Genomic DNA, 72,089 nt, shown 5'->3' on the forward strand with positions numbered 1-72,089 from the left:
TCCCCAATGGTTCTGAAACAGAAAAGTGATTACGGGTTACTCTAATTCTACCAATAAATATCGGCGGTAGTTTCTAGCAAAGCGACGGAAATTAAGCGGAAATGCGACCAGCCAGGAGGAAAAAGCCAAGCAAAGCGGTTTACATCAGGCACAAATAAGCAAACGGTAATCAGGAAAATGATGTTGGTGGTAAACAGGAGGCAAAGTCTGGACGAGGTGCGAGTTCAAATGAGGGGCGGCCGACAGATTTCTCCCAAAAGCGGTGGGGCACCCAGCCAAACTTCTAGGGTCTACGCCGTTGCCGTACAGTCTGACACCTTCACGTCTTCTACTGGCGGTGAGACACCCAACCAAACCAGCAGTTTCAGTAAAGGGGCGCACAGCGTTTGTCGAACGGGGGCGGTGAGACACCCAGCCAAACCCTCGCCGATAACGATGCTGCCGTACGAACCTGCAATCAACATCTTACGCTGGGGGTGAGACACCCAGCCAAACCAGCAGTTCGGTTGACGTGACGGACAGCGTACGTCGAACGAAGGCGGTGAGACACCCAGCCAAACCTTCGCAGACAACGCTATGGTCGTACTGTCTTGCCAAAGTTCAAAACGGCCAGACTTGTACCATAGCAGGACAAGTGAAAATAGGAAAATACAATTTGCTTACTTATCCCGGACGGTTGCTTCTGGCGGCTAACTCCTTGGGTCGGATGGCGGTCTCTGGTCGGTGTTCAGGTCTGGGTCGGGTGGCGGTCTCTAGTCGGTGTTCAGGTCCTCGGGGTGGTCCTCAGGTTGGCGTTGGAGTTCTTCGAGTTCTGGCAGCGAACTGAGGATCGTCGTGCAGGAACGGTTGTTTTATTCCTTCAATCCCCCCTTGACTAGGCAGGGTGGGATTATGCACGCGGCTCTCGACAGAGTGGGGCGAACGGACGGTTCAGCTCGACTCGCGGATAGTAATTGCTCTCGCCAAATAAGATAATTAAATAAATAAATAGCGAAACTCTTACACAAAACTTAACATCAATACCGGTTCATTACACCATTCTAAAGTCTGGTTTCATTTGTAAGAAGTAAAAGTATCATAAAAATGTTGATTTACAATAAAGTCAGAATCAATGTTTGGGATGATATTGTGTTTAAGTCGGTAGCTTAGTTACTTTGTCACAAATATGGCCGCCACGCGAAAATCGTGGTATATCATTCTACGGTCAGGTTTTACTTGTAAGGAGTAAGTATCATACAAATGTCAATCCAATATAAAGCCAGGATCAATGTTTGGAGTGATACTGTCGCTAGCTTAGTTACGTTACGACGTCACAAATATGGACGCCATGCGAGAATCGTGTATATCATTCTAAGGTCAGGTTTTACTTGTAAGGAGTAAAAGTATCATATGAATGTCAATCCAACATAAAGCCAGGATCAATGTCTGTACTTTGTAAAATTCGGTAGCTTAGTGACGTTATGACGTCACAAACATGGTCGCCGGCCAAATTCCTTTTCAGCTATGGACTCCGAAACAGATTTTTCACCATTGCCTAAAAAAGTAAAAATGACAGGTACAACCGATGAATGTATCACTCATTATACCACGACAACAGCAATTTGATGACTCTATCATCTACCGAATCATGGAAAACTCTCTTGAACGCAGCGACAATAAGGAAACACAAAAGATTGGTGGAAATTGCAAAGTCAGTTACCGGAAAAGAATTTCCTGCATTAAAGTACCACCGTTACCGTACCACTTGCGGTAGCATGAAGTCTCAGCTGATCTCAATTGCACACATTGCACTTCCTCATGTGTTCTACTGCCTGGCTTGTACTTCTGTTCCTTCTCACAAAAAGTGCAGGAGAGTTTACATGATTCGGTAGACGACAGAGTCATCAAACTGCTGTTGTCGCTGGTACAGTGAATGATACATTCATAGGTTGTACCTGTTATTTTTACTTTTTTAGGTAATGCTGAAAAGTCTGCTCGGGAATCCATATCTGAAAAATTAAATATAGGTAAATTGGAATAGCAAGTCTGATATTAGTATTGTAGGTACAAATTGATTATTATACTATACCTATCATTATTATATTATTAAAGTATTATATTTTATTATAATTTTTGCCAATACCATATTTGTGACTTCGTAACGTCACTAAACTACCGAATTTTACAAAGTATCATCCCAAACATTGATCCTGGCTTTATGTTGGATTGACATTTGGGTGATACTTTTACTCCTTACAAGTAAAACCTGACCTTAGAATGATATACTACAATTTTCGCCAGGCGGCCATATTTGTGAAGTCATAACGTAACTAAGCTACCGATTTTTACACGGTATCATCCCAAACATTGATCCTGGCTTTATTCTAGATCAAAATTTTATTGATACTTTTACTCCTTAAAAATGAAACCAGACTTTAGAACGGTAAAGTACGATTTTTGCCCGGCAACCATCTTTGTGAGGTCGTAACACCACTGGGCTACCGAATTTTACAAAGCATCATCCCAAACATTAATTCTGTCTTTATGATGAATCTAAATTGGTAGGCTACATTTACTCCCGCGGAAGGAAACCGCACATGCTATGTGGCTGAACGTCTAACAAGATCTATGAAAAGGGCTACATTTGTTAAAAGGGCAGGCAATGTTTTTATTCATATTTGTTATAAATTATTTTCAAATATGAATTAGAACTTGTAAACATAAATGATAAAAAGCTCCATAAAATTTCAAGTTATTGTAAATAAAAGATAATAAATTCAATGAATGATTTCGCAACAAATTCTGAGAATATTGCACGAAAATCTCAACGACATTTTTAATTATTCAAACAGAAAAATTCTAATTATTATGTACATTTAAATGTACAAATAGTACAGTAATAACTTAAGTGGATAAATTGTTCTAAGGAATTATAACAATATACATATACAGGGATGGCCAGAAGTACGGAATAAAATTCATATCTTTTGAATGAGTTAATTTTTCTTAAAATGCCTAAACACGTTAACTGATTTTGATTCTTTCCCATCTTTCGGTTATATAATAATTAATTTTTGGTTCAACCCCCTAACCCCCAGCTATCCCTACTTTTTTTTTCAAATGGAAACATAAGGCATGAGGGGGCTCGTTGAAAAGCTTATAGAAAACTGAATCCAGCCATACCAAATAAACAAGTTTTATTTTTTCAATAGCAAGGTTTTTAGGGTTGTATAAAACACCTACTTAACAAGTGAAATAAAATTTAATTATCTTCAGTGTTATCCTCCATGAATTTGCACAGAATAAAATAAAGAATTTGAAACTGTACCTATCACTGCTAACGCAAAAAAGATATATTTTTTATGTTGCGTTTTTTTGGCACCACTTACTTGCCAGGCTTTCTGGTTAATTTTTCGCTTTAGTTGTAAATTGGAGTTCGAAACGTTACTATTGTGTCAAAATCAAGTTATTTACTGAATTGCAATGGTATTGTCGGAAAGGCAACGCATCGAAATCTTGATATTGCTTGGATGTGGAGACAAAATAAGAAGTCAGGCTGAAGTGCGCGATTTATTTAATGCGAAATATCCCGAAAACCAAATCTCGCAAGGGACAGTTAGTAAAATATTTCACAAATTTGAGGAACACGGTACAGTACAGACTTTGCCCAAAACTGGACGGGCACGTGCTTTGAATGAAGAAAAGAAATTAGACATTGCATTAGAACTTGTTGAAAATCCTCATACTTCAACTGTTTCATTGGCCCGCAATCACGATGCTTCTCGAACTGCAATTCGAATGTTTCTGAAACAAGAGAAATACCACCCCTATAAGGTATGTCTTGTCCAAGAGCTTTTGGAAGACGATTATGATAGGCGATTACAATTTTGTGAGGAAATGATGAGACGGTGTGACGACAATAATGGTTTTCAACGAGACGTACTTTTTTCGGATGAAGCTACGTTTTATTTAAATGGAGTGGTTAACAGGCACAACTATCGCTTTTGGTCCCAGGAAAATCCACACTGGACATGCGAATCGCATACGCAGCATCCACAAAAAGTTAATGTATGGGCAGGTATCATCAACAACAGAATCTTGGGCCCATTCTTTTTTGAAGAAAATCTTACTGCCGCACGCTACCTGGATTTCCTAACATTTGACCTGATACCTGCTCTAGCTGTGATTTTCCCTCATGAAATTGATCCAGATATACCGAATGAAAGAATTTGGTTCCAACAAGATGGCGCTCCCCCACATTTTGGTATTGATGTTCGAAGATACTTAGATGAAATGTTTCCAAATCGCTGGATTGGTAGACGGGGTACAGTTGAATGGCCGCCAAGATCCCCCGACTTAACACCCCTGGATTATTTTCTTTGGGGATATTTGAAAGAAAGAGTCTACCAGGACAGACCGGATAATATTGAGAATTTAAAGAACAAGATTAGGGCGGAGATGCATAATTTACCAGCTGAAGTCATTCAGAATGCTGTGGACAGCTTTTACTATCGTCTTGGAGAATGCCAAATAGTGAATGGAGGACATTTTCAGCATTTGCGACATTGAGTTTATTTTTGTAAATTATCTAGTTGTTTCAATTTCTAAATGAAAAAAAACTTGTTATTGAAAAAATAAAACTTGTTTATTTGGTATGGCTGGATTCGGTTTTCTATAAGCTTTTCAACGAGCCCCCTCATGCCTTATGTTTCCATTTGAAAAAAAAGTAGGGGTAGCTGGGGGTTAGGGCGTTGAAGAAAAATTAATTATTATATAACCGAAAGATGGGAAAAAATCAAAATCAGTTAACGTGTTTCGGCGTTTTAAAAAAATTAACTCATTCAAAAGATATGAATTTTATTCCGTACTTCTGGCAATCCCTGTATGTATATTGGATATCATGCCAGAGAGATAAATTAAGTGAATAAATTAAATATAAAATTAAGTAAAGATATAACCTATATGAAAGAACACTATACTAGATATTCATTTTGTTAAAGGAACAAAGCGTGAAAAAATATCTCTCACACTAAACACTTACAAAGGAACAGGGCACAGTTTGAAAATTTAATTTAGTTGATTCCGAACCTTTCGCTTGATTTGACCGAAAACATCTTAAATTCTTCTCACGTAACGACAGAAAGTTTTTACATTTATGTAATGGAAACGATGTTCGTCATAATTAAAAACCAGAAATGCTGAAAAGCAAATTGTTTGGGATATTGTTAAATGCTGCTACAATATCTAAACCTTTTTAAAAAAGAAATATTTATTTGGGTTTCATTTACTACTCTATTTGGGTATAAATTGCTGACTGTATCTGTTACAAATTGAAATATTTTACTATTTACTATTACAATAATAAATGAACTTGGACAGAATGGGAATGGTGCAGCGAAGTCCTAAATATAGAATTTCTTTAGCATGTTCTCTGCTGATGATATAACCGCATCAGTCTGGCTCTGTTCCAAACGTTATGTATTAAAATCTAGCTTAGCAGGATGAATTAAAAAGGTAAACTTCATGCCAATTGAAGCACAAAAAGTTAATTAAAATTTTATACAAATAATACGTTTTATACAGATAATGTTACCTTTTCTACTCTAAAAACCACAGCAATATTTTCTGTTGATATTTATATGTGATATTCTTTGCAGATACTAGAATCAAAGCTACACCAATTATATTTTTTCTTTGAAAAGAAAATTGAATATACTGTTTGCTTATTATTTCCACTCCAGTAATGTTTAAACAAAAGTAAATGGTTGTTTGTCATCTGTCTGTATTTACTTAAGTACAATTTAAATTTATTCAAAATTAAATCGAAAAGTCTTTTTTAATTTACTGTATAAATGGTAATATATTACTTTTCGAGAATCTGTGAACGTTTTACATCATCACCCAAAATTAAGTATCATAAAAACTAAAGTTTGTAGACTCTTCATTTTATGTTTTATGTTCAAGAAGGGTAAAAAGATCACAGATCACCTCAGTTATGTAAAGGGTATCATTAAAATTGTACGAGGCATATCCACAAAGCAAGAGTACTCAATTTTTTGAAACGAAACAGCAGTATATTTATGAAAAATTTACATATTCAAAAAGGTACATCAAATACTATTTTTTGACGAAGTCGCCTTCAACTTCAATGCCTTAAAAGCAGTATTACCAAAATTGTCTAAAACAAAAACCACATAGCATCAGAGTTTCAGTACTCTTACTTTATGGATATGCCACGTAGTATATAATAAACTTTAATAATGGCAAACTCTACATCATGAATTAACAAGATAAGTAGGTAGGTGTAACAAGGTTAGAATGAAAAAATTCGATACGAGTGGAAGATTCCCAGCGTTAGCGAGCGTAAGGAACCACAAGTATTGAATTTTTTCATTCTAACCGAGTAACAGACTATATTTTCTCTACGACCAAAAAGTATGAATCAAAAACAATTCAATTTAATCTAAACAGAATAAGTTATTTATTGACACATTTGTATACACTGTGTTAATATTTACTTTTGTTACTGAAATTGAAAACTGGTGCACGGAAAATATTTTCTGTAATATTTTTCAAAACAGTTTGATTTGTAGAGGTAGACTTAAAAGTCGTGTAGCAGGAAGAACTAGAGGTTGAGGAGACGGTTACTAACGAATTAGATCCATGTAATTGAAGAAACTAATTGATTTGCTATATTTATTCGATTTTGAAGAGAATTTTGTATGTATCCTTCTGCTACTTGAGATGACTTCCAACCTCCATGCCTTTTTAATCTTGTAACCTGCATTTACCTGCGTAGTCGCTAGGTACGGCGGAAACAGTGGCCAGTATACGCTTGTGAGTTGTCTACAGTATGTCCTCGGTTAGGGTAAACAAGAGGGAAAACTTTTTTATTTTATATTTTACGTAAAAAAAGGCACACTTGATAAAAAGTTTTGCTCGAATTTAAACTGAAGTTGCCATGGTGGAACTTAACATTTCATGTACGGGGTGTCCAGAAAATAAAAAATCTCAAAATAGCAGCAGAGTAAACTACCCTTATTTTTAATATTTCTGAAAAATGTCACTAGGAAAAGCTGTTCCAAATTAAATGGTTCGAATTTGTGGCAAAATTGGCCTACCTTGATTATTTGCAAATATTTACGTCCGCGGTTAAGATGAATAAGAGGAAAAACTTATTTATTTCAAATAGAAGGTTGTGAATAAAATGACATTTTATTCTTCACTTGTGTCACTGTATTTCGTCAAAAACCCCCAACAGTAATTAATTATCGGATAAATGCTAACTTTACAGCAAAAAATATATCTAATACAGTGCAACGGTAAGGGTGATAACGGTTATCGCCAAGTAATTCAAGATTTCAATGAAAAATACCCAGGTGTGCATGTGGCGCAGTCGCCTTTACATAAAGTACCTAGTTCAAAAATTTTTGAGACCGAGTCACTGGTGAAAACACCTAGGGAAAAGAAAAACTATGATGATGAAGATGCCGCTACTGTGCTAGTTCTACAGTCAGTGAATGAATATCCAACCATGTCACCGAGGAGACGCTCAGAATACTTAGGAATTGTGAAAAACCACATACAAAAAATTTTTAGAGAAAACAAAATTCTGACATACAAACCAATTCACAACCACACTTAAGAGGAAGGTGATGAAGCGAAACGTCTCGATTTTTGACTGTGGATCGGAGGTATGCAACGAAATTTTCATCAACAGATTATGTTTTCGGACGAATCCACTTTTTCTACAAATGGCATTGTTGCTTCACAACATTTGCGAGATTGGAGTACCGAGAATCCTCATTTTAGAATACCATCTAGGCGGCAATATTTCAAAAAAGTAAATGTTTGGTGTGCGGTATCGTTTTATGGAATATAGGACCATACTTATTTTAAGATACATGCAATGGAAACAGCTACCTGAATATGCTCCAAACGTTTTTTTACTCATGAATTGGACAATTTATGACTGGCCTACCGAAATTGTTTTTATTTTCAGCATGACGGTTGTCCGGCGCATTCTGCTGTAACTGTTAGGACCTGGTTACAGAACACATTTCCCAATCGCTGGATTGACCGGCATGCATCAATGGCCCCTGCAATGTCCAGACTTAAAAATCATGGACTTTTACTAGTGGGGCCGACTCAAACAGATTGTGTATAGCAGACCTTCGGACAATAATATCGAGCAGATAAAACAACGAATTAGAGATGATGTACAGTCCATACCTTCAGAAGAGATTAGACGCAACTACAATGAATTCCTTGCACCCCTTCAAATTTGTGTAAACGGTGGTGGAGGAGTGTTCAAATAATGTTTTATTATACATACATTTTTTTCCAAATTTATTATGTCCTGTAAAAAAAATAAACCAATTTTTTATGCGAATTGTTTTATTTAAAAACTCAAGTAACTTTTTGCACGACTTTTGCAGAACTATTAAACTTTTCAGAAATATTAAAAATAAAGGTAGTTTACTTTCGTGACATTTCCAGATTTTTTTATTTTCCGGTCATCCCGTACATGAAATGTTAAGTTTCACCATGGCAACTTCATTTTAAATTCAAGCAAAACTTAATATCAAGTATACCTTTTTTCCGCAAAATGTAAAAAAAATGTTTTCCTCTTATTCACCCTAACCCTGGACATACTGTAGATTCAGAAATGTGGCAATTTATTTAGGCATATTGCCCAGTTATTTATGATTGATTACTGATTACTTGTCACATACATTTAGTTTTTGGAAATTAATAAAAAATTATCGGAAGGAATATTATAAGGTTTCAAAACCCAGTATTTTATTATAAAATTATAAAAATCTCGCGTGATTGTAAACTCTCTTGGTTTTTTAGTTTTTGTATTAGGAATTGTAATTAATAGGAATTGCGGATGCCAAATCTGTAAGAAATTTTAATGCGCAAGAATGAGCTTTACATTCTTGTGACAAGCCCCAAAACACTAACGACAAGGACGACCTAAAAATAAAAACTACATTTTATTAAAATTGCTATTTAAATTATGATTTTTATTACCTTTGTAGCTAAATATATCTCATCTGGAGCATTTTCTTGCTTAACATTTTTTTCTGTAAAAATCTTCAATTTCTTAGTTACGTACTTTTCAGAACAGTGTTTTAACAAAGTTTTTAATTTTTTGTATCTTGAAATATCGATATAGTTTTTCACATTTATCGTTGCTTTTAGGATTGAATATATTTTCGATAGCGTCGAGGATTCTTTTAATAAATCACCAAAATATGCTTTTCTTGTTACCAATCCCTTAACAGTGCATTATACTTTTCATATTCATGTCCCGATTTTTGCGGCAACAGGTTCCCACTTATATTATTTGCATAATTTGTAATTTCAGGTGGAATATTATCAAATACCTACTATATCTGATTCACTCGATTTTTCACTCATTATTTTATTTACATTAATAGTCCATTGAAAAGTTACAAAAGTCAGTTGGGGTTGCAAAAGTCAGAGCACGCAATTTTGTTTTTTGGATGTCAAGAGAGGGTTAGTGTAAAGTTAAATCCATGTTTGTGGGGTCGCAACCCTTGTGCCTCGGCCGCCATCTTGTAAAAAGGGCTGCCAATGATTTTTATACTAATACTTACTATATCGGGCAAACTATTCGTCGCACAGAAAATTTGTTGCAAATTAAATTCTCTACAACTTTGGTTCCGTAACTTTTAGTCGTAGAACCAAAAATAACAAAGTTATTAACGAAAATAGATAAAAATTTGGGAACAAATTTTCTTTTGGTCGTTATAACTTTTTTTCTGGTCATTTTACAAAAAAAAATACATCAGAGCATTTTGATAGAGGGGTTTTTAAGGAATAATTTCCAATACAAACTTTTTTCAAATTTTATTTATTTATTAGGGTTTTACAGCGATGCGAAACTTACACTATTCTCCAGTACTAGTAAGTATACATTAATAACATTAATATGAATGATTAGGCATAGGAGGCGTCCTTCAAAGTTTTCTTCCAGTTGTGCTACCACGTGCGTGCGTGACGTATTTAATTGTGAAAAGTATTTTGAGTTTTGTGGACACTATTATGAACTTTGTGGACAAGATTTTGAGTTTTGTGAGAGCTATTTTGAATTTTGTGATAAGCATTTTGACTTTTTTTATCGCGTTCATATAGTGTTATTGCATCATGAGTGATTGTTTTATTTGTAAAAAACCTTTAGGGGAAAGTAAAACCAGAACTGTGAAAATTGATCGAGGAGAATGATTTTGAAGATGAACTGCCAACAATGACGCCACTTCATTCTCCATCCTTCCTCAACAATTCAATATCGGAAGCTCAACCAGATCCTGAGTCGCAGCCTGGCCCATCAAAGAGACTGAGGATACAGTAGATTGGGAAATATATTTCGATATTTTTAATTACACTAATTATTATGTCAGCTAGAAAATATCCGTGGATTCTGCCTACTAGGGATACTACGTAAAAAAAACGCGCCACCAGACTCTACCTCGTAGGGGGTGGAGAAAATAGTCAATAACTAATTAACAACATTACAATGTCAACCATTAAAATGTTTCTTATAAAAATAGTGGAAAGATGAAAGAAAACTATGCCTAATCATTCATATTAATGTATACTTACTAGTACGGGAAAATAGTGTAAGTTTAGCATCACTGGAAAACCCTAATAAATAAATAAAATTTGAAAAAAGTTTGTAATGGAAGTTATTCCTTGAAAATCCCTCTATCAAAATGCTCAGATGTAATTTTTTTTGTAAAATGACCAGAAAAAATGTTATAACGACCAAAAGAAAATTTGTTCCCAAATTTTTATCTATTTTCATTAATAACTTTGTTATGTTACTAAAAGTTATGTAACCAAAATTGTAGAGAATTTAATTTGCAACAAAAAATGTGTTTACAAATTTTCTGTGCGACGAATAGTTTGCCCGATATAGTAAGTAGTAGTATAAAAACCATTCGCAGCCTTTTACACTAACCCCCTCTTGACATCCAAAAAATAAAATTGCGTGCTCTGACTTTTGCACGCTAAGCCCAAAAAAAATTTACATTTCAATGGACTATAAACCTATACTAATAATTATTACGACGACGGCGCCGCGCCGTCATTTACACTTGACACCATAGACCTTGTAAACTAGTGGACTCACCCAACTGTCATTTTGCCTATATAAACGCAATCGTACAGACATGTGAGAGAGATAGAGCTAGTGCGGGCTTATGCTTCGTTCCATGAACTTCTACTGTAGGGCGCTACATTTAATTCAACCAATCAGCTAGCTATACTCGATTACTTACCCCCTTTTTCTGTTGGGCCGTATTCCCGTATGAAGTTAAAATGATTTTAACTACATTTATGTGTGGTGGCTACACTAAAAGTATAGTTAAGTTAAAAATTTTGAAAAATTATCGATTAGGTTTTTAATTATATTCAGATGAATGGCAGAAGGGACAGCCGACGAATTTTTGATGTAATAATTAGGAATTTAAAGTCAAAGATATTTTATTATATGCCTACATATTTAAAAAATATTCATAGTGCGGACCAGTTACTACGTGACGATATGTGTGTTACGAACAGTTAGATAGAAGGCGACCATCAGATTTTAGATTTGATTGACGTTTTTGTAAACATAATAATATATTCAGCATTATTACTGTATTTCTTTGAGTTATATAAATTACATAATCAAGTTTAGAAGTTTAATTCATATTTAAGTCAATAAGACTACAATAGGTAGTTACAATTTTCTAAATAGTTTTTATAAAGCCTTCTTTATGTATTTCTCTATTTATTTTCCTCATATCGTAAGCTCGATCAGTTAAAATTACTGTCAGCTCTTCTGAAGTAGTTGTTTTAAATAGTTCATATTATCTTCTTCAACATATTATTTAAAGAGAAGTTTTGCTAAGGCATATTATAATCAGAATTCAGTTAAAACCGTTTATTTATATGTATGTATTTAGTTTGATGTTGAAAAATAATTCAAGAGTGACATATTTAATGGGGCAAAATTTTGACGTCAAAATGACATTTTATTTTGAAGATGGGGGAAATAATATAATCAAATATGTTACCATCAGAGACAACATACTTAGTCATTACTTTTAGAAAAATGTAAAAAGTATAAAGATATTGGTACCATCTTAACCTCTTTTCTACCTATGAAATTTTATTTTTTCTCCACTTAAACGTCCCTTTATGCAATTGATCGCTGAACACGATTGCACTATATTTAGTTTTCACAAATATTTCACATATACTAAATCACACACAAACATGTAATAAATATTTTACATCACTTTTACTCTAAGGTTTGTTTACAGTATTTTGTACCGGTATACCCGTGTACCATTATTTGTTTTACCGGTATTTGTCTGCACTAGCTTCATCTGCCTTGCACACATCAGCGCGATTAACCTCTCTTTCTAGGGCCAGTCCATAGTTTACTAGGTCTATGCTTGGCACTGACAATGTTGAAATCCATGGCAATCTAATCGTTTAATTCGATTACGGAATATTAATTCTGTATCCTGTTATACATAGAATGAAAATACATGCAAAACACATAAGAAGCAATAGTTTCAGTATGAATATTCTAACTTAAGAATGGAAATTTTTACATTCTATTATTAAAATGGTCGTGAAGAAAAGAACTTTCTATAAATATGTGTCGGAATATGTATCATTTTCGAGATATAGCGTGTTCATTATCAATGAGAACATATGATTAAAAGTATTTTAGAAACAGACATTCACATTGTAGTTTATGTATTTAAGACATATTTTACTTATTGTTTTATACACTATATTTTGTTTTCAATTTAATGTTCTCGAAATGTTTAAAAAATTCAAAAGTGTAAAATTACATACTTAATGTAACTTTACTCGCATTATGTAAGTTTACATCATCCCTGTGTCGCCAAAAAGTATATAATTTTATATGAATGTGGGCCACCCTATACATAAAATTCATTTCTTGAATGTGGTAAAACTTATTGTCTAACGACTGCTTCTGTATAAACATCGACTTATTAACGTTTAATGCTTGATGCACTAAATTACAGATTATTTCAATTAGTACCGCCATTCTTTAACTGCCTGCCATAATTATGAACTAACATCTGCATGATGAGGCAAACGAGGAGACTTGTGCTCGTTAGCTTGAAGATGTACCTAAAATGTAGAGGAAAGATAATTTCTCAGAGATCGCTGATAGCACCACCAATTTATTGATTTAGTCTTGCCCAAGGTTACAACGACTCGTCATCAATTTCCGAAGGTAAAATTATTACCAGTACTTTAGCTTAATAACTCACTATCCAAAGGCATCCACTGAAAAGTGAAAGGAAGCCGATAGGCGTTTAATTATCGGGCTATTAATGAGCCCGACAATGATAAATACGCATTTGTGAACGTCAATTGATAAGATATGGCGGATGATTAATAACTTACTTAAATGTTTCCAAAATCGTGCTAAAAATTATTAAATCGGCTATTTTTTTTCGGTAAAGACTATTTCACATTATTGTAAATGCATTATTTAGAGTAGAGTAGATGGAATAAATATACAGGGTGTTACAAATTAGTGGGCTAAGCTGTTAACCACAATGTTCTTTAGACGAAACAATGGAACTTTTCTTATGCCAGTAATAACAATGGAAGGGTTCATGGGTACTACGAGTATAATCCTCCTTTCTACTGTCCGTTCTTTGATATTTTAGACCAAAATTATAGAGAAAGTGTGCTGACTTGAGATAATAGTATTTCAAACAAATTATTGAAGAACTGCTCGAAGTGACCACCTTGCATTTGCATAATCTAGCTCGACGCTTCAATGATTTGCGAACTCTTTGGAAAATTCTAGGTGTTTGATTTATTTCCATGCACGCGGTTTCAATTTCCTCCCGTAGTTGCTGAATGGTCTCAATTGGAATTTTATAAACCTTTGCCTTAAATTGACCCCACAAAAAATAGTCCAGGGGGTTAAGGTCAGGGGAACGTGAAGGCCAGGGAACAGGACCTCCTCGGCCTATACATTTTTCTCCATACAACTCATTTAAGAGTTGTCTTACATTATGTAGGTAATGAGGTGGCGCCCCGTCCCGCATAAACCATATGCTTTGGCGTTCAATTAAAGGGAAATCTTCCAAAAGTCCTGGCAAGTCGTTAACTAAAAAAACTGCAATAATCCTCACCATTCAATCGATTACTGAAATATGCTGTGTGGGTTTTCATCAGCCCATTCATGAGCGTTATGAAAATTGATCTTTACTGAAGCTTGCCTCTTCCGTAAACAAAACAAGAGATGCAAAATTCGGAATCCGCCTCGATTTTCGCAAAAACCATAGGCAGAACTGCCGACGTGGTTCGTAGTCATTCGGATTTAAAGCTTGAACACGCTGGATATGAAAATGATGAAATAGTTGTTCGCAAAGAATTCGCCAAACTACGGAAAAACTTATGTTATGCATACGTGCGACACTTCTTACACTAACCCTTGGATTGTCCTGCACAACTCTCAAAAAATTTTCTTCCATCACCGGTGTTCTTACAAATCTGTCTCTGCCACGATCATTTACTCTTGGTTGGAATGAACCATTTTCTCTTAAACTTTGATAGATCCTCTGAAATACCTGCCGAGAAGGAAGTCTTCTATTCGGGTATGCTGCCGCATACAGACGCCTCGCTTCTGATGCATTTCCAGCCGCACGGCCGTACATAAAGTGCATATCTGCCATTTCCGTGTTTGAATATGATTCCATTTTATGAGTTGCAATAATGTTGTATACTTAAATTTTCCACTCACCACTTTTACTAATTAAACACTGCAAAGCTCAATTGACAGTTTATCAATAACTTAAATTGTTAAGCGCTTTGGCAACGTCAGTCTTTTATTTGCCATGGTAAACAGTAATTGTAATTTTTGGCCTAATAACTTAAAGAGCAGAGTAATTTTCAAACTCAATTTACTCGAAAACCATTGGAAATATCGATTTGGACAAAGATAATATTTTTAATTTTTAAGATTTTATAAATCTGTAGAGAAAGTTGTAAAAAAATTGAAATAAAAAAAATTACTTGCCGAAAACCCCCTTCACCAACCTAAATGGGACTCATATGATTTGCATGTCGAAAAACGGACTAGTCTATGTTATTTAACGTTAAAAGTTATGTATATAAGACCCCTACATTTTTTTCTATTTATTTGCGACCGTTTTGTCAATAACAGAAAAAAAAATAGTTTTGTTTGAGCCCTTTTAAGGGCATATAACTTCCTAAGGGTGTGTTTTAGGGCACATGGTAATAGGAACTTTTTGGCTTATTTTAATGAGTTATAACCGCAGCAGAAGTTTGGAACCCTATTTTAGAAACACCCTGTATGTTTGACTGTACTCGAACCTAAAATTAGATTAACCTAAAACCTAAAATTAGATTAACGGAAATAATTTAAAGCGCAAACTAATGTGTCTCTCAGTGTAGTTATCAGCAATTGCCAAACAGATTTTAAAACTGAGACGATGCGATGGTCTCAATAATGAAGGCACTGAAATCAATTATTTCGCTTCTCTCCTCTTCATCTTCTGTTTTGCCACAAATTCCTTTTTAGTTTGTTCATCCTTGACGCCAACGCAAAAAAGTAATGTTTTAAACAGCGTTCTTGTTATTTTGCGTTCTTCCCCTTCTCTATTCAAATTCCATTTTTGATCTTGAAAAATAAAGCATTTCAGTCTCATGCTGATTTTCTTAACATTTTTGTTTCACGAAAGGAGCCCCGTGAAAAGTAAGAACTATGAAAATACTGTCAACATTCACAGACACGTCATTTCTAGTTTGAATGTGGAACTAGTCACTTCTCCATCATTCATTAATTATGATACTACTTTATTGTACAATTTATAGAGGTATTTATATTTTAAATGCAAAACTGTTGGTGGAAACTAAAATCATGACTACTTTTACGAAATGTGAGTAACTGCCGAGTAAAAAGCAAAAAATATTTAACAATCGTTTTGCGAACGACGATGAATGACTAATTCCTTCATTTTCTGTTAAACTGTTAGTGTTAAAAAAACACTTTGTACAAGTTTTAAAAAATATCTAGATTAACGAAAAGTACACCAAAACATAATGTGGTAATAAACAAACAAGGATACAAAAAACAATATTTTTTAGATGTGAAATTTATTTGGAATATGATTACATCTAAAATAGAGATCTAGATCAAAGTGAATTAAAAAATGTCCAGTGTCGTTGAAATTAAATAATGTTGACTGTCATTTGACATTTAGGCAGACTCAATTGCATTTGTTACAAAAACTGTGAATTTTCAGCTATTTCTACAAGTACTTATTCTCTTAAGTAAAAAAATGTTGCATTGCGATGTACAGGGTGTTAATTAAGTATGTACAATAAATTCAACAGACGATTATTTGAGTGATTTTAAGACAAAAAGTTCATATAAACATTGGTCCGCAGATGCTTCGTTTTGAAGATACAGGGTATTAAATTTTTGTAAAAAAAATTGCTATTTCGTAAATATCTTAAAAACCCTTTACCCAATTTTGTTGTAATTTGGCAGTATTATTTGTAGTATCAAGGGGCTAATTTAACCTAACAAGATTAGATTTATTAAGTCCAGTGGCGTCACGAGCGGTACCTTAACAAATATTTTTGTACGGCACTGACTTTTTTGTAATTTTTATATATTTTTTGAATTAAGCAACTAAAAATACAACTGTTTTGTCTCTTGAATGTTTTTCGTATCTTCATTAATTTTTGTTGAAAAAAAAAAAATAAAATCCACTTAATTGCATATCCCTGGACCACACAAGAAACATGGGGATAAGTTTATTTTGGAAATTATCATTTTTTCATAATTTTTTATTAATAACATGTAACATCTAAATAACAAAAAGTACAAGTAACGCTGCCAAATTACAACAACATTGGGTAAAGAGTGTTTAAGATATTTACGAAATAGCAATTTTTTTACAAAAGTTTAACACCCTGTATCTTGAAAACGAACCATCTGCGGACCAATGTTTATATGAACTTTTTGTCTTAGTATCACACAAATAATCGTCTATTGAATTTATTACATATTACATTACATACTTAATTAACACCCTGTATAATATACACTGTAACATGCCACTCAGTAAATAAAGACCGACACGAACAATTTTGCGTTTCTGATTCAGGCAAATATGCTCCAGATTGAGAAAAAACGCATTTGGCTAAAATGAATAAGATGTATGTACGGCGATTTGGAATAGCAGCTACCTGAAGTTTTCCCTTGCCGTGTCCAGTTTGCATTTGTGGGCGGAGTTATCTCAGACGCAAACCTATTCATATTTTTTTGTAGTAGTAGTAGTAATATAGTAGTAATAGTAATTAGTGGCCACTCGCAGATGATCAAAAACTAATAACATTGACATATCGCACAAAAACTTACCTGTACCAAATTTCAATTGTTTTTTAGAAAACGTATGACATTTGACATTAAAGAACAATCTTTGACACCCTGTATCTCAAAAATAAAGGATTATATACCCCCAAGAAGAAATCGTAGTATTTTTTTTATGTTCTATCAATTCCTGAATGTATAGTTTATTTTTTAAGAAGACCCTATAGAAAATAAGTTTAACTAGAATTTATATCACCACACCAACAACAAATTGTATTTAAAATGTTTTTTTTTTAATTAGGTACATTTCAATTTTGCCAAAGGATGTACATAATTGTGTATTAAATACCAATAAAATTTTTAAATTTCACGGATATTCTACGAAAGTTTCTGTATAATGTAGCGTTTGCTGCAAATTATTTACTTACTGAAAAAATGTAAAATGCTTTTTTGTTGCTGTTACATATTTTAAAAAAATTGTCTAGGGGTACCAAAAAATACATATACAACAAATTATTACATGCATTTTATTTAAACAATAATTATATTAATTAAAGTTATAATAGTACAATCTTCAAATAAAACAAACAGTATTTAAGAGAGGTCAACAGAAGGATTTGGAAAACTCTGATAAATATTATTACAAATTCTTATATTTTCTCAGCATTGAGCTCAAATTTATGGGTCATGTTCGACTCATTACTAGAAAGATTTAGAAACTAGTTTGAGCAATTTTCAGTAGGTGGTGCTGCAAAACGTGACAGGGTTCAGCTAGTATGTATTATTTATGAAACATTGCAAATAAAACGATTTAAATTTAATAAATCACTTGTGTTTGCGCACATGTGTCAAAAATATAGTTCATCATTACAATTCATTTACGTATATCAAAGGTTTTCACTGTTGTCACAGGGTTTAAATAACATTCGGTGGTTAAATAGCACCATTGTAAATAATGGACAACGACAGAAACTCCTGCATAGCATAAATATAAAGCTGAATAGGGAATAATCCTTGTTGTGAGTTTATTGTGAAAATTCAATTTGCCCTTGTTTTCAGTGAGTAAGGGTCAAACTACATGCAGTTCCTGAGATATTTATATGGAGGATGAAATCTGAAACAAGGTATTCTAAAGAAATTGAAGTAAAAGTTCAGAAGATTTACCAGGCAAGCAATATTAAATATGAGTTACAGGAACGTCTAGAGAAGCGTCAATTACAACAAGAATTGTAGAATGGAAGTTAGGAAAATGCCAATTTTTCCAAAAATTTAGTTTTTGACATAGAAATGTTTTCTAAATACCATGATTTATGTCTTATGAAAGGTTCCAAGTGCTAATATTAATAATAATAATAAGTTTTAGGAGCTACTCACAGATGTATGTGTGCAAGCGTTTTCCTAAGAAAGATCCTGTCCGTTTGTATCAGATAACTGCACATGTCTCATCAAAGTGAAATTTTTGTTATAAGACGTTACTTTGCTAATATTTTTTGTTGAAAAGTTTTCCGTGTTGTACTAAACACATGTACTTAAACGTTTACTAAATAAATTTTTGACCTATTCAGTTTTTCTTGATTATATCAACAATTTGTTTTTGGCACCTAGGCCCTTTCTAATTTCCACTCTTCAATTACACTAGTCATTTTGCTAAATGAAAAAAATTAATTAAACAAGTGAGATCATTTTTTACTACTAGGTAATTGCAAAAAGTTATAAAAAGTATTCCAAATGATTTATTTCAAAATAATGTTTTTTATACAAAAAGTCAGTACTAATTATTGCAATGAAAAGAACAATCATTAATATAAATCGAAATCTAAAAGTGGAGCCTATTATTTTAAATCAGGATATGTAGTAGAAAATCTGACTTCAAAACAAGTGAAAATATTGTTTTGATTTATAGAACTACCCTTAACCACACCTATAAAACCACGCAAATAAAATAGTAATTGTAGAAAAATCAATCAGTCCTATGTGAGTTATTCATATTAGAATTATTCATATTAGAATAGATGGCTAATCACACACAATTTTGTATTAAAACCGGTGTTTTATAGACAAAATCGCACTTTTAGTAAGACAATCATAGAACAAATAGATCCATCTAGAAAGTGACGATGCGTAACGCTAAACTAGAGCAAGTTCCTTTAATTTTTCTAATTAAAAATTCACCGAGAACATGTAAACATCAGAAAATGTAACTTTCCTGTTTTGTCCAGCAAATTTGTAAAGATACTTAACAATTGTGATTAATGCATGTGTTAATAGCTTCCTAAAAGCATTCTACGGGGTGTGATATGTTTATAGTACCGAACGCGATTTTCTGTATGTTCAACAGAAGCGCAAAATTCAGGATACAAAGTAAAAGTATGCTTTGTCTTTGTCTTTGTTCGAAAAACATAAGAGTGTAGTAATTTGTAGAACATTGAAAGACGAATCCGAAAATAATATGATTGTTACCGTAAAGCAGTGGCGTACTATTTTATTTAGAAAAATATGCCACCGATACCCTGCATCTCCGCCACTGGGGCATCTAAATTTTTGGAAAAGGCCTCAAAATTTGTATAATGTTTACATAAATATATTTGCCCCCTTTCAAATTATTTCACTTACTAGTTTTTAAATTATTTAAAAAAATTAAAAATATTTTTTGAAGTTTCACACTGTGCAAAACCGTACTTATCTTATCAACTTCGACGTCACCTGTTACATAAGTGTTGTATAATAATGAAAAAGTAATATTAACGGTCGGTAGAAGAAAGCGCAAAAAAGAAAACGCCTAGGTGGGGCCATTCTGGAATGAAGCCTAAGGAGTTGAAGATAGGGAGTCGAAGATAGGGAGTTGAAGGGAGAACAGTGTGCAGATAGGTAGTAAGACGATCGGCGGACAGTGTGTCAAAGTAGTGAAAAGTTAATTGTTTAAAGTGTTATTAGTTAGCAGGTAATATTCTTTAAGTACTTTGTTGTTAATTGTTCTATGTAATTTTATGATTGTGATGGTTATAGATGTTTCATGATAATAATTCTTTGTAAGTTTAGCTTCCATTGCTTTATGCTCAAGGGCATATATTTTTCCAAGGTAAAATTGTTATAATTATACTTAAAGTTTGCCCATTATTTATTTCATGTTAAAAATATATGTATTGTCCTGATTGCCAGACATTACAATAACGACTTCTTTGTTTCACATCTAACTTGTTTTTGCCACGATTACGTTATACGTAAAATATAGATGTTTCATGATAATAATTCTGTATATGTTTAGCCTTCATTGTCTTACGCTCAGGGGCGTATATTTCTCTAAGATAAAATTGTTACAATTATTATTAACGATTGCTCATTATTTATTACATGTTGAAATATGTATATATTGTCGTGTCTGCCCAGATATTGCAAAACAACTTCTTTGTTTCACATTTAACTTGTTTTATCTTGATTACGTTGTTCTTTGATTTCTTGTGCTCACTTTATGTCATACGTATGTAAGAGCTTTGTTGAATTTACTAACATTTTCACCCATGATTATTATTATTGTTATTATTGTTGTTGTTCTCCCGAAATCTCAACTTTAGCTGGATAGCCTCCCGTATTATGGGACTCCAGTACCTTACCTATGATTATTATTATTGTTGTTGTTCCCCTGAAATCTCAACTATAGCTGGATTGCCTCCCGTATGGGACTCCAGTACCTTCCCTATTATTATTGCTATTATTATTATTATTGTTGTTGTTGTTGTTGTTATTATTGTTACTAAAACCTCTTCAGTTTTACTTGGAAGTGTGTATGTCAGACTTGAGTGAGATGACATTTAGTGAGAAATTAAATAAGTCCAGTTTTGATTATCATTAGCAAAGGTTCTTAATGTATGCCTTTGGTTAGCGGTTGTTTTGTATTTATATTTGGGTGGTAAGAGCAACGATCGTGGGTTTCTCTGCCATGCTCTTTCCCCGCAGGAGCTCTAGGTGAGCCTGGCACTCTCATTTTATGTTAAATGGTTGTTAATGTTTTTGTTGTTCTTTCTATTTGTCACATGTTTAATTTGAATTGTATGTAAATAAAGGTTAGGTGTATTTACTCTGCTTTTGTTTTATATAATTAAACCATACATCCCCTCTACAAAGTTAGTAGCCAGCGCCTTCCGGTAAATTAAAAATGGATACACACAACGTAGGTACTCCTTATGACGATCACATATTTTTGGCCACAACTACGTTTACTTATTTTTTGTCGAACCTAGGGTTGTTATACTACAACACCTTGTATTTTTTTAACAAAGCGTCATAGGTAAAAACTTTATGCGAAAGACACCCCTTAAAATTCACCAAAGAATACCAAGTTTCATTTTTGGTCACCGTTTGTGAATCACCCTGTATAATTTCTTAGTCCATTAAAAATCAAACAATTAAACTACATATATAGATAATACATTTATTTCATTTATGATTTACTACCATAAATGACAGAAAATATAAAAGTAAAATACTAATTATTATTTGTTCTTGTAGTAATAGAAGTAGGTATTTACATTCAATTCGACAATTCTAGTTTATCTATAGCAAGGATTGTTTGCTGAATTCGAATGCGATGTTGACTCTAGTGTTACTGTGGTATTAAAGTTTGCTTCCATTGAACCAAAGATGAAGGTATTCAAACAAATGGGTGTGAACTACCTAATTAAGCTGTTTTCCTTGTAACAAAACAAAAGGTCTATCTAGTATATCCAACAAAAGACAAGGAAATTTCTGATGTTGAGAACATTAATAGATATACCAGATCATATAAAGTTTTTGATTACTATTTTCATAGCTATAACATGTTAATGTAAATAGTGTAATATGTTTTGGTGACTATTGCAAAAATTATCTACCTTCGCAGTGTCAGATAATTCTGATTAGACAAAACTTAATAAATCAACACTGGCTGATCCTTTTGGAGCAAAGGGTTATTTATTAAAAAAAAATCTTTTCAGAATACCTAATTAAAAAAAAAGAAATACTAACTGAAAATGCCACGAGTAATTACAGACGTCTCACAGAGAATAATAAGCCAATAATAACTAGTTTTAATTGCTTCTAAAGCACCAATTGTCACCTCAAACTAGGTACCAAAATATATTTCAGTGTACTACTAATTATTATCTATATCTAGTATTATTGTCTATGTGCTACCAAATTATTTCAACAAATGTATTGCACGTTGCATTTATCTTAGTTAGAAATATAAAGGGTGTGTCTTAATTTCGCTACTAAACTTCTACTTAAAAATTGTCAATAAAGGTGTTAAAAAAGGTTACAATCCTTAGATAGAAATAAATGTTTTTTGAACACGAAAGAACTTTTTAAGAATTTTAACCAGTTGTGGATACCATATGGTAACAAAAATATTTTTAATGTTAATATACTATCACCCCTAGAATTTATGGTATGTTAATCTAATACATTCTGTATAATTTAATTCGATAATTGGTTTAGGGGAATTTCTAAAATGAATTTGAATTTGTAAAGAGGTGATTTCGGGAAAACTGATTAATTTTTTTTTTAATTCTTCAAGGTCTAAACAAAATTTCGATATATTTTGTAACGAAATAAAAAAATATCGAAAACCTGTTTTCTCTCAAAAAACTACTACTTTCTTTGATGATAACCGAGATGACCTAATACACTGTGCAGTGTTTCAAGTTAAATTGATTGAATATGTCAAATTAAATTAATTTTTCGAAGCTAATCTTATTACAAATCTGGAAACCTTTAACTTCTGAGAACATAAAAAAGTAATATTTATATAATTACAATAAATTTATGTACTTACTTTTTTAATTTATTGGTTTAATTACCAGCGCTCCCTTTATTACTCAATTGCGAAACTGGAAAACTAAAATTAAGGGCGTGTCAATAAACTTTTTTAAACTCAATTTCTGTCACTCGCAAATGATGTTGGATGCGTGGGGTGCGTGATTGCCCGGAAATTTTTATATGGCTATATTTTGGGCACTTTGAGCATAAGCCTATAGCCCTGGACATATTAATATGCGAAAGCTTTTTTGGTGCAGTGACCCTCGCTTTATAATAATTACATTTGACTGGATTTATACACCTTTTTTGAATATTCAAAATATTATTTAAAAGGGTGTCATAAATTTTCGTGGAATGTGTTTATGTAATATGTGGTTCGCATAAAAAATGTATTTTAAGTGGGTAACACCATTAGTTATATTTTTAAACGGAAATAGTAATAAGCATAATTTCAACGCGTTGCTAGGTTACTGTCAGATAAATACCCTGAATAAAAACTGAATAAAAACTGAATGAAATATACAGGGTGTTCTTAAAGTTGCAGTATTTCCCGCAGGATGTACAATTTGTAAATATAGACAATTTTATCAATCAAGTTACCTATACAGGGCGTTACCTAACTCTAAAATATTTATATGTTGAAAAATCGGCTCGTGCGTGCTGGCAATTATATTAAAAAATAATATGCATTCCACATCGTATTTTTAATTTAGTTAGTTTTTTTTGTAATCTTCGTTCATTACCTACCTGTCATAAGACGTTTCTTAGCATTTTTATATTTGAGATCTAATAGGGTTGTTGACCATAAAAACAAACCATATACAAATTGTTGTTGATGCAAAGATTTTATATAAAAGAACCTGCCTGTATAGTAAAATTTTAAATATATGACAAATTAGTGGTACAAATCATTTATAAATTTTTGCGTTACTTAAAAACTAGTCTGACGTCATAAGGGGCAATTGAACAAGAAGCTAGTAGCGATCCTATTGCATAATTTTGAAGAAGAAGAAAATATGACAAAATTGTCCGTCAAATCCTGTTGCCCTGTTTCCTGTTTTTTAAACAACAGTGACACTAGTGACAGCAGTCTATCAATTAAGAGTATTTATATATATTCCACATAGCCAATTGCATTACCTCCATAAGACTCCCGGACTGCACTATAATTTTCTATAAATAAATAAGTATTTTATATAAATAAACACAATAAAATCATTCATTAAATAATATATTGATCCTTACCTGACTGCTTTTATACCTCTGATTTCGCCAATATTAAAACGGTCGTCTTTTTTTTAAATTCAATTGATGATCTTAGAACTATCAATTTTCGGTAAAATTTGCGAAGTAGCTTTCACAAATCCCGTTTCACACATTCTGCTTTAATTATAAGGAACGATATTAAATGATTATTACTAAATAATAATTTTAACAAAGGAATTCGAAGATTAAGGAAAATAACTCGTAGACTTGAAAATATTTTATATGACAGTGTCACTGATAGACTGACACTACTGACAGTGTTGACAGAGCGTCTTCTTCCAATTTTTTTCCTTTACGCAATCATTTACACATAATTTCACTACAAGATGCCCCTTATGACTTCACAGCCGGTTTGAAATGTTATAAAAAAATCAGTTTTAAATAATAATTATTTTAAAACTCTTCTGACGCATTTCTCAATCTCTAATTGTGTATACACACTAGTTAGTTGTGTAGAATTATATTATCTACTTTTTGAAATTTGGTCAACAACCCTATTGAAAAAATACTCTTTAATCAATTTATTGATCAAAATTATTGTATTATTTTTAATAAAATAGCATTTTCCGCCAGAATTTCAAATGAAAAAAATATTAAGATCTTTTGTCAAGCAAAGAACCATGACAAGAATTACTCATAAATTTTAAAATGTCAGTGGCGTGTATTTTATTTTTACATTATTTGGACACTATTGTCTATACACACGCTCTCTTTGTGGACTGATTAAATTTTAGTTTACACTAAAGCATACCCTCTAGTAGGCGGTCTAATTGTACAAAGTTTGAAAAAAAAAAGGAAAGCCTTCCATCCTTGAGATACTAATTAAAAAAATAAATCAAATTCAACGCCCGTTGTTTTGGAAATGAAACATTTTTCGACTAATATGAACTTTTATTCTTAAAATAATGTGAAGAATCACTCTCTGAAATATTTAATACTACTTAAGAAACGTCCCGTATAAAATTTGCAAAATAACGAAACGTATTTTATTAAATTTAAGTGTGGCCCAGGTCTTTCTTGTTTTGAAGGTTGTAGACGCTCCCCTGGTATGAGTATAAGTAAATTTACTGCGAAATAGCAATCTAAACTCTGTATACTTTTAATGTATGGGAAGTGTCGACATAGTGTCACGGCTTCTCACTTATAAAAGAAAAGATTTCTTAGCACAAGTGCTTATTACTTTAGTTCAAAGATATCTTGACACGAAATGTTTAAAAAAGCAACGAGGAGGACATGTTGTTTGTTCCAGCCAAAATGAATGAGATTATTACTCAAAAATATAGAAAACGATCAATGAGAATAGCTCTATAACGAATTAAATTGGAGGGTTCACAGTAAAATATGGAATATAATGAGATTGATTTTTAAATATACCATTGTCATAGGATACAAGCGTTACAACATCAATTATACCTCTTAAAAGTTGAATCTGACCAATGGTTTTATGCGTTGAAGATCCGCCGTACTTTAGCCGAGATAGATGGATAGGGTGAATATACCAATTTCCTGGCCTACATGTTTCCCAGACATAATTTTTTTTGTTTTTGTTTGGGAGGGGGTTGTCTTAAAACTAAGTTTATGACAGAGAAGTATACAGTATAATTTTAACCGTAAATAAAAAACTTTCGGTGGCGGCTGAACATTTTCTGTAAACACATCAGAACCCTGATAGGAACAACTAAATCGATAACTTTTCGATCGTCGCTATTTCATAATGTTGATACAGTTCTACATTCTTACAAGGTACATAAATCAAACGACATTCAGTTGCCAATCTTCGGGTGGAGGTGGAAGTAATAGAGCCACTTCCTCGTTGAAAAAAAAAATTAATAGTACCAAAGTTGAAATTGATTGTTTATAACAATAAATGATAAAAAATCACGATCAGCTGAAAAAAATGCCGATGGAAAAAGTTTCAGCTGCGCATATAAAAAGGTATGAAAATCATATTAAAAAAATTTCAGTAGGTACCAAACGTGAAATCAATTTTCATGATAGTATAGAACGTGTATGTTATAAAAACAAGCTTCAGGACATTAACTTTTATTCAGGCAGGTAGCTATGATATATACAATGTATGGATAGATTCGGAAAAATACGTAGATTCAAAAAATATAAAAATATACAGGGTGTTCCTTTTAAAAAACCTTAACTTGTTTTCATATGACAAAAACGTGACAGTTTATAAAAATTCTAAGAATGCCATGATAAACTACATTAAAAATACTAAAATTTTTGTGACATGGGGGGACAATTATAGCGGACCACCCGGTACCTTTTTGATTTTTAACTGCTGTGTCAAATTAAATTAAATTTGTATTACTTGATTCAAATTTATTTCTACCATGAAACGGGCTGCTGCTTGAAACTGTTTAAACCACTAAACAGTCGCAAACTAAGTACGTAACAATAAGTTACTACATTAAAGATTCATTATGTGATGCGACGTAGTTTTAACCGTATTTATATAATATATAACGAGCGTTCAAATAAAAACGTGGTCGAAGTTGGCTCTGACACATTGGACGTAGGGAGTAGCTTATAGCGACCAACTTAACCTCATTTCTCAACGAGCTGTATAGCAGCTGTCAGTTTCAATAACGTTAATGACTATATAACTTTATTTTAAAGAATAATCGTGATAACAATAACAAACAATTAAAGGAGCTGCGGAAAGTGTCCCCCTCCTTGTTATAACAATAAATTAAAGCAGCTGCTGAAAGTGTCCCCCTCCTTGTTCCAAGCACTTTTCACACCTGTTCCTCAAAGAATTAAAGACATTTTCTAAGATGCTCGGGGTATTGTTAATTTCACGAATCTTGTCTATAAGTCGAGCCTGCAGATGGTTTAAATCAGGAATAGGCAGTTCAAAAATAGTGTTTTTAAGGTAAGGCCACAAAAAGAAATCACACGGCGTAATATCAAATGACCTCGGTGGAAATTCATGTTCAGCATTGAGACTTATTAGTCGATTTTGGGAAACTTCCCTCAACATATTCATCGTCTCGCCTGCCGTATGTGCCCTTGCGCCATCTTGTTGAAAGTAAAAGTTTGTAATTTCGTTTTCTTCCAGCTGGTTAACAAAAGGAGCGATAATTTCTTCTCTATACCTTTGCGCAGTAAGAGTACCATTAAAAAAAATAGGTCCATAAATCCTCCTTCGATTGAGAGCACACCAAACTCCAATTTTTTGAGAGTATAGAGGCCCCTCGACAAAAAAGTTATCTGGTTTTTCAGAAGACCACATTCTCATATTCTGTGAGTTTACGTAACCACTTAAATGAAACCAGGCTTCATCAGAAAAAAGGTGATATTATGAAGTTCACCGTAGTTGTTTAAAAACCATTCACAAAATACAGCCCGTCGCGGAAAATCAACTTCATGAAGTTCTTGCTGACAAGTTAAACGATAGGAGAACAAACGCAAATCTTTTTTTAACACTGTGTGGCAGGTACCGACTGATACTACCACCATTTGTGATAAAACACGTATAGAAGTTCTTGGCGCATTTTCCATTATTTGTTGGACATTTTCTTTTAATTCTTCAGTCCGCTTTTTAGGTCGGCCGCTTCCTTCTTTTCTTGTTACAATGCCCGTTTCACGAAAAACATTAACACAACGCTGAACTGCACTTTGAAAAATTTTGTACTCAACAACGCCGGGAAATTGATTTTGAAATTCTATGAAACATTCCTCAATAGAATACTTCCATATTCCATCAATCTTGCGTCCATTTCTAAAGTAGGACTCTATGATAAACACTTTTTGTTCTTGAGAAAACACCATTTTAAACGCTTTTTAAAACGAAAATATTCAAATTGATAGCGGCGACAGATGACGTTTAAGTTCATTTGCTATACGCTACGCCCTACGTCCAAATTTTCAGAACCAACTTGACCACGTTTTTATTTGAACGCTCGTTATATTTAGTATACTTACACAGATTTAGTGCACTTCTACCTAAATCTTAGTAAATCTCTCCAAATCCCTCATTCAAACTTTACGGCATTGTTTATCCTCCTCACTCAATGCACATTCCATTTGTAGGTCACATGTTGTCGAGCAGTTCAATATTGCAAGGTGTCTCTATATGAGTATTACCTCTGGTGGAAATGTAAGTACAGTGAATAGCCAAGAAATCACAGACGTCTTTGACGTATATCGGAAGGTCTCAGAATTCCCCTACGTATCGCCTATTACGGCCAAAGCCGTCAGCCATAGTAGACGATGCTAATCGTACATACTACGAAGTGCTCAGCTACCATCGACAGCGCATGTAGATGCAAAAATTTTCACCGCTGTTTCGGATTTTCGGAAAATAAACTACTTCCAAATTTTACGACAATAACCAAAATCGGTTTCAGCTCCATAACTACTCAGAGATGACCTCTACTAGGAGATTTTTTACATGTAGTACTCTCTAAATGTTTAGCTTTTGTCATAATATATACAGATGATATATCATTGTCATTTAATGTAAATTGGACAAAAAATTCAATAAGTCCTTCATTTTTTTGTAAATCAAAACTGAACTAAAAATTTTCATAATTCTCATAGCTCATATCACCCAGGTATTGTCCAACCCTCCGGTGAAGATCCTGAGAGATACAAGTTCCTAAAGCTTCCACACAAACTCCTAATGCTTCCATACCAGATACTACGAGGAGGCGTCACAGACTTTAATGCTCCAATCAAGCCAAAAAAGACAGTCATAAAATGACACAAAGTGCAAGTGTAACTTTTTATTCTTGCACTTTTTTTTCTAAAATGTATCCTTGAAAAGTTACAAGCATTTTAATAATGCTCAAAATTGCTTAAAAAAAGTTTTTAATACAGCCCTATTAAAACGTCTGTGCCCTTTAATTTTAAAAATCTTAACTATTTTAACAAAGAATCGAGATTTACACTGATTTTGAGTTATTGTTTTAGGGTTCGGATTTTTGATGACTGATGACTGCATCGTCTTCAGCGGGTGAAAATACAGCGTATATGAAATAAATTTGTTTATATGCCTGTGTAATCGAATCGTCTTAAATTAGAGATTCTTATCGAGTACTCCAATGCCGAAAAAATACGTCCATACATTCTAAACAAGGGTAGTCCTGCTCCCAGTGGAACACACTGCATTTGTCTATAACTTTAATATTTTGTTACAGAATACTTGTTAACAATATCATATTCTTAATTAATGTAATATGGCAAGTTTATACCTAAATAGAGCTGAATTTAATGTTCTATTAATTTTCAAATCTTTATCTTTTTTGTTATACATCTCACTATGAGACGTTAAACTAGTTTGTTTAACATTTCTTACTCTGAAATGTTTGATGTATTTTACTGGACTCTTTGAATTTTACTTGGAAATAATAACAGTTGATTTACATCTAAATTAATAAATATTGTTGCGAATACAAAGTTTGTTGACATAGCCGAAGCATTCTTCCTAATTTTGTGTCTGTTGGCTTAATATTAATATTCACCGATTAAACAAGACAGTGGATATTAAAGAAACTAAAATATCTAAATTTTGAAATTAGAAGATTGTTGTTAAACGAGTAAAGGTTACAAATAATTATATTACATTGTTGCGCATAATACGAGTACTCATTGTGTCATCTACATTTTCTTCGATGTCGCGTCACTTTTCTCTATTGCGTTCATAAAAATAACACTGCAATTTCTAAACAATGACATCATAAATGCTTCTTAAATCACCGCGGCACGGTAGCGGTACCGTTACTGCGGTAGCTAGTTTTTAACACAGCAGTAAATTCAAATACTTATATCGACTGCGTTATATCGCGTTGATAATGCGGCTTATACTGGGTATTGCTTGTTTAATCTATAAAAACTAAACTACAACTTCCTACGATATTTGTAATAGAAAAGTCTTATACGAAAATGCTCTATTTTTGTGTTTTTTTTTTCGTAAATTAAAGTTCAATTATGGATAAAAATATTTTCTCTGGAATGGTCCTGTCCGTGAGCTGTACGATGAGTTACGTGTTGTAGAACAGCCGCGTAAATAAATCGTCGTTGAAAGATAGAAAGATACTTCTTAATTTTTGGGGAATTTTTCAATGTAAAAGTACAAATTATGACTAATAGATACCTATTTAAAAAAAAACTGATATTTTCTTATTATAATAATTAATAGTACCTAATTACTATTTTAAATGCATTGTTGTTACTGGAAGAGTTCGCACACAAAACCACATCCGTAAGCATCTGTAGTTGCTAACTGCGTGCACCAAACAAACTCCATTAAAATATGGAACAAAAGAGAATAAAACTTACCATTTTTAGAGAAAATGTTGAAATTGATCCCCATTAGCGCGAATACAGGCATGGCACCGACCCACCCAATTTTTTTCCCAAATTCCTGGTATTCCCCTAATTGTGTCAGCAGCTTCAAGTATACGTTTCGCAATTCTTCCACCGTAGCAATTGGAGTATTGTAAACCAATGACTTCAAGTGACTCCAAAAATAAAAGTCCATTGGAGTTAGATCGGGTGACCGAGGTGGCCACAGCACAGGACCAAAGCGTCCAATTCATCGCTGAGAAAATATTTCATTAAAAAGTGTAGTTACTTCTCGAGTACTGTGTGGAGGGGCCCCATCTTGAAGATAAAACATGCGTGCCCGAACTTATAATGCCACATCGTCCCATAATTCAGGCAACCGGTTCTCCAAAAAGTCAGCATATTTAGTCGTCTTTCAAAGAAATAGGGAGCCACAAGTACATCGCCTATTATGCCAGCCCAAACATTTACCGAGAACCGATGTTGAAAATGAAATGTCGCCTCATCTGTTACACAAACATAAGCAGGAAAGTCTACTTGATTGGCACATTGTCGTAAAAACCATCTGAAAAAACGCATTCGTTGATTACAATGTGCGAGACGTTGAGTACTAATTGTGGGATCTTTATCAAAATTTTGCATCTTGCAACACTGCATCTTCACCATTAAGGTTCACTTGCTGACCACGTCTTTCTCCTCGAGGAATAACACTTCGCGTATCTCGCAACCGCTGAACACACTGTAGGATTGTATTTGCACATGGGGGGTGACGTTGTGGCCATCGTTTCCGGTACAACCTAGTCGTCGCGAACTTCTCCGGCTGCACTATACACTAACACCATATAGACACGTTCGGAAATAGTAAATGCATTGTTTTTTCGGTTCATTGTAACACTAGTTTGTGCACAAACTAAAAAATTAAGCAAAGTAAGAAATAAAAATCTCGTTTTTAATGCAATCGGCACGCTATTCTTATTTTTTACTTCTTTATAAAAATTACACTGACACTATCATGGAATTACAAAATAAAAACTTTGTCTGGAATCTTTCTCTTTTTAACACTGATGCGTCGATGGACGATGCTTGATATTTAATAATTAAGTGAATTATGAATTCAATACAAATACAAAATCAGTTGACTGCACAAATTTTTTGACAATGTAACCTAACCTTCTTTTAGTATTACTAGTATTAGATTACATTAACTTAAATTGTAAGGTTGCATCTCGGGCCGCATAAAAACATTTCCAAAGTTTTTAATAAATAACAAAGGGTCGGCTTTCATTTTCATTGAATAAATGAACTTTAATTTACAAAAGAAAAACGAGAAGAAATAACTTTTTCGTATAAGAGTTTTCTGTTAAAAATATCATCAGGAAGTTGTAGTTTCATTTTTATAGATTATACATGCCACAGCCTGTATACAAAAAATAATAGAAATGTTAATCTATTCTACAGCTATTTATGTATCTAGGCAATAAGATTGTATTTTTATGAACAAGCCTGTTTTTTGAATCTAGAGAAATCATAAAAATTCAGGTGTAGCTGCTTCATTAATCAACTTCGTTTGGTTCAGTGTCACTTTTTATGGACGCAATTACTTCACGGACGCTCGTGTTTTTCCAAAGTCGCAAATTTTAAGAACCTGACGTGACATGACATGGCAATGGTTTTCAGTGAATGTGTGATGTGGTGTGTTTGGTGACAGAATTTTAACCATCGCTTGGAAGAATGTTTATTAGCATATAGAAACAATTTTTGTAGAGTTTATCGTCTATTGATAAGTAACTATTCGTTTAACGTTTAATAACGTTTAATTTTTGTGTTACTTTAAACGAGATTTGAATAAATCGAATAATTTTTAGTAATAACAAACATTTTTATATATTAAGGTATACACTATTTTTTTTATAATTTGTTATTTCAAAAACCGTCGAGTAATGTACGTGTTGCAGCATACTGCATAATATTCTATTTTTTTTAATTAACAATTTTGTCGTTTATAACAGTAACTGAACAAAATTAATTGAAAAATGTTGAATAAAAAAATAAAATAAACAGTGTACCTGAACATAAATATTCCTTACTTTTTAAAAAATATATAAGATTATTATTAATGCACGGTTTCAATCATTCAATGTGCCAACTTAAATTTCTAGTCAAACTGAGATAGCATGTTTTCACTTAAAGATCTGAGATAGCATGTTTTCGTACTAAAGCATCGAGTACTTTTAATTTTCGACTAATCTATTTTCATACGTTTACGTCAGTCATTAAATTTTCTTATAAAGCTGGACATACATGTCTTGAAAGGTTTCAACTATTGAAAACTTTCGTCATTTAACTAAGTACTTTAACAGTAAATAAATAGGTCAGAAGTATCTTTCATATCTTAGAAACAATTTCCGCTACCCATAGGTTGTATTGCAATATAGTACTTTTACTTATTTCAAAGTATACAATCATGAAGTCCACTGCTTTATCGATAGTAAGACACAATCGCATTCTGAGAGAAACTTACGACAAACCAACGTTCACCGTATAAATTATTCAAATGGAAACGTTCAAAGCAGAAAGGACCACTGAATACTATACAGTCGGGTGAACAGTTGCATTAATATCAAACTTTTCTAGTTCGATAATTGCGGCACTTATTAAAGCAGTTGAAATTTCTTACTAATTGTTATTCTTTTCATATCTATCGAAACACCTTATAACAATAAGCAAAAATTCTTTTGTAAGTTCATATTTTATTTAATTGAAGTTGGTTTTTAAATTAGGTATACAATTTTCTTGATGTCGGGATTAAATTTTTTAAACAGTAAATAAATAATAATTTCAAAATACCTACGTTACAAATAATTTAAATTTTTTACAAATTCTGTATAAGGGAAAACAGTGTATTATTAGGATTAATATAATATTAGAACCAGCATCAATACTTAATTAAGAGGATAATATTCTGGCAAAATAAGAATAAACGCTTCTCGATACAGCAAATCAAGACAGGATGTAGTAGATAACTCAAATATTGAAAATTCTGATGGATAATTCCTGTGGTGAAAAGCATATTAAATTAAATTTAGATGATACACTGAATGGAATGTGTTTATTAAATTGCTTCCCTAGAATAATGTATATAACGCACATTAAAACTTTTACAACAAATACCTAAACATACAACTTTTATTTTTAAAAAATCTCATTTTTATACTCGTTATTCAATGAGGAATGATTTTAATACACGTTATGCATCTATGAAATAAAGGTTATAATTAATAAAATAAATAATTACTTATACAGGGTGATTAAGAATTTATTCAAAAAAAAATTCTGGATGTACAGGGGACCCTTACAAATACAATTTTGTAAAGAAAAAATCAAAAAGGGCAGTTCGAAAATGATTTAAAAATACACTTCTGCACGGCACTGGAAACTGGTCCACTGTAAAACCTGACCTGATAAAAACAGACAAAAACTTGAAAGAACTTCACAAGGAACGAAAGGAATAAATAGAATTTTATAGAACCTATTTTATATCAGCAAATTCAACTGCTTCTGTCGCTATTGTTATTATTAATTAATAAAATTAATTTGTGGTATTATCTAATAAAATAATTTGACATACCTGATGTACAACAACTGTTCAAAATTTTGTCCACCGACGCGTAAATATATTTGGGCCCGTTTTACTCAATTTCTACGAACTAATACAAATGTTGTCCTGCTTCACCATAACACAAATGTTTCACCATAATACAAAGTTGTCTTGCTCCACCATAAATTGAAACGATATTCATCAAATCCGAGTTGCTTTACACGTAAGCCATTTTTGACACTAACTACTAAAAAACTGTTGTAAACACCATCGCAACGACGATTGTAAAATCGGATTTCAGTATTAAGAGTCTTTGAGGCCACGTGGTGTATTGCAAATGACGCTAGAGACTACAGTTATCCAGCGATGTAATGCTTGAAACTACAACTTCAATAATTTTTTCTCGAGAACTAGTTGGAAATAAGTTGGAAATCACCCTGTATATTATCATGCATTATAGGCTTTATATGCCATTTATATAGTAGGGATTATTTGTTGTGTGAGAGCAATACCCTGATCAGCCTCTCAGGGGATGCGTCATTTTGAGGGTGAAAGAGTTATAGCGTAAATTCCTGTGTAATGCAATGTAATACAAGACACGAGTGTATCGCCATTGGAAAGATCAGCTTAGTCAGTCATCTAAGGAGGGTTTGTTATCATTTTTAACACTTATCCCCTTCACAGGAGATGTTCAAATGAGATTTTTTTATATGAAAGATTCACCTTATTTTTCGACAGGGAATCACCCTCTAATTTTTTTTGCACTTATTTATTTACATCTTGTATATGGGACATTATCCAATGGGAATATCTACTTTCTCTCATAGAAATCCACTATAAATTCTGCTGAATAAAAATCAATTCCGATTGGACCAACTGCGTTCGTTACCCCATTAATATACAAGACCGTTTAACAGCCACAAAAAGGTAAGTTAGCCGGAACGCATCGAAAAGAACCAAACGACCAAACGCCTCTGATCGCATTGTCACCCCAACGTGAAATATAACATTTTGCTTCTTTTTACGGCGCTGCTCGTATTCGGTGGTGTTTGCGACGTCCAATACAATAAAACTGCAGTGGCCGCACACACACACACGAGATTTATTTGGGTTGGAAAAATAATTCCCAATTTTATGAGAGTCATTGTGAAGAGGGGTGGTGTTGTTAAAACAACTTTTTCACATAACGCCAGCAACAATTTTCTGAATGGAGAGTTATCACTGAAAAAATTTGTGAACTCAGCGTTTTAATTTGCCATACATTGATGTATACCGTTACATACAATTATTTCAAAACTTAGTGAACATTTGTAGGAAAACTATATATGGTGATTCAGAACTTATCAGAAAAAAAATATGATTCTGTACAGCGTAGAAACTGCAATCGATTTTGTTAAATAATGTTCTCTTTTTTATACAGGACATGAGAAAAAAATATTGACACTACTATTGGGCGATTGTACCTCAGGTTGTCCGAATCACAAAAGCCTGAAATTTTTGTGATGCGTTCGTATGTTTTTATAACGCGGCGCCATCTAGTGCTCTATAATGTACCTACCATATTATGAATAAGCCCCACTAAAAGTTTCTGTACCAGATACATGAGTACATAGACCTTGTGTATTTCCTGATGCTAAATCCTAATCTCCAGCACAAAAACTGATTTTAAAGGACATTTTTCAGTAAAACTTTATAATGAAGAGCAATCAATCATCAGCTGTTCACATGGAATGCGCCAACCAAGTGTTTATTTGCTCTTGAGATGTGATTTACGAGTAACATAGCCCGTGATGCCGAAGGTAATAGAGGGTGTTCTTTGTGAGAATGGTGCTTGCGCCAGCATCAGAATAAGGTTGATTATGTATGTGCTAGCTTGAATACATTTGTTTAATGAATTGTGAATTTGTGAGTAATATGCCATACTCGTTTATGTTTATGAAAACCCCACGCGAGCGGTGTTCCCAGCCTAATTAGAAGCTGTGGTGCCTTCGAAGTGTGCCTTGCAAGTTTGTATGGGGTCTTACCTGCGCTTCGATTAACACATACTGGGTGGCGTTAAGGTGGCATAATAATATGACTCACACACCTGGTAGTTGGGATGCTAACTATAAGGTTGGCATCCGGAGAAGCCTCGACTTATTTCAGGTGACACTAGCTGGTTGTTGAAGAAAAAATTGTACATATTTGTTAATTAATACAATGGAAACGTATGGAAGGATATACCTTGAATCCTAAAGTTAGGGAGAGTAAAACCACCCGGCGAGTTAACTATTTATTTGTTTTTATTGACAGAGAAGTAACTTTGATATTTGTTTCATATACCCTCTTAATTTCTAGCGAATGATCCGGCCATTGTCGAGATAAACTACTTTGTGATAACCAATGTACAAAAGGTAACAATACTAACAATAACATTTATTATACATAATATAATTTATCCCTCAAAGAGTTACTTACCCTTCTAAGTCACACATTTTTCCATTCAACATTTTTACCTGAATTTTGTTATCGCGGGTTTTTAGAGTCGCTGAATAAGAATCTGAAATCCGAATCCGAAAATTCCTGAATGGCGGATGTAAAATGCTGCAGCATCTTTGCACGCAGCATTTAAAATTTGAATCTGATTACGACAATTAATTATTTGTGCCTAATAAGTATAGTTAAACAACGATGTGATTTAAAACGATTTTAAATTTAATTTTAATTATTTAATTTAAAGGGTCAAAAGGTCGTAACTCATTTAAAACATTCCCACCCAGGATAAAATATAAAAAAAAATGCGTGATCGTCGCCATTAAATATATATTAACCGAACACAGTTGTAACTAAAGACTGACTATATTGTTCCAGAGTTTATTTTCATTTTGTGGAAATATAAACTGCTTGGGTTAATTGCCATTGTTTTTTTTATTTAGTGAAATAATTATAAGAACAACAAAGAGGCAGAAAACAGTGGAAATTTATACCTTAATGGTTTCGATAAAGAGTGTTTGTTGGAATGTAAAATATTTTAGCAAAGAAATTTAAAATACGCATTAAAGATGAACTTTCTTGATGAGAACATAAAAAACTGGTGAGTAAGTTGATTAAATATAGGCAGTCTTAACAAAAAGTATCAATATTTAATAAAATACAGGATAAAAGAAAATAAAGTACTTACTAAGAAGCCATTGAGATTATGTAACTTTTGGTAATGGTTTTATGTAAGTTGGATTGCCAACTTAAATAAACGACATTGGACAGTAATGTTTTTTTTTTTTTTCATTTAAGATATTTAATTTTTTACTCTACAATAATTATCAATAGGCTGGCTAATCAATGATGTATTCTCCATCGTTATTTACGATCTTCTCTCAACGTTCAACAAGTTTCTTGATGATTCTTCTGTAGAAATCCACCTGTTTTGGCAGCTCTTAACTCATTGTACTACACCTAAGGAGTTTGCCAAACAGTGGAAGGGGTCAAAATCAGAAGGTGCGAGATCGGGTTAGTAAGGCGGCTAGGGCAGAATTTCCCAAGTCAACTCCCCAGTGGTCGTTTTGGTCATAGTCGAGCATTGCCATGTTGTAAAAGAACGTCATATCGCCGATCAGGTCTTTTTTTGTTGAATAGCCGCGTGGAGTCGCTGCAGTTATTGGACATAGAATTCTGCGTTGACGGTTCGATTGCTTGGTAAGAGTTCATAAGAATCCCTTACCAATTCCACCTGACGCATAACATTCTCTTTCAAGGAAGAAGTTCTGGTGTTGTTCGCGCAGTTGCTAATTTTTTGGGGCCTAACCATTCTTTCCGGTGTAATGACAATACTATGAAGAAAACGTTTCTTATGGTCAAGTGTTGATCGATGAGGACAGATCAATTCTTATTCTTTTCGTCCAAAACATGTGGGACCCTAGCGTCGAGCTTTGAACTTTTCCCATCGAATTCAGATGTTTCGCTACTTCTTGTGATCAGATCTCATCTCCTGAGCTAATTCCTTTGTTGTCTTGGATTTTCGTGAAGGTATCGATTCAATTGCTTTTCATCAAATTCAACAGAGCATCCGAAACGATTCATGTGTTCATGACGGGCTGTTTGTTCATTCATCGCATCATCACCCAAATCGAGTTGATTTCTAAATGAAAAAAAGGTATATTTGGTATGTCACTAAACTCAATCGTTTTAGAATTACACATTAAGATTTTAGAGATACTATTACAAAATTACTAACTATAAAAAATTCTCAAAGTAGCCACCATTACAACATCAATGCATAGAGAGAGAAGGTTGAAAAATCAGCATCTTATTTAAATCTGACATTGAATAAACTTCCATGTTGCCCTTTGTTAAGATTAACTGATTCATGTATTTTTGCCCTTACCTCTGTTCTTGAATATTAACACACCTATTTTAAACTGGAAAATTAAAATGACCTTAGAAAAAGTCGAGTAAGTTCAAATCTGGGCGACACTCAGGCCAAGGAAATTCGCTGCCGCGCTCGATTCAACAACGTAGTAGGGGATAATATATAGAAGCACCATCATGCATGAACCATGAGTGCTGCCTTAAATTTACCTATCTTATCAATGCACCAATGCCAATGGCGGATCATTGTTTAGAAAATTCATATAATTCTCACCACTAAGTCGCCGTGGTAGTACAAACAATCTTATAATGTTGTCGTTAAGAATTCTATACCAAATATTGATGGAAAATTCTTTCTGAAATTGTCGTTGTCTTAATAAACGAAGATTTATTTCACACGTATGATTTTTCCCCACCTGAAGACAACGAATCTGTGGGATCGCCATTTTGTTACTGACGCTAACATGCATTTGCGGTGTCGTATGATCTTCTAACGGAAATCTCTCCTCGAATGAACGAGATGCTGCGGCTGCACTTTGTCGGGACTTCCTATAAATTTATATATAATTTTTACATAGACGATTCTTACTAAGATTGTATATCCGTTGAGTGAAGAAATAGTACATTCACTCACCGATATTCTTTACGTGTTCTACATACTGTTAAAGAAATGTACCAACTTTGAGAACGCATATTGCTTTGAAAATGGGTAATTTCTGAAATATAATTATTAAAATTGTTTTAATATTTGAAAAGCGTATAAGAATAATTTAACAAAATTTGATTCAATAATTTAGGACAAACAGAACCATTCTATATTTTAATTGCCAGGGTCTTAGATATGGCCAATTTATTAAACCATAATTTTCTTTTATTTTATAGTGGAAACCACAATTTTAAACATAGTTTTAATTATTAACGCAAAGAAATAGCCAAATCTGAATAATGCTTGATATGCATATCTAACAAGTTTAGTCTATTAAAGCAGTAAGGAATTCAAAGGAAAAATAAGTAGTAACACTTTGAAGGTTCAGTTTAACGAAGTTGTGAAATTACTTTGTAAATTGTTGACTTTTAGTTAAATTTTATGTATTTTGATCATAAACGTTGTGCCGCCTTATAGTACTTAATTAGGAATAATAATATTCATATAAGAAAAGGCGTAATTTCTCTAAAAAGTGCTTTCGCAAAGCGAAACTATTTTTTAATTTTTTAAAAATTTTGTTCGTATCATAACAAAGTTAAACTATGTTTACACAATTTTTTATCTTTAATTTGTATTTATTTGTTATCGGTTTTATATATCATTTATATATTATTTATTTATTATCTTATATAACAGCAGCAGAAACAGTTTAATCCTATTTATTTATTTATTTAAGATCGATTTAACTACTTATCGTGACATATCCCGTTTAGAAATCTAAAATCAGGTGTCAAGTGAATCACTTCGTCCTTTTTCTAACTGCCTTGTCTCGTCCTTTTTGCCGGCGCCAAACCCTCGTGTTATATCAAACGACCCCAATCCTTATCTGACAATATAATAAACCACACCTAGATCCATAATTAATTGCGTGTTTCCTTGTACTTTATCACGGTTTGTTAGTTTTCCACAAAGGAAAAGCTTTCAAGTCGGGATGACTCCTTAAACAGGATATACGACACCGTGGAAACCTTCCAAAAGGCACTATTAAGTCGGAGTGAGTTAATGGAACTCTATCCACGTTCTCGAATCCCCCCTGTATGCCTTCTTGATGGTTTCTAATGGGAACTGGTACACTGAATCCTAATTAACGTTGCACATGTAGCACTTCCAGCGACATTCACCTTTAAACTTTATTAATTCAATTGAGCCGAATCGGAAAGAATGAGAGTTGGACGCCGAAGCGAAGGGCGGAATTGGAAAGCCCATGACACGGTTAAATTAACCAGCATATTTCTAGTTTGTATGTTAATGATGGTTGGGGAATATTTTCCTGAGCAAATTGAAAATTTGTTCATAATTTTTACACGAAAAAGTGATAACAAGGGAGTCGTAATTCATATTTGCAATTTTTTGAATTAACACTTTCGTTAGAAATTTGAAACTTATGCTATTTTCATAAATTTTTTGTGCTGAATTCACTTATAACGAGCGTTCAAATAAAAACGTGGTCAAGTTGGTTTTGAAAATTTGGACGTAGGGCGTAGCGTATAGCAAATGAACTTAAATGTCATCTGTCAAAGCGCTATATCGCCCCTATCAATTTGAATATTTTCGTTTTAAAAAGCGTTTAAAATGGTGTTTTCTCAAGAACAAAAAGTGTTTATCATACTTTAGAAATGGACGCAAGATTGATGGAATATGGAAGTATTCTATTGAGGAATGTTTCATAGAATTTCAAAATCAATTTCCCGGCGTTGTTGAGTACAAAATTTTTCAAAGTGCAGTTCAGCGTTGTGTTAATGTTTTTCGTGAAATGGGCAGTGTAACAAGAAAAGAAGGAAGCGGCCGACCTAAAAAGCGGACTGAAGAATTAAAAGAAAATGTCCAACAAATAATGGAAAATGCGCCAAGAACTTCTGTACGTGTTTTATCACAAATGGTGGGAGTATCAGTCGGTACCTGCCACACAGTGTTAAAAAAAGATTTGCGTTTGTTCTCCTATCGTTTAACTTGTCAGCAAGAACTTCATGAAATTGATTTTCCGCGACGGGCTGTATTTTGTGAATGGTTTTTAAACAACTACGGTGAACTTCATAATATCACCTTTTTTTCTGATGAAGCCTGGTTTCATTTAAGTGGTTACGTAAACTCACAGAATATGAGAATGTGGTCTTCTGAAAAACCAGATAACTTTTTTGTCGAGGGCCCTATACACGCTCAAAAAATTGAAGTTTAGTGTGCTCTCAATCGAAAGAGGATTTATGGTCCTATTTTTTTAATGGTGCTCTTACTGCGCAAAGGTATAGAGAAGAAATTATCGCTCCTTTTGTTAACCAGCTGGAAGAAAACGAAATTACAAACTTTTACTTTCAACAAGATGGCGCAAGGGCATATACGGCAGGCGAGACGATGAATATGTTGAGGGAAGTTTTCCAAAATCGACTAATAAGTCTCAATGCTGAACATGAATTTCCACCGAGGTCATGTGATATTACGCCGTGTGATTTCTCTTTGTGGCCTTACCTTAAAAACACTATTTTTGAACTGCCTATTCCTGATTTAAACCATCTGCAGGCTCGACTTATAGACAAGATTCGTGAAATTAACAATACCCCGAGCATCTTAGAAAATGTCTTTAATTCTTTGAGGAACAGGTATGAAAAGTGCTTGGAACAAGGAGGGGGACACTTTCAGCAGCTGCTTTAATTTATTGTTATAACAAGGAGGGGGACACTTTCCGCAGCTCCTTTAATTGTTTGTTATTGTTATCACGATTATTCTTTAAAATAAAGTTATATAGTCATTAACGTTATTGAAACTGACAGCTGCTATACAGCTCGTTGAGAAATGAGGTTAAGTTGGTCTCTATAAGCTACTCCCTACGTCCAATGTGTCAGAGCCAACTTCGACCACATTTTTATTTGAACGCTCGTTATAAAGAAAACTATAGCATTGCATTTTAAATATTCGAGAAAAATCTATAAAAAATCATTCTTTTGAAATAACGCCATCTATAGGTTTCCATATTGAGGTAAATGATATTACGCATTCAACCAGAGATAAAGCATGAAAATACCTTTTCTATTTAATGTACCTGAATAGGAAACATTTCTGAAAAAATTGAACTCTATGTTTTGGTATGCAGATTGCGCCACCTAGCGGTCAAGCTAAGAACTGGAAAACTATTTCCAGCGATTTCTCTTGTCGATTTATTATAATAATTTTTTCCCCGAAGCTCTAGCGTCTATAATTTCCCTAATATCTTACCTCGCCGACTTTAGTGGGACATCCTGTATAATATAATAGTCACTAGCTAAAGACATCTTATTTGACAGACATCTTTTTTTATGTAGTATTTAGTTTACAATTACAAAAACCAGTTTTTCAAAATGTTCTACTAAAGAATTTTTGTCTGCACAATTTTTATATTTCTCATGGATTACAAGTAAAACACTATACTGGGTGTAAGAAGTCTGACTGCCACTACTTCAGCACGAGATAGAGTAATCAATAATCATAAATGAACAAAAAATTTGTATATTATAGAGGCGTTTTCAAAAGGTTTCAAAATACAGCGAGTATTAAAATTGGGGAGTTTCAGCACAACGTGACAAGGGCGCTTAACCTAATGCTACACAGCTGATGCACACCACGTGTGCACGCGGCAGATTTGTGCTATGTAATTAAAGTATCCAAAGATTCATGTCCAAATAATCATACGTATTAAAATAATTTAGGTACCTTACCAAAAAGCAAACTTCACTAATTTTTAAACGCACAAGTACAAAACAAACTACAACGTATGCTCAAAATGTCTATCACCTTTTTCAATGCACGCACGACACCTTCGAATCTAATTTTCACGCACTCGCTGGAAAATACCCGGATTTATCCTTGATGAGCAGCGGCGAAAATTCGTTCTTGCAAGTCTTCGACTGTTTCAGTTACTGATACCCACGTATGGTAAACATTTTAAAAAAGCAAGGAGAAACACCTTAAGAAAAGGAAATAGTGGTACGCAAAAAAACACTCCGACACGGTCGAATCCAGATACCAATTGAATTGCGTATTGCTGGACAGGTTAGTACCTCGTGTTAACCGCCGTGCCGTTGTCACATTGCTCGATATAAATTTTATCGAATTTTAAGTTTAATATAACGCTCATTATTTTTTAGAATTAAGCATGAAGTTCAAAAAAGTGATAAACATTGTATTTTATGGTATTCTATGCACGCAGTTATGTGTAATATTCCTTAATTAATCGAACTTTTGTACATTAAGTTGGCGATTTTGATCATTTTTTTCTCGGAACTGGTTGAGTTTAGGAACCATGTCATATAAGTTTTTTGTTTATTTTATTGTATTCTATCATCTGTTAAAATTAAGGCAGTCAAACTTCCAACACTCTGTATCTTCGGCATTAATTCTGCTAATACAGGATTTAAACCCTGCCTACAGGATACAGAGTCAGTTTTGATTAAACGTTATACTTGAGAGTACTTTTGTGAATAAATATGATTTTATATGAACGTTTTCCCTTTTTTGATGATAAAGTTAAAAAATTATTACATTTTATATTTTCCCAATTAATGGAAATTTACTGATAAACCCAGTATTTTCTACAGCTGACACAATTTCTTAAAGAGGTGATTGGAACAAAACATTATGTTGATGTTCCACCAAATTTACTTCGTAATGTAAAATAAAAAACATTTGTTTGCAGTGGAATTGTGATATATGTACCAGGTGTATCTAAATATCACCGAAAAAATGTAAGGGGCGATTCTATGATGAAAAATAATAGGGGTCTTTGGTATAAAATTTTTTGAAAAAGTTCCTGAAAAGTTCCACCCCTCCAAAAATTAAAAAAAAAAATGTTTTTCTTTTTATCTTCCATGTATATCAAGCTAAAGAAACCAAACTTTGTGAACATTATCTGTCAAAAAAACTAGACTTTATGAAATTTTTTCAACCTTGAAGTATTTTTGTAAGGGGTTGAAATAATCAATCAAACATTTTTTCTTACAATTCTTTTTCGATAATTTTTCTTTTAAATATATCTAAAACGCCCCATTCATTTACTATCTTTTTGGTCTCTTCGAGTTTCTTCGAAAAGTTAAGGATTTATGAGAAAAAAATAAATGTATTGCAATGTATTTTTAAAAAGATGAGTTGTTTAACGCGAGTGTATTGTAAGAAATAATTAAAAATGTATTGATTGCGGCCTAACTTCTTCAAATTTATTGTTTCCAAATTACTGAACATTAGTTTTATTCGTGAGATGTATGTGGTGCCCGCCATCTCGGGGCGAAGACTGTTGACAGTCCGCCAGCTAATATCTCGACTGGCATAGAATTACAACTGCAGCGTCTAAGTGGACACAGGAAAGAACAGGAAAACAATAGAGCTCATATTAAATAGAATTTTATTAAAGAACAGTCAACTAAATAATATCTAGACCTATGATTCTACTAGTTTGGAACTAAGAATATAAATGAACAAATGACGAATAAAGTACCTAATGTACAGCAACAAAAAATAAAAATCTGTTGAATATGAACAATATAATCTACAAAAAATGTTGAAAATGATTGGCGGCAGCTTCAATACAAGCATATACTCTTTTTGTCATAGAATTGCGCATGCGTTAAAATATTCCTGGTGAATTTTTTATCGTCTCACACCCTGCTACAATGAGGTTTCGCAAATCATCGATACCTTCAACTGACCTTGAATAAATTAAAGATTTCAGATGCAAAAATCCAAAGGATTAAGTTGCGGGCTGGCCAATTTACATATTCTCCTCGATCTATCGATTGGCATACATCTCATCCAAATGACTAACGTGGGCTGGGGCACCGTGGTGCATAAACCATAAATGTTGCCTAATTTGAATGGGAACTTCTTCAAGAAGAATAGGTAATTCTTCGAGAAGATGACAATATCAGTCACCATATAATCGTCGTGGAAGAAAATACGGACCAATTAAATGATCATAGATAATTCCGAGTCACACAATGAAAATTGATACTGATGATTTTATCGAAAAAAAATATAAGAAAAAATGTCACAGCGGTTGATTATTTCAACCCCTTACAAAAATTCTTCAGGGTTGGAAACTTTGTCTGTAATGATTATTGTATAACTGTTTGGGGTGGAGCATATAAATCAGTAATGCATAAACTAGAGGTTATACAAAATAGTATATTAAAAATCATTCTAAAAAAAGACAGACTTTACTCCACTGAAATGATATACAAATAAGCTAAAGTGTTTAGTTTGAAACAGTTGTCCTCTTACCGGTGTTTACTAAGGTTTTTTTAATTCTGATATGTTTTACGCAACGAGTACATATAATACTCGTGTTGTGGCCAATGTTTCTGCAAACATTCTTCTATGCAAAAAAAGTCATTCTCTGAGATATTCATCATATATTGGTCCTAAATTATTTAATTTATTACCTAAAAGAATGAAAACTATCTCAAAAAAATCTGTTTTGAAAAGAGAACTTAAAGCTTATATTACGGAAAACTTTGGTCAACTCAAGCTAGTTGATATACTTGCCTTTGGATTTTGGAATTTTATTTCTTATAACTAGTCACTTCTGGCATACTGTCCTTCAACATCTTTCAGAAAATTCTGATAAATTGATAAAAATACATTCATATTTTTGGTGTAGTCATAGCAGTTATAACACGATTAGAAATTTTTTGTACTTTTCATTCATTATTTTGGCCTGATATATGATTTCAGGGGGCTGTAACTCCGAAAGAGGGGGCCAGTTGACAAAAAGAAAAAATACGGGTCCCCTAAATTTGTCTTAAGAATCTATGATCAAAATTTGTTGCATGAATTTCGGGACACCCTGTATATCACTAAATATGTTTTTAGGCTTATTGGATGTTCTTCTTCTTCTTCTTCTTCTTTATCTAGTGGTTGGTCCTTTAAAAGTCCCATAGCACTGCGGCCTAATTAGGCCTATTGTGCGTCCCACTACTAGTCCTATTCAGCAAGTAGATTTGTCCTTTTTACAAAGTCCAAAAGCTTCCTTGCTGACACTTCTCTCAGCTCCTTGGGTTCCAAATAGGGTCTCCCAAGGAGCGCCATTCTGCTACGTGCAAATCCCGGGCACTCGCCCAGGATATGCAGAGAAGTTTCATCCGCCGATTCACATCCTCGGCAGACCGGACTGTCTACAAGCTTTAGTCTATGTAGATGTTTCTTAAAGTGACAGTGTCCCGTTATGAGTCCTGTCACTCTCCTGAGCCGGATTCTATTCAAGCTCAGTAACTCATTCGCTCTTCCATTCGAAGGATACTCCATAAGCTCCTTGGAATGGCTATGTCCTGGCCTTGAAGTCCAGTATTTCCTATGTTCTGTCTCTGTCCATTTGCCCAGAGCCCGCCTGACCACACTGGGAGATGTGCCACAGAAGGGCTCCGGGCCAATGAACACTGTCTCGGATCCCTTCCTCGCAAGTTCATCCGCTTTCTCATTTCCACAAATGCCTTTGTGCCCTGGCACCCAACACAGTCTGACTGTATTGTTGGTGGCCAGTTCAGTCAGCATTTGTAAACAGTCCCACACCAGTTTTGAACTTACCTTGTGTGCGGCTAAAGCTTTAATTGCAGCTTGACTATCAGAGAATATATATATGAGTTTACGTCTATAACCTCTACGTACATTCTCTGCCAGACACGCCATTATCGCGAAGATTTCTGCTTGGAATACAGTAGGGAACTCCCCCAGACTGTAGCTTGCACTCCATCTGGGTCTGAGTCCATATATTCCTGCACCCGTCCCTCTGGTCATTTTGGAGCCATCTGTAAACCATACTAGGCTCCACCTTTCCAGGGTATTAAACCTTTCCTCCCACTCGCTTTGATCCTCTATTCGAGTCTCAAATGGCTTGTGGAAGTGAAACTTTGGAACCATCTTGTCGGATACCATCCCAAGAATTGGTTCCGACATAGATGTATCTTTGATCCTGGAGTGGGAACCACCCCTCCAGTCATTATTATTCCTGAGTCGATATGCTGCTAGCCGCGCTTCTCTCTCCACCACTATATGCAGCGGTGGCAGATTTAGCATGACTTCTAGTGCAGCTGTCGGGGTCGATGCCATCGCCCCCGTTATACCTAAACAGGCCAATCTCTGAATTCTATTCAGTTTTTCCTTCGCTGTGGTCTGTTGTGTTTTCTGCCACCATACCACAGCGCCGTAAAGAATCCTGGGTCTTACTATCGACGTATACAACCAGTGTGACATCTTTGGTTTCAGTCCCCAGGTTTTCCCAATAAGGCGGCGGCATACACACAATGTCTGCTTCGCCTTACTCACCACTTTTTCCAAGTGCGCATTCCAGGTAAGCTTATTATCCAGTATCACTCCTAGATATTTTACTTCCCTGGAAAATGTAATGCCCCTCTCCCCTATTATAGGTTCAGAGAGTCCAGTTAAATTTCTTCTCCTGGTGAAGGGTACTACGACCGTTTTGTCAGGGTTTACTGACAGTGCCTGCCCCTTACACCAGTCATCTATCCATTTCAAAGCCTCTTTCATGAGTTCTGAAACGATAATATTATGTTTCCCGACTATGAGAACGACCAAGTCGTCCGCATAGCCTTGTGTATAAAATCCCTTTCGATTAAGGCCCTCCAGTGCGCCGTCCACCACTAATCCCCATAACAAGGGAGACAGTACGCCTCCCTGGGGGCAGCCCCGGCCTACCTTACACCTGGATGTCTCTCCCGAAAGGGTAGCTGTTACTGTCCGGTTTCTCAACATGGTATCTATCCAACGACACAAAGTGTCTTCAAGGCCCCTGTTGCGAACTGCCGAATTAATAGATTCGAAAGGTGTATTGTCAAATGCCCCTTCAATATCTAAAAAAGCTGCCAAAGCTAGATCTTTGTCGTCCATTGCCCTCTCTATCCTAGAGACTAGGCTATGAAGGGCTGTGTCGACTGATCTGCCTGCCTGATAGGCGTATTGGTACCTGTGCAGAGGATTTGCCCTCAATACCCCGTCCCTTATATGCCTGTCAACTATTCTCTCCAACGTTTTCAGGAGGAAAGATGTTAAACTTATCGGGCGATATGCCTTTGCCTGGGCATACGATGGACGCCCTGGTTTAGGAATAAACGCCACGTTCGTCGATCTCCATGCCAGCGGTATATAACCAAGTGCAATGCTGGCTCTGAAGACGTGAATTAAGACCGGAGCTAGACAGTCCACCCCCTGCTGTAGCAGTACAGGTAGGATTCCATCGGCTCCTGGTGATTTAAATGGGTCAAAAGAACTTATTGCCCATCTTATTCGTGACTGACTCACCACCGTCTTGGCAACCTCCCAGTTCTGTCGAGACCCGGTCGTTACCCTCTGCTGGTGATTCCAGTCATATTCATCTCCATGATTTAATAACCTGGAGCCTGGAAAGTGAGTATTTAGAAGTAATTCCAATGTCTCCCTTCCAGTTTTGGTATATTCCCCACTCGGTGCTTTGAGAGACCCGAGTTTCGTATGTCCGTTCTTAGAGAGAAGTCTCTGGAGTTTAGCACACTGTGGGACACTATCAATATCCTCACAGAACTTCCTCCATGAGTCTCTCTTCGCTTTTCTAATTTCTTTATTATACTCAGTGAGGGTTGCTCTATAAGTCTCCCACTCTCCTGTCCGCTTTGCTCTATTAAATAGTTTTCTTGTCTGTCCCCTCAACTGCGTGAGTTCCTTGCTCCACCAGGGTACGGTGTGCTTATCGGACCTCACTTTGATAGGACAGCTGTATTCATATGATCTTGTGACGGCGTTTTGGAGTTCCTCCACGGCCCTCTCAAGATCATATGTGTTCCTTAGTTTTGTACAGATTTCCCTAGTCCTGGCCTGTAACTCCGTTCTATAGGAGTCCCAGTCAGTTCTTTTTGGATCTCTGTAGGTTCTTACTTGCGGATTATAATCCGTTATGATTTCAAAGTGGATCCGACATTGACGTCTCATTTGACACATGCCACCTTGCAATATTATTACATATCGGTCCCGATCCCACTGTTATATATTGGATGTTTGGTATTGTGATATTTTTGTATTATACTGTTTATTTCCTGGTGTACCCAATAAATTCATTCATTTCAAAAAGTGTAGTTTTCTTGACAGATAATGTTCACCAAGTTTGGTTTCTTTAGCTTGATATACATGGAAGATAAAAAAGAAAAACAATTCCTTTCTGAAATTTTTGGAGGGGCGTAAGTTTTCAAGGGAGAGTTTTTGAATAAATTTTATAACAAAGACCGCTATTAATATTTATGAGAATCACCCCTTACATTTTTTCGGTGTTATTTATATACACCGTATATAAAAATATCAAGGGATATTCTTCTTTTATATTTCGAACATTCATGTTTCCATGAAAATGAATGTGAAAAATTTTGAGTTGGTACGGTGCGCTACTACTTTTTTTATTAAATTAATGAACGCAATTATTTATATATCCACCGCTGATTGTTCAGGGGGCTTGATATTACCCTGATATTAAAGCAACCTATCTTATGACCTGTACCAATTTAATTTTAATTTCTCCGTTAAATTTGGAAATACAAAAAACAATAAATTTCTTGTTTAAATTTTATCACTCATATTTCTAGAAAAATGTTCATTAAAAAAAAAACTATTTTATTTTCTAAAGTACTATCGGATATTGCGGGATCCCATGTTAAATCTGATTCACTCTGTATAATTTAAGTCAGTGTATGATAACGGTGAATAATAAACCAAGGCGCAAACCATTTGGGGCACTGAGCCAAGTAAAACAGTAAGAATTTGATTTATACAAACAAAACTTTACGGAACTATAACTAATAAAGTCAAATACAGCGAGCGGAGTTTCCCTGATTTCATTAAAGTAGATAGAAACTGTAATATTGGAAGATATGTAGATGTATGTTTAAGTCAAAAAGAAAGTTTTAAGAAAATTTTATCTAGCAGAAGCCAAAATTTTCTCATCTTAAATTTATACTCAGGGCCACGGCCTCCCCTAATTCTTGCTGCATGTTGCAAGTTTCAACAATTACTTTATTATTACTGACTTTACAGCTTTAATTAATATAAAAATTTAAACAAAAATAAGTATTTATTCCTAATAACTTACTAGTTACCTTCATTGTAAAAGTAGATATAGTAAAATAAACAACGATTTCACACAGGAGCAGATTGAAAATTTTTAAAACGCAATTTATAAAAAATTCATTCTCTTATTTTTAAATCAATCAATAGAAACAGTTCAAAACCTTTTAGGAAACTCAATTTCAATAGAATGTAGAAAAATACTACATCCATTACATCTTGATCAACTTCCATATAAAATTATTTATAGGATCATTTCTTTAGTGTACCGATAAATTTGAAGCACCTTTTAGGTAAACCTATTTAAATCGATACTCCATTTTCGACCAGACTTTGGATAACGATGATCATCTTGTATTAATTTATTGTACTAATTGATTTACTTATACAGGGTAGCCCATCGAAAACGTACCGCAAGGCATTACAGGGTAGTAATGAACTTTTCGGCAAAATCCAAAGACAGGTAAAGTTTGCTTCTGAGGGGGACAACTTTTGGCGCAAAAAGCATAGCAAAATCTTCAACTCCCTAAGTGGGGGTGCCATCCCCCAAATTTTTTTAAATGGGAATTGGGGTCAAGTAGGGTGTCATTAGAAAGGGATTTTAATTCTCTATACATCGATTCTTACTTTTTGAAAATCGATCCATTATTTTAGAAAATATGCAGCTTTGAAAATACGAACAATATTTTTGACGAGAAATGCGAAAATCGATTTAATTTTACTTCAAAACTTCAAAATATTGTGCGCTTTTTGTTTCGTATTTAGATAAGCCACAAGAAGTTGCTAGATAACTGTCTTGTAGTTGAAGAGTACCAATACTGCCGAGTCTTTTAAATTGATTAATTATGGTGTACTCAATTCCAGAAATAATAGAAATTATTGAGCTTTTTTTCAAAAACAATGAATGCGGAAATCGGGTCGCAGAACTGTTCAACCAACGGTATCCTGAGAAACATGCGTCTGGAAAAATTGTTCGCGAATTGGTGGCCAAATTTCGCGAAACTGGCTCCGTTCATAACAAAAAGAGGCAGGTTGAAAATCCGGTACTAAATGAACCTACGGAAATAGCGGTATTGGGGCAAGTGGCAATGCTGAGTACAATGCAATTGGCTACTGCGACAGGAGAGAGTCGTACAAGTGTCCAACGAATATTAAAAAAATACAAATTCCATCCTTATAAGATTCGGCTAGTGCAAGAGGTAAATGAAGACGATTTTGATCGTCGTTTACAATTTTGCGAAATAATGACTGAACGAGCGATAAACGATAATTTCCCCTTTAATGTGCGTTTTTCGGACGAGTGTACGTTCTTCTTGAATGGTTTAGTAAATCGCCATAATTGTCGTTACTGGGCTGATACCAATCCAAGGATTTTCCATGAGACACACTCCCAACACCCCCAGAAGTTGAATGTATGGGCAGGTATTTTTGGAAATTCCATTGTAGGTCCTTTTTTCCTTCCTGGAAATTTGATAGGCGATATGTACTTGGATTTACTACAAAATGTCATCGACCCAGCTCTAACAAATATCATAGAGGACGACCGTGCTTACAATGAACACGAACTGATTTTCCAGCAAGACGGAGCTCCTCCACATTACTCGCTCAATGTACGCAATTACCTAAATGAGACGTTTCCAGGACGCTGGATAGGACGAAGAGGTGCAATTGAGTGGCCCCCTCGGTCACCCGACTTAAATCCTTTAGATTTCTTTCTCTGGGGGCACATTAAAAGCAAAGTTTACAGCACTCCACCTGATAGCTTGGAAGATCTGCGAGGACGAATCATTAATGTATGTCGCGAAGTAACACCGCAAGTGCTCCAGAATGTTCGACAACGGTTTGAAGACAACCTGTATCATTGTATGCAAGTTGGCGGACAACATTTTCAGCATTTAGTTGACTAATACCGTAAGTTTTGAAGTAAAATTAAATCGATTTTCGCATTTCTCGTCAAAAATATTGTTCGTATTTTCAATGCTGCATATTTTCTAAAATAATGAATCGATTTTCAAAAAGTAAGAATCGATGTATAGAGAATTAAAAGCCCTTTCTAATGACCCCCCACTTGACCCCCATTCCCATTTGAAAAAATTTAGGGGATAGCACCCCCACTTAGGGGGTTGAAGATTTTGGTATGCTTTTTGAGCCAAAAGTTGTCCCCCTCAGAAACAAATTTGACCTGTTTTTGGATTTTGCCGAAAAGTTCTTTACTACCCTGTAATGCCCTGCGGTACGTTTTCGATGGGCTACCCTGTATATCTATTTTTATACACAACTGAACATCGTCAGCCAGTTTATCTAAATTAAATTACAGTATACTAAATAATTCCCATGAAAAATTAAATATTTCTAGTTTCTACCCAAATATTTAATATTTTGTAGACAATATGGTTAACTTCTTGACGAAAATCTATTATAATACTGAATAGCAGTAGAAGTAATTGGGGAAAAATAGAGTTCTTTTTAATTCATTATATAATTTTTTAATTCTCTTTCCATCGGCTATTATGCCAAAAATAATCTTTGCAAAAAAAATTGTTTCATAAAGTATTAATAAATATAACATTATAGTTTGTTGAAATGTAAAATATCAGTAAATAATAAAAAATAAATAAAAAGCTTTTTAGGTCATTATTAATAGATTGAAGTTTGAACGCATTAAAATGGTATTTATTAATACCTTATGAAGCAATTTCTTTTCAAATGATCGTCATTTTTCTTCTTCCCTGAAGATGGCATAATAGCCGAATCTAGTAGCTATGCTTGTACGGAGGATTGGCACCCTCTGTGCAAGTATGGTAGGGTGGAAGAATGTCGGCTTGGGTCAATGTGAGAGATTGACACCGGATTTGACCACCCCCCTAATTAATGAGGTTTTCCAGATTTCCCTCATTCCTGCACTGAATAGTGGTTAGAGCCTACCAACAAAAGTCGTTCCTGAGCGCAAATGCGGCCTTACTTAATAATAATAATATGCCGCCTCCTCTCCCGCTCAAGTGGGCTTATGGACTAATTCTCGTATTTGGAATGAGCAGTAGAGATATTATTATTATTTATAGTTGGAAAGAAAATTAAATAATTTTTATGCTAAATTAAAAAGGACTTGATTTTCGATAATTTTATAGGGTACAGCCAAGGTGATAAATACAAAAAGTCTTATATCGATATTACATCCTCTTTTTTAGTTTACTTCGCTGGTATCAAAAGATCTTGGCTAACTTGATTAGTTTTAGATATATAGGTTTTTTTAAAATATCGCCCATTTACATTAACCTCTGTATCTCTGTTGTCATTAAATTTAGGAGAAAAAAAGATTATTATTAGTTCTATTTTTTATGAGGAAGCCAATGGCGTACCCAGATTTTTTACAAATCGCACAGTTTTTCCGATATTACAGAAACAAGATCTTTTGGTACCAACGAAGTAAACTCAAAAAAAGAGGACGGAACATCGATATCAGATTTTTTGTATCTGTCATCATTTTGGCTGTACCCTATAATAAAACTATCGAAAATAAACCTCCTTCTACAAGATATTTAATTGGATGTAATAAACCATAAACGTGAATGTGGGTATGTGACCTTTCGATTACAGTTAATGAATAATTGCATACAGGTTATAGCTATATGTTTTGTTTATAGTGCACTTTATTTTTATTTTAGGTACCTGGTATTTGCTAATTTGAATTTTTCCTTGTTGGAAGCTGCGTAGATGTCCTGTATACCATTTATGGGGCCACTGGAAACCTCTCTGGACTGCTTACAACTGGTAACGGATAAATTTCTCTTTGATGGCACATTTATTTCTTGTGGTTTTGAGAACAAACAAACTTTTAACTTTTCTGGTAAGTTTAATTTTCTTACTTGGCTATTTATTTCTTGTACAAATTTAAATTTCTTGGAGCTGCCTCTCTACTCTGCATTCTCCAAAAACCCAAGCCGTAACCAATCAATAAACTTTTGTTATTCATCCTTTCTGGATTATTCTGGTCTTATTTTTGTTTAAGGTTCCTTCACAGAATTTTCAGTCCTTGGATGTCCTTTTTTTAACAACACTTTTTCACTACACTCCTTATAACTAATACATTTTTTACAAATGTCCTTTTATTTTTAACATACAATTCTATTACTAATTATTAAAATATTCCTTATTTTATGTTTTTTTTATAGGTCATCTCCAGGTACTTGTAAAGCCAACTTTAGTTTTGACATTTGTGAAAAATTATAATTTAATTTGACAATTGATAAAAAATTTATACTGTGACTTAAGTTCAATTAATATATCTTCTATGCAGTTACTCGTCTTCCCAGGATATGTATACCAGATTCATCTATAGATTTTGAGCTTTTATTTGATATACGTCACTCTAGGTTTAAATTATGTTTTCTCAATGTACTGAGTGTTAACAAGTGTCAATGTCATGCACTCTTTTGAAAAATTTATTTTGTACTTGTGAATTAAATTAAAATTATCAATTTTATACTATGTGATATCCTTAATTGTTACTTATATTTATATTCAGAATCTCTATATTAACAATTTTATACTATTTTATTGTTGCTATAATAATAGTTCATTTTTATATATGATCCAAAGTTCGGTCAGGTAATTTTTCATTCATGATTCTTTGTGTACATTTCCAATTTGTTACAATATATACAAAAACATTTTGATCATTTTAATATAGTAAACTAAATTATATGACACTACCCGTCACAGTACGTACCTTAAACAATGACTATTAACACAAAAACTATGAAACAAAACTCAGACAGCAAATTGCATGAATATATTCATACAAAATAGAACAATTTTTAAATAATTTATACGAAAACTGACTTTTTTCATGAAATAAGTTATTACATCTAGTAAGGGTAGTTTTTATATCGATTTCCGTGAGGGGCTAAATTTTCCAAGCTTAACGGAAAGGTCCATTTCTTCCAGTAAGTACTTATCTAAAGGAAATCTTAATTGTAAGCTAATAAAAGCCCTTAATACCGATATATGTGCTAGTATCTGACTAAGTGGATTACCAGTATATATAGCCCGTAATAAAATAGATTAAAAAACAAGTTAAACTACAATAATTGACTTTTCAGACCATTGAAATAATACTTCTGCTTTGGACATTGTATTAGCAATAAATAAGAATAAGATTTCATAAAAAAAATATAATAAAATATTTAAAAATATGTCCGAAGCAAAATCAAACCTCATAAAAAATATTTATAACATAATATTTTAAAACACTGAATTTAGTTCTATGACAGTTGTCATGTTGATTGTTACTTACCTGTCACGACCAACCTAAATTATGTGAAACAAATAGGAACACCATTTTAGGAAAAGGGAAATGTTTATTCGTTAATAAAACTCGGTTTAGGTATAGGGAAACTTTAACAACGTTACACTCAATTTTAGTGCAGAATGGGAATACGTTAAAAAAATTAAAATTTCCGCATTTTCTGAACTTCATATTCGATCTTTTTTTTTGGCCAGCGTGTAAAAGAACTGGAAAATTTTCGTGTCAAATCCGATAAATTAGATCTTCCTCTACAAAATGTCCAATTCGCACAAAAAAATAAACTTCTATTTCCGGGAAAACTAAATTTTGACAAGTCCGCAATCTGTCAATTTTTGTCTAAAAATCAAAATATGTCGGAAACGGTCAATCCTAAATATGGAGTGTGCTATCTGTTTTCAACTAAAAAAATAAATATTCTTTCCAAAAATGCAATAATATACAGGGGGTTTCATTTAAAATAAGAAAGTTGGTATCGACTTCCGGTATAACCGGAAATACGATGCCCTTAAAAATATTTTAACTTGCTAAACCCCACGGCCCCTATCACACCACCATAATTTCAAACATCCTTCCTCCAACAAAAATAATCTAAATTTATTCATGTACTTCTAGAAAAAGTCAAAATTAATTTGCAAGTTTTCGATTTCGGTCAAATACAGATATTTAGTACCTACCTTAATCCAAAAAAAAATTATTGATTTTTTCACTTTCAATCATAAATCTTGCAAGAAATCTTATACAATAATAAAAACATAGCCATCCAAGTAAACGTAATAAAATATATATATTCTTGAAAGCGACGAACTGCTGAATCTTTTAATATTTCAGTTCTTGAATAAGACATTTGAAAAATACTAATATAATTCTAATAAATATCTGAAAACTCTGGATATCTATGGAATACAACTTGTCACTTAAATTAGAGAATAAAACTGATACAGAAAATTGTACTTAAGGCTTGATTTATATCTGTCCTTGCCAAACTGCAGATGCTTTCAAGCAACGTTATCGTTATGACAGACTTCGTCAATATTGTTATATGAAATACTATTTACTAATATATACCTAATGTCATTTAAACTTGAGTTTTCAATTAAGAGGTTGTTATTAAAATCGCTGTAACACCAAACTTCGTTGTCGATCAAAACATATTTTCAAGCATAAAATCTTTCAAAATATCATTATAATTCACCATAATGAAATCGTGTATAGTTAATTAAATTAACAGGAAATTTGTTTCAAATATTAGAAAGTTATAGGTAAATAGTATAATATAAATAGTAAGTATCTAGTCCCATCTAGTTATCGAACTGAAGAAAAGTGATAGAAAAGATTAACCCATTTTAACCTTTTTGAAGATTTTTAAAATCACCAATTATAGTATCACAGACAAAATAGATTATCGTTGCAGACCGCGCTTTAAATACTGGAAATTAGCAACCTAAAAAGGATACAGGGTCTTGTTAGCCGACATACAGCAATAAAATTTAGCGGGGTAACTCTTCTACTGGGTAATAGGAGGCAGTTCTAGCGGTGATTTTGTTGGCAAATAGTAACTGCCAAATAAATTTAATGCATTTACATAATTATGTAATTGAAGAATTATATGGAACTTATCTTTTGTTTGGTATCAACTGCCTCATCAAATCAAAGAGGAGAACGAGGAAATTTTGATGTCAAAAGAAATAAAGGAAAAGTCGTACATTTGTAATTAAAGTTTTTTTCTATATTTTATTAAACTTATAAGTGGATATCAAAATCCAAAAAAACATTACCTACATTCCGCGACGTTCAAATAAGCCACCTTGTATACTAAATAAATTTATCATCATCGCCATCATCATCAAGAAATAAAAATAGAAGCTGATTACGAAATTATAATTAAATAACCTAACTCTGACACCGCTGCAGAATATCACATGAAACTACATAGATATTCGTTGATTCTTTAAAACATTTTTATCAATACCTGCATCATACATTTAAGTAAATACAGCAACGCAAAAAACAGATATCGATAAAAAGTGTACAAAATAAATCCGTAAGTACACCTGGCAACATTGCCAAAATGATGTCTATATGTTGCTAGGATGCGCGTAGGAATGCGGGCCGCTGCATTTGATTCTTCCTAAAATTCTGCTGGTGGTGTCGGCAATCGGCAATTTGGAAATTTAAATCTGCTGGCCTATTCCAGTAGCGGTCTGGGACGATAGCTATTTTGTTAGTAGTTTGTTTTTTGTTAGTAGTAGTTAGTAGTAGTTTGTTTTTTGTTAGTATTGTGACACGCGTCTTTATTATAACTTTAAAATGTCAAGAATAATTATTTTATCACAGAAATGTTTCATGTCTAACAATAAGTTGTATACGTCCTGGCTAATTTAACACCTTAAACGAAGTATGGCTGGCAATATTTGAATGTGTACATGACCAATAAAATATAACTGATGTTTATTTATTTTATCGCTAGCTGATGAAGGGGCACTGACAATTGTTGGTATATTATATATCTCTTGGTTTTAATTAAGATGATCGTATTTCTTTTTTCTGAAATAAAATAAAAAATATGTATACGTCAGATCATAATTTAATATCAAAATTCGACTCTTAAGTAGTAATCAATAAAGACTAATTTATCAATCTTAAAACTACAATGTAAAACCGATACACCAGCACTTACAAAATAAATCTCAGATATATTTAATTAAATTATACATAAAGTAGGTGGTGTTACGGTTTACGGAATATTAACGAGGAGCTATCAAAAGTAGTTAGAAGAGACATAGCCGTTGACTACAGGCCCCGCACGAGTTTCAATAAAACCAATATTGTAATATCAGGGTAATTAATGACGTTGCCCCTTGAGTAAACTACTAATGACTTTAGTGGGTGAGATCGATACGGAAACCGTCGCCATAATATTTATAAAATACTGGAGAGTATATGTACATTCTTTATGGTAAGAAATTTCTAAACAAGTTTTTAAGGAAACATGCAGTAACATTTTTATATACTTAAGGAAATTACTTGTTACCCACAACTTTGTAAACCTAAACAATAATTGACAGAAAAAATGTCTAATAGTACTAATTTTCTGATGTTCTAACTTGCAGTATCATGGAAACAATTTAATATGATCTAAAATAATTACCAACTACATCCATTCGTTATCTATACCATATGGTATGCTGCCCAGATATGGGTATCTTCCTAATTATCATTTTTCTACAAGTTTCTCTAAAATTCACAACATTTTGTATCTTTTTATGGACGTAAACTTTACTAATGGAAATGATAATCCAAAAAAATTAAACGTTATCTAAAATTGAGAAAATGGAAAAAAGCAAATATGTTCGTTAACGACTCTTTTGTGACATCGGGTAGATATAAATTTTTTATGTGTCAGAAAAACTTAAATGGTGGAAAATCGATTATTTACTTTAGAAAGAAACTTGGGAAGAAATATGGACTTATGAAATATTAGTTTCTGGATAATTGGGGTCAGAAAGCCGTGTACTCTACCCCTGACTAGATTGAAAATGTTGGCAACAAATTTACGATGAAGAAAAAGGGCTGATAAAAAAAGTTTCAAACTTACTCATCTAAAACCGTGCTATCGTGAAATGAGAACAATCGCCTTAACTTATTCAAAACTGAACGGTGGAATTCGAAGGCGTCTATAAAAAATAAATCTACTTTTTCTTTAAACTTAGTTATATCTTAGTTATTCCAAATACGGGTTATATTAGAGTACTATAAAAGAGAATGATAAAATTATTCATATCATTTTACTATAAATTAAACAGAAAAGAAACAGGGCAAAATCACGAAAAAGAATAGGTAATGTGAAAATTATTCTGTACAGGGTCAGTCAACTAGGTAGATTTCACAGGGTCTAACGACACTTAGAGTGTACGATAATTCAATAAACATAGAAATCTAAATAAAAAATTTAGATAAATTTGGAACGAATACATTGAAGATGATATTTTCGAGATAAAACGTCTAAATCTGGTTCGGGCTAAGGCAGTACAGCATTGGGGGTCATGAAGGTTTGCAAAAATGTAATAAAATTACTAGGATCGTATTTAAAATATGAAGTTGATGATGGTCCTGAAGAGACGAAACGTTACATATAAAAATTGATTATGCCATTCGATAGAGAACAAAAAGTTGCCATGAGAAAGTGTTCTTTTCTTTTCAATATCACCTCAAACAAGGCTAAAATGAAACAAAAACGGATTTCCAAAATTTCGTTTTTTTTCAAATATTTCGAAAACTAATCATGGTCGCTTCAATTTTTTAGAGGCATAATGTTGGTCCCCTGATTACGTGACTTTGACCTCATTTAAGCTACTTCGTATCCGAGATCCCTGTAGTGAGAAGCGAATTTATAACAGCCTGTATTTTAGATAAAAAATAAAATTTAATTCAAGTTAGGCTACCCCAAAAATTACTTTGTACTGTTTCACTCAAATATTTTAAAACGCGTCGCAAAGATTTTTTCGATGTGTAATATTCATTTAATTGGTTTGTTTTTGATGAAATTATGACTCACCTACACTTGATCGTGATTCCACAGTTGGTGGATTTCTGCAGTTAGAGGCTTTGTATCCTCGTAACCTTTAGAGAAAAACTTTATTTAGACGTTTTGTGTAGGCAAAGTGTGGAAGTGGTACATCTATACTTTCTGTCATCAGTACACTGCAATTATTTTGTATAGGTATTACATAAAATTTGTTAATATTACTAGTAATATAATAAAACTAGCAACCCGCCCCGGCTTCGCACGGGCAAATATAAAATAGCCTATTAGTCCAAGCATTCTGTCACGGATTAATGTTAAATTTGCAGAAATTATTACCTGGAAAAAAAAATATGACCGTATAGAAAATTAAATTTTAAATTGAGTTTCTTGTTCTTTAAACTCGATCCAAAATGGCGAACATGGTTAAAAAAAATCGCAAAATTCTCTTCTTCTGTAACTCGTTTACATTTACGTTCCCATATTTGCTATTTACTGCAAGCATAGCCCGCGGCAAGCCAAAAAAGTACGTTTTTGAAGAATTTAAAAATATTAATTATTTTTCGAGATATATCGATTTTTTGAAAAAAATGCACTCTCGAAATTTGGCTAGATCTTCTCAGCGGATAGTCCTACAGTAACGATTTTCGGTTTATTTTCTTCGTAAAGAGCTATATTATCATGCAAAAATGTTGACGATTGTATTAATTTTAAGGATCAAAAAATGACTGAAAAAGTTGCACTTATTCTATATACTTAAAGACAACAAACGAACTCAAAACTAAAAATGCAAAACCTTTAAATTTAAAACAATATAGGTAACTACTAACAATGTGAAAACAATACGAATTAAATTAAAGTACCTATGTTCAGGACTATCAATTTTAATTAATAAGTTAGTAGTTAGGTATCTAACTACCTAAAGAAAACAAACACGAAACAAAAATGCGAGTATGAAGTTTTAAATGATTCGCAATAAGAAAAAAACAAACAAATTATTAAAACTCAATGAAATAAACGTATGTTTGCAAGTATCTATGTATGTCCCGACTACCTAAAGACAACAAATACAAAACAAAAATGTGACCTCAAAATATCGAACGCAATTATAACTTTCCAACAACACCCAGAAAGAAAACACAGTCGTCAGTCGTCACCTCCATTCGCTCCAAGTCAGTTTATTAAAGGTTCACGCGCGCGTTATCGTTCGGCTTATTAGCTAAACAGTAGGCAAGACGGTGCGGGGGGAGAGTCGGCGATCGCATCAAGCGAAGCGATGCGCTTGAATTTTATTCTCGCGTCCGTAATTTTTTTGCGATTATTCCTAAGATATTCATTAAAATTATATAGTGTAAAAGAGTAAAATGATGTGCATGGAATGCTTAAAGCCTCTAACTTATTTAAAATGATAAGGATTAATACCGTATTTGTGTAAATAGCTTTTACATTACCGCTTTATAATTGCCAACTTTTCAAAGTATTAAAATTGATATAGGTAGTATGTTATCTTTAACGTATAGACATACGGACTTTTCTATAGGCATATATAAGATACACAATTCTACCATACATTGATACACTACATAAACTTTCGGAACCCCTCCCCCCCGGCTCGGACGAAATTAATTTCGTTGCGCATTACTTTGATTTTGCTATATCTCCTAAGGTATTAATTTAATTTGCATGGTGTAAAGGGAAAAAATAAACTTCATGAAATGCTCAAGCGAACTAACGTATTTAAAATGATAAGGATGAATACCGTATTTGTGTAAATAGCTTTCCAATTACCTCTTTATAATTGCCCATTTTTTAAAGTATTAAATATGGATATAGTATGTATAGTATCTTAAGAGATAGACATAAACCATCGCGGACTTTTGTGTAGAACTATATAAGATACACAATTCCACCATACATTATTTTGTTATATCTCAAAGGGTTTAGGCAGGGTTTTCGTTGAAAGCTCCCAGACGGCTTATTTTCCGACACCTCTAACAAATATCGTTACTGTATACAAAAACTTAACAAATTATATACTAAAACCTTTCTCGAGAACCACTCTATCCATTGGTGAAAACAGCATGAAAATCGGTGCAGTAGTTTTTGAGTTTATCGCGAACAGACAGACAGACGCGGCGGAGGACTTTGTTTTATAATATGTAGTGATAGTGATGATCAATAATGTATTAGGAGTATTTCGTTTTGTGTTAACTGAACTAAGGCTTGGTTGTGAGCAACTGCACTGTCGCTGCTTACCAGATACGCACGGCATGTATATTGTAACTTGGTCGTTGTTTAGTTAATTTTCGTTCATGTTGTTTAAATATTACCATTCAAATTGGAGTTTGGCCAAACAAAATGGATGACTGCTAGGTTTTGATTAAATAATTAATATAATATTTTTATGAAAGCGTTTATTTTTTACTGTTGATAATTTTGAAAACTGTAATATTTTATACGACGCTAACCCATTTGGCAATAACCACTGCTGATAGTTGTAACACAGAGGTTGTGTTTTCCTATACTTACTCGTTTAATATTGCTTTCTGTTTATAATTTACCAAAATGTTATTAGTTTTTAGGTTCGTTGTTAGAATTTGTTGAAAATTAAAACTCAAAAATTATTTACTAAAATTAAACTAAATCGTACTATTTTGAGTACAGAAATCTGTGATCTTCTGTTGTACACTTACACAATAAAATTAACACTCATTTATAAATAAAATAAGCGAAAAAGAAACAAATTTGTGTACATTCCACAACTTTAGGGAAACAAATAATACTATAGTAGGTATAAAATATTGTACTAATACAAGGCTAGAAGAAATAGGTAAAAATTTCACGTAACGTTTGGTAAATTAACAGTGAATTTTGTTAAATCTTCAACACACTACTACAACACCTATCTTCTGTAACCTATACCCTTTCATTTTGAATAAATGTAACTGCAGATTTTTACAAAGAATTCACATCAATTTTAATAAATTCACAATTGTAGTCATAGCCTCGGACACCAAACGTTGTTTGAACATTTATAACTTAAGATTTCACTATAGGCTGTTTTTAACTTTTGTTTAGTTTTAGTACTCTAAACCATAAGGCAAGCTGTCCTATAATTCGTCTAATATGGAAAGGTCCTTCATTCCAGGATAGCAAACATTATGCGGTGTAGTTCCGGTAAGGAAATAAATTAAATGAATGCTTTGGACGTCGGTAAGCTGAATTACATGTGGCCTCGTCGACGTTATCTTTCATGTCAGTGTCACTGGCGCATTCGCCAAACCGTTGAATGTAGAATGCTATTTGAATTCCTAACTTGTTTTCAAGTAAGAATGGATGTCCTTTTATACTTCTGTTTCTCATTATCTTTACACAATGGTTCACTTCATAGTAGAGACATATCAATGGCTAGTGAACGTATTAGGAGCATGCATAATAAAATTTAAGCACAAAAGGGGACATAGAATTATTACCCTCCATTCGCGTTTAAATATTTTTTATCATTATTTATTACATTTAGCTTTTTATATTTTTATATATAAAATAATTATTACTTTGTCGTGTTAATTTTATTAAATAAATTACATTAAAAAGACTAGTCCATTTTTAACATTATCTTTTTTTACTCACCTTCTTATTTTCGATGGCTCAAAAGATTTAATATTTATAGAAAACATTATAGTTTGACATATGACCTTAATTCAAACTGCCACAATCACAGTTTCTAAATAGTTTATTGAAGTTACTGTGTATACAGGGTGTGCCGGAAATGGTGGGCAATCTCTCGGATATGGATAGATAATGAGAAGANATAGAAATTACAGATGTCAAATGAAGGTTTCCAACGAATATGACATTCAATGTCATATAGAACATCCTCAAACTTCAAGTAATATCCAACTTCGCAGAGGTCATTCAAGGTCCCTTCCACTAACCATTCGATTACATTACGTCACAATGTCACCTCACCTATTATATGTACACTTCATACAAATCCACTTCCATAGAAATTACAGAGGTCAAATGAAGGTTTCCAACGAATATGACTTTCAATGTCATATAGGACATCTTCAAACTTCAAGTAATATCCAACTTCGCAGAGGTCATTCAAGGTCAACTAATATGAATTTCAACGCGTCACCGCAGGGGTCATTCAAGGTCGCCGAGGGGGTGAGGGGTGAGACGAGGGGGAGATGGAGAATCGGTTAAAATACCCTACTCATGCGTTAAAATTATACCTTAATGACGTTTGTAGAAAAACAAGTTTAGAGACAACGGTACTGTTTAATTTGAGACATTTTATTTAACAGAAACACAGGTTTAATCGTAGTATATCAGAATAAAGGACAAATAATTTGCAATAGCAGTGTTCCAAATTATGAGAATTTGGACTTACCTAAACTAACTAAATGAAAAGTGCATGACAATCAAAATTTTGTAACTAATATAATTCATAATAAATTCTCAATATTAGTTCGACCTTCTCTTATACAAATACGACCTCGTTTAACAGAAGACTGTTGCACTCTAAATAACATTCCAGGATTTTGTCGTATTTCATTTGCACAATAAAAAATCCTTTCTTCTAATTCTTCTCTAGTGGTTACAGGTGTGCAATCCCTAACATCTAGGTAACATTCAAAAACAGAAATTCATATTTTAACTCATTTTATTTAGCCTCTAGTTTGTCGCCTTATTTCTTGAGCCACTGGGTATATTAGTTTCCCCTGGTCCTGTATATTTGAGCCACTGGGTATTTTGAATCCACTAGTCCTATTGTTTTTGTTAATAGAATTTATTCAATAATAATAATAAACGTCTTTATTCACATTATTTGTACAAAAGAAAAAAAATTAAATAGTGGCGGCGTTCGATTGCTCGCTCTTCCACTCAACCACAGAAGAAAAATAATTACAGAAATTTACAAGGAACATTAGAAATACAAAAATAATATTTCATCAAATTTATAATATAATTTTTGTTGACTCTTTGTGTGCTTATGGATTATAATAAAATGATAAATACAGGCAAAAAAAGTTGATAAACCATAAAAAAGAGCATGAAAAACTTGAAAAACTGGACAGAGGGACAGAAGTAATTAATTACAAGGCACAGATTACTATACATGTGCACGCCTATAAATTTCTTCGTAATACGAGGAGCTGCTTCATCTGTCTACGGAACGACAAAATAACTGGTGCTCCTTTTATATTGTTAGGGATTTTGTTAAATACTCGTATCTTCGCAACGTTATACGAAAAAGAACATTGAAATTGAGCAGATTTGTGTTCTGGAACCAAGTACAGATGTCGGTATCGGGTGGAACGGCTATGTACTTCACTGCCTTTTATTAGTTTGTTGCACAGATAAACAGGAGATTTAAATGTTTCAGTTTTATAAACTATGCAAAACAAATGTAGCTCATACCTTCCTTTTAAATATAACCATCTGGATTCCAAAAACTTCTGAGTTATGTGATCAAATTTTCTTAAGCCAAAGTAATATCTGATGGAACTGTTCTGTATTTTCTACAGTGTATATTTATGTGATTCTAATAGACAAGGCCGAAAAACACTATCACAGTAATGTAGTAGAGACAGAATTAGGGAATCACATAACTTAGTTTCACGTCAGTACTGAGTGAATCTTTATAAATGATGTACCTAATAAACCAGTATTAATTTTCCGTTTTGTGCAAGGCCGTTGGCCATTTATTTATTAATTAGTTTAATTGGGTGAGAGCAATTACCCGCGAGTCGAGCCGAAACCGTCCGCCGCCACACTCTGACGAGTGCCGCGCGCATAATCCCACCAAGACTCCTGTTTAGTCAAGGGGGGATTGAGGCAATAAAACCAGCGATCCTGCACGAAAATCCTGAGTTCGCTGCCAGAACTCGAAGAAATCCAACACCAGCCTGAGGACCACACCGAGGACCCGAAACCGACCAGAGACCGCCATCCGACCTAAGGAGTTAGCCGCCGGGAGCAACCATCCGGAATAAGTAAGCATATTGTATTTTCCTATGTTTACCTGTCCTGCTATAGTATATGTCTGGCCGTTTTGAACTTTGGCAAGACAGTACGACCACAGCGTTGTCGGCGAAGGTTTGGCTGGGTGTTCCACCGCCCTCGTTCGACGAACGTTGTCCGTCACGTCAACCGAACTGCTGGTTTGGCTGGGTGTTCCACCGCCAGTGGAAGACGTTGAGTGCAGGTTCGTACGGCAGCAGCGTTATCGGCGACGGTTTGGCTGGGTGCCCCACCGCCCTCGTTCGACAAACGCTGTGAGCCCCTTTACTGAAACTGCTGGTTTGGCTGGGTGTTCCACCGCCAGTAGAGGACGTGAAGGTGTCAGACTGTACGGCAGCAGCGTTGTCGGCGAAGGTTTGGCTGGGTGTTCTACCGCCTAAGCTTGATAAACGCTGTAAGGCACAATAACCGAAACTGCTGGTTTGGCTGGGTGCCCCACCGCCAGTAGAAGACATTATGTGTCGGCTGTGCAGCGACGGATAGACCCTCGAAGTTTGGTTGGGTGCCCCACCGCTTCTGGGAGAAATCTGTCCCGCATTTGAACGCACACCTCGTCCAGACTTTGCCACCTGTTCACCAACATAATTCATTTTCCTGACTACCGTTTGCTTATTTATGCCCGTTGTAAACTGCTTTGCTTGGCTTTCTCCCTGGCTGGTTAAATTTTCGCTTAATTTGCGTCGCTTTGCTAGAAACTACCGCTAATATAGATTGGTAGAATTAGAGTAACCCGTAATTATTTTTCTCTGTTTTAGAGCCAATTGGGAACGACTTATTTTATTGATTATTTATTACTCTAATTTATTAACCTAATTTGTTCTTTCCTTTCTAGCACCGACCGAAATTTGAAAAACCGAATAATTATTTTGGCGTACCGTTTCTTAAAGTGCCTGTCTGTTCTGCCTGCCTGTTTATTAAATAAACCAAACGCCAAATACTCCGTTTTTCTACCGTACCGATTTTGAGTCCTGATATTAGACTATGTGCTAAATTTGTATTTATTTAGAGCACCGAAAAACCGCATCGGCACTTTTAATCCGTCGTAAATAATAATTGCTCTAACCCATTTTGTTTTAATTACACCGCTGGTAAATTGTTTGTATATTCCTGATTTTAGTTAGTGATAATAATGGTAATTAGAATCTATTTTACTTTTGTTTGTTTGTTTCAATAGGCCTTATTAATATAAAATAAATCTAGTAAATATATTTCCCGTTTGTATTCATTTTTAACGCCGACAGGTTTGATAAAATTTCGATCAGTAAAAAAGTCTTCCTATCTTTTTGTGACCTACACTGATAAGTCGGTTTATTTTAAAAGGAAAATAACACTACACTCAGAGAACAACTTTGATTAAAAGTAAAAGAAATATAACCGACCCCTGGATTTAAACTTTTTTCACTGCAGCTATCCCGAGTACTTACTCTAAACCGAGGGTAGGTTTCACGTGGAGTTTCCCCCACGTAAAAGATAGGGAAACTGGCGCCCGAGACAAACCGAACAAAAAGATTTAATCCGGAGTACGTTCCTGTGACGTCACTCACCACCGGCGGCTGCCAACCACCGCTGCCGATAAACTAGTAGTCAAGGATCGTCATAAAATTAGGCGTCCAAACAGGGAAGTCAGTGACGTCAATAACTATAGTAAATTAGAATTCGAATTTGCGAATTAAGATTCCGTTTAGAGTTGATAGTATACCGGGGGCGGGCGGCCACAAGTAATGTCTGAACCGAACCGTCACCACCAAAATCCAAACCCAGTTAAGTAGAAAGGGCGTTACAATATTAAGCAGTTTTAATTTCCCGTGCGATTTTTGTACTAAATAATTTACATGCTTTTGAAATCTTAAATTAACATCCAAATATACTCCAAGGTTTTGCATTCTTCTTTGGGCTTAATTACTTCACCATTAATAGAAATTTGAAAGTCAGGATGCAGGGTTACTAGTTTCCTATTATTTCCGAATACTAGTAGTTCCGTTTTGTGTTCGTTCAAAATAAATTTATGAGCAGTACATAGTCGTAAAAATGTATGCAAGTCTAAATTTATTTCATCAATGGTAATATTAATATTACTATATGGAAATGAATAATATACCTGTGTATCATCAGCATACTGGTGAATTTTGGAACTAGATAGGTATGTAGAAAAGTCTGCAGTGTAGACTGAAAATAATAAAAGGCCCAATACACTACCCTGAGGAACTCCTTTATTTGTGACCCTGAAATCTGAAGATTTACTACAACACAACACCTTTTGACGCCTGTTGCGGAAATAATTGTGAAAGAATAATTGGGGAACATCTCCAAGACCAAAATATTCAAGTTTTTTAAGCAAAATCTTATGATCCAACGTATCAAAGGCCTTGCTTAAATCTAAAAGAATCAAGCAAGTACTAAGATATTTGTCATTTGATCGGAGTATATTATTGTCTGTGACATCTAAAAGGGCTGTAGTTATGCTATGATTAGCCTTAAATCCCGATTGATGCAATGGTATAATATGATTTGGAGTAAAATAAGAATTAACACATACGATTTTTTCTAAAACCTTAGAAAGTGTAGGTAATAAACTGATGGGTCTAAAATGAGACAGGCTTGTGGGATTTATGATTTTAGGAACAGGACATATATAAGCGTGTTTCCAAATATCGGGAAATTCTCCTGGAGTGAGACATTTATTTATAATAAATGTGAAATACTCAATTAATTGTGGAAAAAATATGTCTAAGGTTTTTTAAGGTATTAAGGTTTTCCGTCTGCACTTGTAGCTTTAGATTTCAATTTTCTTAAAACCAAACTAACTTTCTCAGCGTTGACCCCAGTAAACTCAAACAGCTGATCACTCTCACGGTGATCAGGAAGGGAGAAAAATTTCGATGAAAATGTCCGCCAAAACGGCTAACGCAGAAAGTTTCTGTATCATCTGTACATTCAAAATTCGCAAAGCTCAAAATCCTATCTAATCCTTCTTGCGAATTATGGGCATTTGTATATACGTGTCCCAAAAGTATAGAAACAGCACAATAACTTTCGAAAAATGCATTTTGAGGAAAAATGATTCAGACAAAAGATTAAGGATTTTTACCTGACTATTCAATGGTGACCCTAGATTTGACCTTGACCTTCAATGTTATTTTAAGGTCAAGTTAATTTTTTCAAATGGGTAAATTTTACGTTCAGATATGTCCTTGACCATTTTCCGAATTTGACCTCTGATGGTTATTAAAGGTCAAATCAAGGTCACGCATAGTTTGGCGCGCTGTCTTGAAAACAACGGGTTGCAAAAAATTACCATAACTAACGTTGTAGGATTTTTCCCTGGCTATCTGATGGTGACCCTTAATTTGACAGTGACCTTCACCTTGAAAAACCGCACTATATCAATTTTGGCAAAAATCGGTTGATTTTTGAAATTGCGTCCCCCATCTTGTACTAAAAGTCCTCAAAAACAGATTTCAGATTCGTAGTCAGCGACCCCAAAAACCCCCCTATACCAAATTTGGCGTAAATCGGTTAATTTTTTGGAATCGCGTCCGCCATTTTGGAAAATGGTCAAGGACATATCTGAACGTAAAATTTTCCGCTCTTTTCATTTCCGGGGTCAAAAGTAGGGCATCCCATTTGAAAAAATTAACTTGACCTTGAAATAACCTTGAAGGTCAAGGTTAAATCTAGGGTCACCATTGAATAGCCAGGAAAAAATCCTAAATCTTTTGTCTGTCATTTTTCCTCAAAATGCATTTTTCGAAAGTTATTGTGCTGTTCCATACTTTTGGGACACGTTGTATATACAAATGCCCATAATTCGCGAGAAGGATCTGATAGGATTTTGAGCTTTGCGAATTTTGAATGTCCAGATGATACAGAAACTTTCTGCGTTAGCCGTTTTGGCGGACATTTTCATCGAACTTTTTCTCCCTTCCTGATCACCGTGACTATTGCTATATAGGTATATCATCATACTTATCTAAAATTTTCACTATATCTGGATCCAATGAAACAGGTACATTGGGTATAGAATCTATAAAAAAAAATCATTTACAACATTGGGGTCTTCGTTACTAATTGACAAATTCTGTTTTTTCAAATTTAAATGTTTAAGTGCAGCCTAAAAATTTTTGGGTTTTTAATTTATAATTTAAATAAGTCTTTTTTCTGCTTTGACGGATCTATTTACTAAATTGCGCAGCTCCTTAGGTATATTCTCCCATACCTGTGCAGTTCTGTTTTGTTTATATCGAGTAAAAGCCGTGTGCCTCAGTTTCATCATTTTTTTAAGATTACTTGTTAGCCTGGAGGGGCTGGAGGTTTAGTGAACCTAGATGTTTTATAAGGTGCATGCTTATCTAATAGTATATTGGAATTAACATTTAAGAAGTTTACCATTTCACTGGACGTATCGAATATGTATGTAGTATCCCACCTTACTGCCATCAAATCTACTAAAAAAGTGTCGTAAGAAAAATTAGAGAAATCTCTATAGGTTCGCACAACAGGAGATATTTTGTCTCTTTTTAGTTTAATATTACACGTCACCATTGAATGATCCGATATGCCACACATTCTTATGGCCGCACTATCCATAATCATATTAATGTCATTAACAATAATTAAATCGATTAATGTAGAAGAATTTTCGGTAACACGAGTTGGCTCGGTTATTAATTGATTTAGGCTAGATTTATCTTTGTATGACTCTAGAACCACTACTATTTATTAACATATACTAGTGATATTTTCTATGTATTCTAATCATAACTGTTAAGTTATTCGAGGGTGGCCTGTACACGGTTCCAAAACACAACCCCTTACCTGCAATTGTTGTTGTGATTCACAATTGCTCCAACAATTTATTTTCAGGGACATCTATCACCTTAGTTTTAATCGTTTCCTTGACATAAAAAGCAACTCCCCCGCCTGTACGTGCTCTGTCCTTTCTAATTAGATTATAGATTGGAATGTATAACCCATAGTCAGGTACTGACAAATCAAGCCACGTTTCTAGCCAAATATGTCAAAAGATTCTGCATTTATCAATTCTGAAATACATGTAAAGGACGCACACAAAGAGCCTACACTGAAATGCGAAAAGCTTAAATTAGCCACAATAGAATTATTAGCTCTTAAGGAGGTTTATCTGATTTGGAATTGACGAACAAATATTCATAAAAAAATTAATATAAGCTTATTAATATGAAGAAAATCCTCAAAAAAAAAAAAATTATGACTAGTTTGGATACCTAAGAGACGAGATATTAATAAATTAATTTTTCACGATTTAGTACAGTCTTATGAGAATGCAGATTTTTTTTGGTCTTTCCACTTAGAATGCGCAGCAATTGACAAACAGTTTTTACAGCAACTTGTATAAATAGGAAACCGATATCTAAGGAACCGTATGACAGCTCGTAGAAATCGATTAGATACTTGTAAGATACACAATTTATAATAATTCTCCTTAAAACTGCTGCTGTTGATTAATTTAACGCCCATACGCGTGATAGCGGCAACGCCGCGGTTCTCAACGTAGCGATTATTTAAAATTCGCAGATGTATATTTCAAGCTTAGGCATCCAAGCAAAGCCAGCCATGTCAGAGACAACAGAGACGCGCAACTGCATGCAAAATTTGAGTATGCAATACTTTATTCGACCGTTGTACTGGAACGTTAGCACAGATGGCGCGCGCTCTGCTGTGAACTGATTTAAAAATGCGCGGGGTACAATTTATTAATACTTTTTATATTTTTCAAATATA

The 72,089-nt window shown here is 33.8% G+C and overlaps 1 protein-coding gene across 1 annotated transcript; it reads right to left on the reverse strand.

The window, feature by feature from the left end:
• Nucleotides 1-1,695: 1,695 nt before the first annotated feature.
• LOC111691494 lies at nt 1,696-49,347 on the reverse strand. Its single transcript, XM_023454439.1, has 2 exons — nt 48,534-49,347; nt 1,696-1,988 (listed from the first exon to the last, which is right to left on the reverse strand). Exons 1-2 carry the CDS (start codon nt 49,345-49,347, stop codon nt 1,696-1,698), a joined length of 1,107 nt encoding a protein of 368 aa, XP_023310207.1.
• Between the last annotated feature and the right edge of the window lie 22,742 nt (nt 49,348-72,089).

Source organism: Anoplophora glabripennis, unplaced genomic scaffold (assembly GCF_000390285.2).
Source record: "Anoplophora glabripennis isolate ALB-LARVAE unplaced genomic scaffold, Agla_2.0 scaffold235, whole genome shotgun sequence".
Lineage (NCBI taxonomy): Eukaryota > Metazoa > Arthropoda > Insecta > Coleoptera > Cerambycidae > Anoplophora > Anoplophora glabripennis.

Excerpts from the sequence above, each read along its gene's own strand:
- LOC111691494 (XM_023454439.1), bottom strand. The coding sequence starts at position 49,347 with ATGAGACGTCAATGTCGGATCCACTTTGAAATCATAACGGATTATAAT. Across the intron at positions 1,989-48,533 it reads CAGAGCCAGCATTGCACTTG|ATATGGATTCCCGAGCAGAC; the intron begins GTTATATACCGC and ends TTAATTTTTCAG.